This window comes from Ranitomeya variabilis, chromosome 2 (assembly GCF_051348905.1).
Source record: "Ranitomeya variabilis isolate aRanVar5 chromosome 2, aRanVar5.hap1, whole genome shotgun sequence".
Taxonomy (NCBI): Eukaryota; Metazoa; Chordata; class Amphibia; order Anura; family Dendrobatidae; genus Ranitomeya; species Ranitomeya variabilis.
Window position 1 is genome coordinate 10033443 of NC_135233.1, and position 70572 is coordinate 10104014.

The 70572-nt window shown below is 50.2% G+C and overlaps 2 protein-coding genes across 2 annotated transcripts; one reads left to right on the plus strand and one right to left on the minus strand.

Annotated features, from left to right (window-relative positions):
* The first annotated feature begins 40285 nt into the window (after positions 1 to 40285).
* On the plus strand, positions 40286 to 47783 carry MRPS18A (mitochondrial ribosomal protein S18A). Its single transcript, XM_077281967.1, has 6 exons — positions 40286 to 40484; positions 42367 to 42398; positions 44055 to 44159; positions 45618 to 45741; positions 46837 to 46906; positions 47355 to 47783. The coding sequence occupies exons 1-6, from the start codon at positions 40301 to 40303 to the stop codon at positions 47497 to 47499; spliced, it is 660 nt and encodes a 219-aa protein (XP_077138082.1). The 5' UTR covers positions 40286 to 40300; the 3' UTR covers positions 47500 to 47783.
* On the minus strand, positions 47771 to 57810 carry RSPH9 (radial spoke head component 9). The gene is made up of 5 exons (XM_077281966.1): positions 57467 to 57810; positions 54518 to 54683; positions 54304 to 54433; positions 49847 to 49993; positions 47771 to 48052 (listed from the first exon to the last, which is right to left on the minus strand). The coding sequence occupies exons 1-5, from the start codon at positions 57688 to 57690 to the stop codon at positions 47892 to 47894; spliced, it is 828 nt and encodes a 275-aa protein (XP_077138081.1). The 5' UTR covers positions 57691 to 57810; the 3' UTR covers positions 47771 to 47891.
* Positions 57811 to 70572: the final 12762 nt, after the last annotated feature.

A 70572-nucleotide genomic window follows, 5' to 3' on the forward strand; every position in this document is an offset into this window, starting at 1 on the left:
TCTCCGGCTGGCGCTGGGCGTCTAGGGATAAAACGTAGGCACGCTACCCGGCCACTTTCAGTTGTTGTGATAGGTTTAGCTCACGGTCAGCTCGAGTTCCCATCTTCCAAGAGCTAGTCCTTTTTGTATGCTCAACTATGTTCTCTGTGTGTTGAGAACCATGACAGTTTGGCCGGCCAAGGGTTAAAATAATTGGCTGATGAAAGGAGAGAATTAGAAGTCTGCAGATAATTTTTTTTTTTTTTTCCCCTGAGTTTGCTTCTCTGCTTATACTGCAGCCTTCGTCTCTCTCTCCTTCTAATCCTTGAATGGCTCTGATCTCACCTGATTAAAATGGATCCTCAGAGTTTAGCTACTGGTTTGAGTAATCTCGCTAATAAGGTTCAAAGTTTACAGGATTTTGTTATTCATGCTCCAATATCTGAACCTAGAATCCCTTTACCTGAATTTTTCTCCGGGGATAGATCTCGCTTTCAGAATTTCAAACATAATTGTAAATTGTTTTTGTCTCTGAGATCTCGCTCCGCTGGAGATCCTGCACAGCAGGTCAGGATTGTAATTTCCTTACTCCGGGGCGACCCTCAGGATTGGGCATTTGCTTTGGCACCAGGGGATCCTGCGTTGCTCAATGTGGATGCGTTTTTTCTAGCTTTGGGGTTGCTTTATGAGGAACCCCATTTAGAGATTCAGGCTGAAAAAGCCTTGATGGCCCTGTCCCAGGGTACAGATGAGGCAGAAATATACTGCCAAAAATTTCGTAAGTGGTCTGTGCTTACTCAGTGGAATGAGTGCGCCCTGGCGGCGATTTTCAGAGAGGGTCTCTCTGATGCCATTAAGGATGTTATGGTGGGGTTCCCTGTGCCTGCAGGTCTGAATGAGTCCATGACAATGGCTATTCAGATTGATCGGCGTTTGCGGGAGCGCAAACCTGTGCACCATTTGGCGGTGTCTACTGAGAAGGCGCCAGAGAATATGCAATGTGATAGAATTCTGTCTAGAAGCGAACGGCAGAACTTTAGGCGAAAAAATGGGTTATGCTTCTATTGTGGTGATTCAACTCATGTTATATCAGCATGCTCTAAACGTACAAAGAAGGTTGATAAGTCTGTTTCAATCAGCACTTTACAGTCTAAGTTTATTCTATCTGTGACCCTGATTTGCTCTTTATCGTCAATTACCGCGGACGCTTATGTCGACTCTGGCGCCGCTTTGAGTCTTATGGATTGGTCCTTTGCCAAATGCTGTGGTTATGATTTAGAGCCTCTGGAAGTTCCTATACCTCTGAAGGGTATTGACTCCACGCCATTGGCTAGTAATAAACCACAATACTGGACACAAGTAACTATGCGTATTAATCCGGATCACCAGGAGATTATTCGCTTTCTTGTATTGTATAATCTACATGATGTTTTGGTGCTTGGATTGCCATGGCTGCAATCTCATAACCCAGTCCTCGACTGGAAAGCAATGTCTGTGTTAAGCTGGGGATGTCAGGGGACTCATGGGGACGTACCTTTGGTTGCCATTTCGTCATCTGTTCCCTCTGAGATTCCGGAATTCTTATCTGATTATCGTGACGTTTTTGAGGAACCTAAACTTGGTTCACTACCTCCGCACAGAGAGTGCGATTGTACAATAGATCTGATTCCGGGCAGTAAGTTTCCAAAAGGTCGTTTATTTAATCTGTCTGTGCCTGAACATGCTGCTATGCGTGAATATATTAAGGAGTCCTTGGAAAAGGGACATATTCATCCTTCGTCATCTCCTTTAGGAGCCGGCTTTTTCTTTGTATCTAAAAAGGATGGCTCTTTGAGGCCGTGTATTGATTATCGGCTTTTGAATAAAATCACGATTAAATATCAGTACCCTTTGCCATTGCTTACTGATTTGTTTGCTCGCATAAAGGGGGCCAAGTGGTTCTCTAAGATTGATCTTCGTGGGGCGTATAATTTAGTGCGAATTAAGCAGGGGGACGAGTGGAAAACCGCATTTAATACGCCTGAGGGTCATTTTGAGTATTTAGTAATGCCTTTTGGTCTTTCAAATGCCCCTTCAGTCTTTCAGTCCTTTATGCATGACATTTTCCGTGAATATTTGGATAAATTTATGATTGTGTATTTGGATGATATTTTGATTTTTTCGGATGACTGGGACTCTCATGTCCAACAGGTCAGGAGGGTTTTTCAGGTTTTGCGGGCTAATTCCTTGTGTGTGAAGGGTTCTAAGTGCATTTTTGGGGTTCAAAAGATTTCTTTTTTGGGGTATATTTTTTCCCCCTCTTCCATTGAGATGGATCCTGTCAAGGTTCAGGCTATTTGCGATTGGACGCAACCCTCTTCTCTTAAGAGCCTTCAGAAATTCTTGGGCTTTGCTAATTTCTACCGTCGATTTATAACTGGGTTTTCTGATGTTGCTAAACCACTGACTGATTTGACTAAGAAGGGTGCTGATGTTGCTGATTGGTCCCCTGCTGCTGTGGAGGCCTTTCGGGAGCTTAAGCGCCGCTTTTCTTCCGCCCCTGTATTGCGTCAGCCTGATGTTACTCTTCCTTTTCAGGTTGAGGTCGACGCTTCAGAAATTGGAGCTGGGGCGGTTTTGTCGCAGAAAAGTTCCGACTGCTCCGTGATGAGACCTTGCGCGTTCTTTTCTCGTAAATTTTCGCCCGCGGAGCGAAATTATGATATTGGTAATCGTGAACTCTTAGCTATGAAGTGGGCTTTTGAGGAATGGCGTCATTGGCTTGAGGGGGCTAGACATCAGGTGGTGGTATTGACCGACCACAAGAATTTGATTTATCTTGAGTCTGCCAGGCGCCTGAATCCTAGACAGGCGCGCTGGTCGTTATTTTTCTCTCGGTTTAATTTTGTGGTTTCATACCTACCAGGTTCTAAAAATGTGAAGGCGGATGCCCTTTCTAGGAGTTTTGAGCCTGATTCTCCTGGTAATTCTGAACCTACGGGTATCCTTAAGGAGGGAGTGATTTTATCTGCTGTTTCCCCAGACCTGCGACGGGCCTTGCAGGAGTTTCAGGCGGATAGACCTGATCGTTGCCCGCCTGGTAGAATGTTTGTTCCTGATGATTGGACCAGTAGAGTCATCTCGGAGGTCCATTCTTCTGCGTTGGCAGGGCATCCTGGAATCTTTGGTACCAGGGAGTTGGTGGCTAGGTCCTTCTGGTGGCCTTCCCTGTCACGAGATGTGCGAGGTTTTGTGCAGTCTTGTGATGTTTGTGCTCGGGCCAAGCCTTGTTGTTCTCGGGCTAGTGGATTGTTGTTGCCCTTGCCTATTCCGAAGAGGCCTTGGACTCACATCTCGATGGATTTTATTTCTGATCTCCCTGTTTCTCAGAAGATGTCTGTCATCTGGGTGGTGTGTGACCGTTTCTCTAAGATGGTCCATTTGGTTCCCTTGCCTAAGTTGCCTTCCTCATCCGAGTTGGTTCCTCTGTTTTTTCAAAATGTGGTTCGCTTGCATGGTATTCCGGAGAATATCGTTTCTGACAGGGGGACCCAATTCGTGTCTAGATTTTGGCGAGCGTTCTGTGCTAGGATGGGCATTGATTTGTCTTTTTCGTCTGCTTTCCATCCTCAGACTAATGGCCAGACCGAGCGAACTAATCAGACCTTGGAGACTTATTTGAGGTGTTTTGTCTCTGCGGATCAGGATGATTGGGTTGCCTTCTTGCCCTTGGCGGAGTTTGCCCTCAATAATCGGGCTAGTTCTGCCACTTTGGTTTCTCCTTTCTTCTGTAATTCGGGGTTTCATCCTCGTTTCTCTTCCGGTCAGGTGGAGCCTTCGGATTGTCCTGGAGTGGATGCTGTGGTGGAGAGATTGCATCAGATTTGGGGGCAGGTGGTGGACAATTTGAAGTTGTCCCAGGAGAAGACTCAGCATTTTGCCAACCGCCGTCGTCGTGTTGGTCCTCGTCTTTGTGTTGGGGATTTGGTGTGGTTATCTTCTCGGTTTGTCCCTATGAAGGTTTCTTCTCCTAAGTTTAAGCCTCGGTTCATCGGCCCGTACAAGATATTGGAGATTCTTAACCCTGTGTCCTTTCGTTTGGACCTCCCTGCATCTTTTTCTATTCATAATGTCTTCCATCGGTCATTGTTGCGCAGGTATGAGGTGCCTGTTGTGCCTTCCGTTGAGCCTCCTGCTCCGGTGTTGGTTGAGGGTGAGTTGGAGTACGTTGTGGAGAAGATCTTGGACTCCCGTGTTTCCAGACGGAGACTTCTGTATTTGGTCAAGTGGAAGGGCTACGGTCAGGAGGATAATTCTTGGGTGACAGCCTCTGATGTTCATGCCTCCGATTTGGTCCGTGCCTTTCATAGGGCTCATCCTGATCGCCCTGGTGGTTCTGGTGAGGGTTCGGTGCCCCCTCCTTGAGGGGGGGTACTGTTGTGAATTTGGTTTCTGGGCTCCCCCGGTGGTCACTGGTGGTACTGAACGTGGGTTTGTCATCTCCTCTGTTCACCTGTTTCCATCAGGATGTGGGAGTTTCTATTTAGCCTTGCTCCTCAGTCATTTCTATGCCGGCCAACAATGTTACCAGAAGCATTTCTGTTGCATGTTCCTGCTCCTAGACTACTTTCAGCTAAGTTGGATTTTTGTCCTAAGTTTGTTTGCATTTTTGTTCCAGTTCTCTGTGTTTGAATATTTCTGAGACTGGAAGCTCTTGTGAACTGAAATTGCCACTCTGGTGTCATGAGTTGATATTAGAGTTCTAAAGTAATTTCAGGATGGAATTTTGAATAGGGTTTTCAGCTGGCCGTGAAGTCCCCTTTTCTGTCTTCCTTCTATCTAGTAAGCGGACCTCAATTTTGCTAAACCTATTTTCATACTTCGTATGTCAATTTCCTCTGATATCACCGTCAATATTTGTGGGGGCTACTGTCCGCCTTTTGGGGAAAATTTCTCTAGAGGTGAGCCAGGTCTGTATTTTCCTCTGCTAGGGTCAGTCAGTTCTCCGGCTGGCGCTGGGCGTCTAGGGATAAAACGTAGGCACGCTACCCGGCCACTTTCAGTTGTTGTGATAGGTTTAGCTCACGGTCAGCTCGAGTTCCCATCTTCCAAGAGCTAGTCCTTTTTGTATGCTCAACTATGTTCTCTGTGTGTTGAGAACCATGACAGGGGAAGCAGAGGAGTAGCGAGGAAAGAGATGGATTAGTCGGGCAGCAGAGATAAGGATGGACTGGAGGGGTGCAAGGGTGTTAGCAGGGAGGCCACAGAAAAGGATGTTGCAGTAGTTGAGGCGGGAGATGATGAGGGCATGCACAAGAATTTTAGTAGATCGACAGTTGAGGAAAGGACGGATTCTGGAGATATTTTTGAGCTGGAGGCGACAGGAGGTGCAAAGAACTTGGATGTGTGGTTTGAAGGACAGGGCAGAGTTAAACCCCACATGTCCATGAGATACATTGTGTATAACAATGTATTTCTATGTTCCCTGTATACTGAAGTCAAGAAAAAGATTTTTTGTTCCTTTAAAAGTAGTAAAAGTAATAAGTATCTACAAAAATGTAATTTTTTTTCTGTGATTCTACTAGGGCTTCAAACCAACAACCTTACAGGGAACCTGTCACCCCCCCCCCCCCAGGCGTTTGTAACTAAAAGAGCCACCTTGTGCAGCACTAATGCTGCATTTGGACAAGGTGGCTCTTTTAGTTATGCTCCTTGCACACGCTGAAATAAACACTTATAAAATGTGCCCCCTCATACCATGAAATTGCCAGGGAGGCGGGACTTTCCTTCCTAATCAGACACAGCACAGCCATCATTCATACACCCTTGGTGCCGTGCGCCGCCTCCTCAGCGTTGTTTGAATCTGTCCCAGAGCCTGCGCTGTTATGTTATCTCTTGGGCATGCGCAGTTAGTGCTGCCCGTCTTCTGACATCATTTGATGTCAGGCTGACTCAGCCTGTGCGGCCGCGCTGCCCGAGATCCCGCCCCACAGTGTCTTCTGATTTATTGATACTGCGGGCCTGGGATTCATGGACATGCGCAGTGCATATCTTCACCTCAGGCTCTCACTCATCTCCCTCCACCTTCTTCAGACTGTGCGGCGTCAGCTGATCCCTAATCGCATGCCACGAGAAAACACAATATTTCTGCACCGTGTGAACACGGCCTTACAGGCACCAGACACCGGATGTCGTATAGTGACTATTGCTGTTAAGTAAATGTTCTGTCTCCACATAAAGCGATGGAGGTGTACCTGACTGATAAGGGGCTGTGACATGTTCCTACATCCGTATCCAAGATGAGGAGCAAACAGGAGGAGCGCAGACTCGGATGTACACTATGTTCCAAATTATTATGCAAATTACATTTTTCTCGGATTTTCCTAAATGGTCGGTGCAAATGACAGTCTAATAAAAGTCATCACCCATTAGAGTATACATCGAATTTTATTGAAGAAACCTCCCAATGATAACAGTATAATCTCCAAAATGAATAAAACCCCACAATGCACTGTTCAAAATTATTAGGCACAGTAGAATTTCTAAACATTCGATATAAAGAACTGAAAATGCTCATTTGTGGAATTTGCAGCATTAGGAGGTCACATTCACTAAATAAAAAGCTATTTAACTCCAAAACATCCTAACAGGCCAAGTTACATGTAACATAGGAGCCTTCTTTGATGTCACCTTCACAATTCTTGCATCCATTGAACTTGTGAGTTTATGGAGAGTTTCTGCTTGTATTTCTCCCTCCCAGAGCTGCTGTTTTGATGTGAACTGTCTCCCACCCTCATAGATCTTTTACTTGATGATACTACAAAGGTTCTCTATAGGGTTGAGGTCAGGGGAAGATGGTGGCCACACCATGAGTTTATCTCCTCTTATGCCCATAGCAGCCAATTACTCAGAGGTATTCATTGTCATGCATGAAGATGATTTTGCTCCTGAAGGCACGGTTCTGCTTTTTAGACCATGGAAGAAAGTTGTCAGTCAGAAACTCTATTTACTTTGCTGAGGTCATTTTCACACCTTCAGGAACCTTAAAGTGCCCTACCAGCTGGTTCCTCATGATTCCAGCTCAAAACATGACTCCTCCACCTCCTTGCTGACGTCGCAGCCTTGTTGGGACATGGTGGCCATCCACCAACCATCCACTACTCCATCCATCTGGACCGTCCACGGTTGCTCGACACTCATCAGTAAACAAGACTGTTTGAAAATTAGTCTTCATGTATGTCTGGGCCCACTGCAACCGTTTCTGCTTGTGAACACTGTTTAGGAGTGGCCGAATAGTAGGTATATACACCACAGCAAGCCTTTGAATGATCCTACACCTTGAGGTTCGAGGGACTCCAGACGCACCAGCAGCTTCAAATAACTGTTTGCTGCTTTGTAATGGTATTTTGGCAGCTGCTCTCTTAATCCAATGAATTTGTCTGGCAGAAACCTTCCTCATTATGCCTTTATTTGCATGAACTCTGTGCTCTGTTTCAGTCACAAATCTCATCAGAGTATGATGATCACTCTTAAGTTTTCGTGAAATATCTAATTTTTTCATACCTTGTCCAAGGCATTGCACTATTTAATGCTTTTCAGCAGCAGAGAGATCCTTTTTATTTCTCATATTGCTTGAAACCTGTGACCTGCTTAATAATGTGGAACATAATTTTTAAGTAGTTTTCCTTTAATTAGAATCACCTTGAAAACTAATTATCACATGTGTTTAAGATTGATTTCAGTGATTCATTGAGCCCTGAGACACAATACCATCCACGAATTTATTTGAAAAACAAAACAATTAAATCTTTATGACACTTAAATCCAATTTGCATAATAATTTGCAACACAGTGTAGAACCACAGCGTCCACAGACTCGGATGTAGAACCACAGCGTCCGCAGACTCGGATGTAGAACTACAGCGTCAGCAGGCTCGGATGTAGAACTACAGCGTCCGCAGACTCGGATGTAGAACCACAGCGTCCGCAGACTCGGATGTATAACCACAGCGTCCGCAGACTCAGATGTAGAACCACAGCGTCCGCAGACTCAGATGTAGAACCACAGCGTCCGCAGACTCGGATGTAGAACCACAGCATTTGCAGATTCGGATGTAGAACCACAGTGTTTGCAGACTCGGATGTAGAACCACAGCGTCCGCAGACTCGGATGTAGAACCACAGCAGACTCAGATGTAGAACCACAGCGTCTGCAGACTCGGATGTAGAACCACAGCGTCTGCAGACTCGGATGTAGAACCACAGCATCCGCAGACTCGGATGTAGAACCACAGCGTTTGCAGATTCGGATGTAGAACCACAGCGTTTGCAGACTTGGATGTAGAACCACAGCGTCCGCAGACTCGGATGTAGAACCACAGCGTCCGCAGACTCGGATGTAGAACCACTGTGTCCGCAGACTCGGATGTAGAACCACAGCGTCCGCAGACTCGGATGTAGGACCACAGCATCTGCAGACTCGGATGTAGAACCACAGCGTCTGCAGACTCGGATGTAGAACCAAAGCGTCCGCAGACTCGGATGTAGAACCACAGTGTCCGCAGACTCAGATGTAGAACCACAGCGTCCACAGACTTGGATGTAGAACCACAGCATTTGCAGATTCGGATGTAGAACCACAGTGTTTGCAGACTCGGATGTAGAACCACAGCGTCCGCAGACTCGGATGTAGAACCACAGCGTCCGCAGACTCAGATGTAGAACCACAGCGTCCGCAGACTCGGATGTAGAACCACAGCGTTTGCAGATTCGGATGTAGAACCACAGCGTTTGCAGACTCGGATGTAGAACCACAGCGTCCGCAGACTCGGATGCAGAACCACAGCGTCCGCAGACTCAGATGTAGAACCACTGTGTCCACAGACTCGGATGTAGAACCACAGCGTCCGCAGACTCGGATGTAGAACCACAGCGTCTGCAGACTCGGATGTAGAACCAAAGCGTCCGCAGACTCGGATGTAGAACCACAGCGTCCACAGACTCGGATGTAGAACCACAGTGATCGCAGACTCGGATGTAGAACCACAGCGTTTGCAGATTCGGATGTAGAACCACAGCGTTCGCAGACTCGGATGTAGAACCAAAGCGTCACCGACTCGGATATAGAACCACAGTGTTCGCAGATTCGGATGTAGAACCACAGTGTTTGCAGACTCAGATGTAGAACCAAAGCGTCCGCATACTCGGGTGTAGAACTACAGCGTCCGCAGACTCAGCGTCCGCAGACTCGGATGTAGAACCACAGCGTCCACAGACTCGGATGTAGAACCACAGCGATGGTACAAGTCAAGCCTTGGTTTATTAACCCCGGATCCAGAAGTGATACTTGTCAGTATGACTCTGTACCTCCTCTGAAGCCGCTGCTGTCGGCTGCTGCTGGTCAGAAGCTGATATCTTCACAAGCCCAGCACAAGTGGTCCCTGTCTCACATCAAGTCGAATTATAAAATGGCCGTCTAGAGCAGGTGACCCATAAACTGCAGGGTGAAGCCACGCCCAGTAAGAACCAACTTAATTGGAAAGAACTAGAGCGAGCGGTAAACAAATACTGGCCAGCAGATGGCAGCGCTGCAAGAGAATACATTCAGCAGGTAGCAAACAAAAGCAGAATGTATTTTCTAAGATAATGAATCAGTCCTGAGCACAGGTGTATGGATCACACAATCCTCCGCTTGGAGAGGTTCAATAGCTTTTATTTTTGGTAAATTAAGTAGCGATAGGTGATATACTAGGGATCCTTTGGTTTATTTTCATCAGCAGCTGCGACAGTTGGTTGACATGGCTGGCATGTCACGACTCCGCACCTCTGCCACCAATATGTCACGGATTGGGGTGACTTTAGGCCAACAGACGGCTATCACATGTGCAGGGGGGCTTATCTTAGGTATCCCTCCACTGCTACAATGTGATAAAAAAAACACACACAAGGCTATTGACCTCTTAGTTACAGCAGGGGCTTATTTTAGTTATCCCACTGCTCTTCAATATACCACGAACTGCAGGGATTTATGTATATCCCGCTTACAGTTCCACTTGAAACCTGCAGCTCTCTGGCGCCCCCTTTACCCTCAGGTCAGATTAGGTACTGCACCTAGGATAATTAGTCGCCAGAAAGGCTGCCTGCTATGTACTGGCTATTGGGCACGCTGCAGCGAGGCGATTTAACTACTCCTGCTCAGGCAGGAACAATAATTATCAATGTCGCCGTTGCTACGACTCCCAAAGGCACAGTGCACTGTATTGCTGCCACCAGCTTCGATTAAACGGGTCCGAAGCTAACCCAAAACAGTAGCGTAATTCCCTTCAGAAGACTTAGGGTACGTTTTAGAACAGGAAGAACGAACTAGTATTAAATATTATACTCCATAAAGTTTAGGCAGTGTTTATAGAAAAATATTACAAGGATGTTACAAAATGAGACAATTGCAAATATGTACAAGGTAATTATAAAAATAACAGGGGTTAAATGAGAAAAGGTAACACTCACATGTTCTCAGTTCATTTCAGGCAACCAGGCTAGTGGGCGGAGTTCCCAAATGTCCCAATTCATCAGGGTTCTGGAGTAAGATCAGGCTCACACAGACTCCAGCAGACAGACTGACTCCAGGCTGGGGTGAGGGTAGAAACTTATAAAGTGTAGCTCGGTGACATCACAAAAAGGGTTGGTTTTCACAGACCCTCCTATCTCTTCAGTTTAAATAAATTCAACCTAAATTTGTCTAATGCCTATAACTCCGCTACAGAACATGTCATAGTCATAACAAACCCAGCATTCATCTCGTATTAACGTTGGCATTCTAATGAGATCAAATATGTCCTATTTGTGATGCGTAATTACAGAGAAATCCCTACTTTTTACCTGATGGAGTTAGAAGCACTTGTTTAGAGTGGCTGATAGGTCCGCCGAAGGACATTAACAATACGTATTTATTATTTTCTTAGCCTAAATGGTTGGCCCAATATCTTACTAAAACAGAACAAAGACCCTCATGGATTAAAAGGGAGATCAGACCAGTTTCTGCTAGCACAATTTTTCCACTGTAGCTATGCCAGTCGTAAATACCTTTCTTCAATAAAACTCCCCCACATACATTGACAAGGCGAGCTCTTGCCTGAGTGAAAAAGAAGGGTTTTTTTTAGCCCACAGCCTGGGCTAACAAGAGAAACTAAACTTATATGATATACTTATATGATATTCAGCCCTGGCTGACCAGCCTGACTAAAGAACTGAGACGGGCTTCCAGGATCGCTGAGCGAAGATGGAAGCGATCCCGCTCTGCTGACCACTTCACCGCATACAAGCAGTCCCTCGCCAGCTTCAAGTCCGCGCTCACTGCCGCAAAACAAACTTCTCATCTCTCATATCCTCCCTGTCTCACAACCCTAAACAGCTTTTCAACACTTTCAATTCTCTACTCCGTCTGTCATGGTTCCCAATGGCAAGGGAACGTAAGAAACATATAAGTAATGAACGAGCTCTCGGGTGATGGAAACTCGAGTTGACCGTGAGCTAAATCTACCACACAACTAACAGTAGCCAGGGAGCATACCTACGGCTTCCTATATGCCACGCGCCAGCCGGAGGACTAACTACGCCTGGTAGAGGAAGAAACAGACCTGGCTTACCTCTAGGGAAATACCCCAAAAGATGATAGCAGCCCCCCACATGTAATAACGGTGAATTAAGAGGAAAAGACATACACAGTATGAAAGTAGATTTAGCAAAGAGAGGTCCACTTACTAGATAGCAGAAGGATACAAAAGAGGACTTCACGGTCAACTGAAAACCCTTTCAAAAACCATCCTGAAATTACTTTAAGACTCCTGTGTCAACTCATGACACAGGAGTGGCAATTTCAGCCCGCAAGAGCTTCCAGCTACAGAGAATTACAAAAACTGCAAACTGGACAAAAGGTACAAAACAAAAGGACGAAGTCCACTTAGCTGATCAGCAGAGTAGTAGCAGGAACATGCAACCGAAGGCTCTGGTTACAATGATGACCGGCAAGGAAATGACTGGAGAGCAAGGCTAAATAGGAAACTCCCAAACACTGATGGAAGCAGGTGAACAAAAGAAGCAAAGTGCAAACAAGTCACCAGTACCACCAGCAACCACCAGGGGAGCCCAAAAAGCGGATACACAACAGTACCCTCCCCTTAAGGAGGGGGCACCGAACCCTCACAAGAACCGCCAGGGCGATCTGGATGAGCTCTATGAAAGGCACGAACCAAATCCGAGGCATGAACATCAGAGGCAGTTACCCAAGAATTATCTTCCTGACCATAGCCTTTCCATTTAACCAGATATTGAAGTCTCCGTCTGGAAATACGGGAGTCCAAGATCTTCTCTACGACGTACTCCAATTCACCCTCCACCAGCACAGGAGCAGGAGGTTCAGTAGAAGGAACCACCGGTACCTCATATCTCCGCAACAACGACCGCTGGAACACATTATGGATAGCGAAAGATGCCGGGAGGTCCAAACGAAAGGAAACAGGGTTAAGAATCTCCAAAATCCTATAAGGACCGATGAACCGAGGCTTAAATTTGGGAGAAGAAACCCTCATAGGGACAAAACGGGAAGACAACCACACCAAGTCCCCAACGCAAAGGTGGGGACCAACACGACGACGACGGTTAGCAAACTGCTGAGTCCTCTCCTGGGACAATTCCAAATTATCCACCACTTGTCCCCAAATCCGATGTAACCGATCCACCACCGCATCCACTCCAGGACAATCCGAAGATTCAACCTGACCAGATGAAAAACGAGGATGAAACCCTGAATTGCAAAAGAAAGGAGAAACCAAAGTGGCAGAACTAGCCCGATTATTAAGAGCAAACTCCGCCAACGGCAGAAAGGCAACCCAATCATCCTGATCCGCAGACACAAAACACCTCAAATAAGTCTCCAAAGTCTGATTAGTTCGCTCCGTCTGGCCATTGGTCTGAGGATGGAATGCAGACGAAAAGGACAAATCAATGCCCAACCTGGCACAGACTGCCCGCCAAAATCTAGACACGAACTGGGTACCCCTGTCAGAAACGATGTTTTCCGGAATACCATGCAAGCGAACCACATTTTGAAAAAACAGAGGGACCAACTCAGATGAGGAAGGCAACTTAGGCAATGGCACCAAATGAACCATTTTAGAAAAACGGTCACACACCACCCAGATGACAGACATCTTCTGAGAAACAGGGAGATCCGAGATAAAGTCCATAGAGATGTGCGTCCAAGGCCTCTTCGGAATAGGCAAGGGCAACAACAACCCACTAGCCCTAGAACAACAAGGCTTGGCCCGAGCACACACATCGCAAGACTGCACAAAAACACGCACATCTCGAGACAGGGAAGGCCACCAGAAGGATCTAGCCACCAAATCTCTGGTGCCAAAAATTCCCGGATGACCTGCCAGAGTAGAAGAATGAACTTCCGAGATGACTCTAGTGGTCCACTCGTCAGGAACAAACAGTCTACCAGACGGACAACGATCAGGTCTATCCGCCTGAAATTCTTGCAAAGCACGTCGCAAATCTGGAGAGACAGCAGACAAAACCACTCCATCCTTAAGGACACCAGCAGGTTCAGAATTCCCAGGAGAGTCAGGCTCAAAACTCCTAGAAAGAGCATCTGCTTTCACATTCCTAGAACCCGGTAAGTACGAGACCACAAAATTAAACCGGGAAAAGAACAACGACCAACGTGCCTGTCTAGGATTCAGGCGCCTGGCAGACTCCAAATAAATTAAATTCTTGTGATCAGTCAAAACTACCACCTGATGTCTGGCACCCTCAAGCCAATGACGCCACTCCTCAAATGCCCACTTCATGGCCAAAAGCTCCCGATTACCAACATCATAGTTTCGCTCGGCGGCCGAAAATTTTCGCGAAAAGAACGCACAAGGTCTCATCACTGAGCAGTCGGAACTTTTCTGCGACAAAACCGCCCCCGCTCCGATCTCGGAAGCATCGACCTCAACCTGAAAGGGAAGAGAAACATCAGGCTGGCGCAACACAGGGGCAGACAAAAAGCGGCGCTTAAGCTCCCGAAAGGCCTCCACGGCAGCAGGGGACCAATTGGCAACATCAGCACCCTTTTTAGTCAAATCCGTCAGAGGTTTAGCAACGCCAGAAAAACCAGCTATAAATCGACGATAAAAATTAGCAAAGCCCAAGAATTTCTGGAGACTCTTCAGAGAAGTAGGCTGCGTCCAGTCGTAAATAGCCCGAACCTTGAAAGGGTCCATCTCAATAGAAGAAGGGGAAAAAATATACCCCAAAAATGAAATTTTTTGAACCCCAAAAACACACTTTGGACCCTTTACACACAAAGAATTCTCCCGCAAAACCTGAAAAACCCTCCTGACCTGCTGAACATGAGACTCCCAGTCATCAGAAAAAATCAAAATATCATCCAAGTACACAATCATAAATTTATCCAAATATTCACGGAAAATATCATGCATTAAGGACTGAAAGACAGAAGGTGCATTAGAAAGGCCGAAAGGCATTACCAAATACTCAAAATGGCCCTCAGGCGTATTAAATGCGGTCTTCCACTCATCCCCCTGCTTAATTCGCACCAAATTATACGCCCCACGAAGATCAATCTTAGAGAACCACTTAGCCCCCCTTATGCGAGCAAACAAATCAGTCAGCAAAGGCAACGGATACTGATATTTGACTGTAATTTTATTCAGGAGACGATAATCAATACAAGGCCTCAGAGAGCCATCCTTTTTAGAGACAAAGAAAAAAACGGCTCCTAAAGGTGATGAAGAAGGACGAATATGTCCCTTTTCCAGGGACTCCTTAATATACTCGCGCATAGCAGCATGTTCAGGTACAGAACGACCCTTTGGAAATTTACTGCCAGGAATCAGATCTATGGCGCAATCACAATCCCTGTGAGGAGGGAGTGAACCAATCTTAGGCTCTTCAAAAATATCACGATAATCAGACAAAAATGCCGGAATCTCAGATGGAATAGATGACGAAATGGACACCATAGGAGTGTCCCCATGAGCCCCCCGACATCCCCAGCTTAACACAGACATAGCCTTCCAGTCAAGGACTGGGTTATGAGACTGTAACCATGGTAATCCAAGCACCAAAACATCATGTAAATTGTACAACACAAGGAAGCGAATCACCTCCTGATGGTCTGGAGTCATACGCATAGTCGCGTCCAGAACTGTGGTTTATTACAAGCCAAAGGTGTAGAATCAATACCCTTCAGAGGTATAGGGACTTCCAGAGGCTCTAAATCAAACCCACAGTGCCTGGCAAAGGACCAGTCCATAAGACTCAGAGCGGCGCCAGAGTCCACATAGGCATCCACGGTAATAACTGATAATGAGCAAATCAAGGTTACAGACAAAATAAATTTGGACTGTAAAGTGCCAATTGAAATGGACTTGTCAACCTTCCTAGTACGCTTAGAGCATGCCGATATAACATGAGCAGAATCACCACAATAGAAGCATAACCCATTTTTACGCCTATAATTCTGCCGCTCGCTTCTGGACATAACTCTGTCACATTGCATTTTCTCTGGCGTCTCTTCAGAAGATACCGCCAAATGGTGCACGGGTTTGCGCTCCCGCAAACGCCGATCAATCTGAATTGCCATTGTCATGGACTCATTCAGACCTGTAGGCGCAGGGAACCCGACCATAACATCTTTAACGGCATCAGAAAGGCCCTCTCTGAAATTTGCCGCTAAGGCGCACTCATTCCACTGAGTAAGCACAGACCACCTACGAAATTTTTGGCAGTATATCTCCGCTTCATCTTGCCCTTGAGATAGGGCTATCAAAGCTTTTTCAGCTTGAATCTCCAAATTAGGTTCCTCATAAAGCAACCCTAAAGCCAGGAAAAACGCATCCACATTGAGCAACGCATAATCCCCTGGTGCCAATGAAAATGCCCAATTTTGAGGGTCACCTCGCAGCAAAGAGATTACAATCTTAACCTGCTGGACAGGATCTCCTGAGGAGTGAGGTCTGAGAGAAAGGAATAATTTACAATTATATTTGAAATTCAAAAACCGAGATCTATCTCCGGAAAACACCTCTGGTGTAGGGATTTTAGGTTCAGAAATAGGAGCATGTATAACAAAATCTTGTAAATTTTGAACCTTCGTAGCAAGATATTTAAACCTGCAGCCAAACTCTGAGGATCCATCTTTAAACAGGTGAGCTCAGAGCCATTCAAGGATTATAAGGAGAGAAAGGCAAAGGCTGTAATTAAAGCTGAAATACAACAGATCCAACTATGGAGCAAGCATAGAGGAAAAAGGGGAAAAAAAAATAAAAAAAATTTACAGACTTCTTTTTTCTCTCCTTTCTTCTGCCAATAAGTTTAACACAGGCCGGTCATACTGTCATGGTTCCCAATGGCAAGGGAACGTAAGAAACATATAAGTAACGAACGAGCTCTCGGGTGATGGAAACTCGAGTTGACCGTGAGCTAAATCTACCACACAACTAACAGTAGCCAGGGAGCATACCTACGGCTTCCTATATGCCATGCGCCAGCCGGGGGACTAACTACGCCTGGTAGAGGAAGAAACAGACCTGGCTTACCTCTAGGGAAATACCCCAAAAGATGATAGCAGCCCCCCACATGTAATAACGGTGAATTAAGAGGAAAAGACATACACAGTATGAAAGTAGATTTAGCAAAGAGAGGTCCACTTACTAGATAGCAGAAGGATACAAAAGAGGACTTCACGGTCAACTGAAAACCCTTTCAAAAACCATCCTGAAATTACTTTAAGACTCCTGTGTCAACTCATGACACAGGAGTGGCAATTTCAGCCCGCAAGAGCTTCCAGCTACAGAGAATTACAAAAACTGCAAACTGGACAAAAGGTACAAAACAAAAGGACGAAGTCCACTTAGCTGATCAGCAGACTAGTAGCAGGAACATGCAACCGAAGGCTCTGGTTACAATGATGACCGGCAAGGAAATGACTGCAGAGCAAGGCTAAATAGGAAACTCCCAAACACTGATGGAAGCAGGTGAACAAAAGAAGCAAAGTGCAAACAAGTCACCAGTACCACCAGCAACCACCAGGGGAGCCCAAAAAGCGGATACACAACATCCGTCCCCCTGCACCCCCTCCCTCCCCTCTCATTTCTGCTGAAGACTTTGCCTCTTTCTTTAAACAGAAGATCGATACGATCAGAGAAAGCTTTGGCCCACAGCGCCCACTGCCCCTCTTAGCTGCTCACCCCTGCTCCTCCAAAACCAGCTTCTCCACCATGACAGAAGATCAGCTCTCCACCCTCCTGTCGAGATCACACCTCACCACCTGCACGCTCGACCCGCTCCCATCTCACCTCATCCCTAACCTTTCCACGGTCTTCATCCCAACCCTAACGCACCTCTTCAACCTCTCACTCACAACAGGTGTCTTCCCCTCATCCTTCAAACATGCCAAGATCACACCCATCCTCAAAAAGCCCTCCCTCGACCCATCCTCTGTGTCTAGCTATCGCCCGATATCTCTTCTTCCTTATGCCTCCAAATTGCTGGAGCAACACATCCATCTTGAACTGTCCTCTCACCTCTCCTCCTGCTCCCTCTTTGATCGATTACAATCTGGCTTCCGTTCCCATCACTCAACTGAAACTGCCCTAACTAAAGTCACCAATGACCTACTAACTGCCAGGAACAAGCGACACTATTCTGTCCTCCTTCTCCTGGACCTGTCTTCTGCCTTTGACACTGTGGACCACTCCCTTCTGCTACAAATCCTCTCATCTCTTGGCATCACAGACTTGGCCCTTTCCTGGATCTCATCATATCTGACAGATCGGACATTCAGTGTCTCCCTCCGCCACACCACCTCCTCACCTCACCCCTTGTCAGTCGGTGTTCCTCAAGGCTCTGTTCTAGGACCCCTACTCTTCTCCATCTACACCTTCGGTCTGGGACAGCTCATAGAATCCCACGGTATGCAGTACGATCTCTATGCTGATGACACGCAGATCTACCTATCCGGACCTGACCTCACCTCCTTACTTACCAAAATCCCGCACTGTCTGTCTGCTATTTCAGCCTTCTTTTCTGCTCGCTTTCTACAACTGAACATGGACAAAACAGAATTCATCATCTTTCCCCCATCTCACTCTACCCCTCCACCAGACCTATCCATCATTGTCAATGGCTGCTCACTTTCCCCAGTCCCACACGCCCGGTGCCTCGGGGTGATCCTCGACTCTGCCCTCTCTTTCAAGCCACATATCCAAGCCCTTGCCTCCTCCTGCCGCCTCAAACTCAAAAACATTTCCCGGATCCGCGCATTCCTTGACCGTGACACCACAAAAACACTAGTGCATGCCCTTATCATCTCCCGCCTCGACTACTGCAACCTCCTACTCTCTGGACTCCCCTCTAGCACTCTGGCACCACTCCAATCCATCCTACACTCTGCTGCTCGACTAATATACCTGTCTCCCCGCTATTCCCCAGCCTCTCCTATGCCAAGCCCTTCACTGGCTTCCTATTGCCCAGAGACTCCAGTTCAAAACCCTCACAATGACCTACAAAGCCATCCACAACCTATCTCCTCCATACATCTGTGACATGATCAACCGGTACCTACCAACACGCAACCTCCGATCCTCTCAAGACCTCCTTCTCTACTCCCCTCTCATCTCTTCTTCCCAAAACCGCATCCAAGACTTCTCCCGTGTTTCCCCCATACTCTGGAACTCTCTACCCCAGCACATCAGACTCTCGCCTACCATAGAAACTTTCAAAAAGAACCTGAAGACTCACCTCTTCCGACAAGCCTACAGCCTGCAGTGATCCTGAACCTACTGAACCGCCGCACAACCAGCTCTGCCCTCTCCTAGTGTATCATCACCCATCCCCTGCAGATTGTGAGCCCTCGCGGGCAGGGTCCTCCCTCCTTATGTACCAGTGTGCCTTGTTTTTTTTTTTTGCTCATGTCTAATGTATTTGTCTATATTTGCCCCGTATTTCACATGTAAAGCGCCATGGAATAAATGGCGCTATAAAAATGAATAATAATAATAATAATATTTCATACAATATCGTGACATGGCATCATCATTTTCACCTTGTCATCCTCATCCCCTAACCCTTTACTCTTCACATCCATCTTCTGCTGCTCCTACTCCTCAGATCTTGCAGCAGGTAACATACACATTGAGGTTCCCTAAAAATACACAGCGATGCTCAGCAAGTGAAAACTGATGGTTTGATTTTTCTGATTTCACATGTTTCCCAACCATTAAATGTTGATGCCTCTTTTAAGGGCTTCAGGAGGAGAGCTGCATCCCTCCTTAGCTGCATATGTTGGATCTCAAAGTAACCCACACTCCAGTTTTCTTGCTGCATGATGTATTCTGTCACTGCTTTACAGTGCTTGTACAGATGCTCCAACATAAACGGTGTTGTATTTCAGCAGGTTGTGAGCCAGGTGGTGATCTGGCAGACTGTTTTGTTTTTGCAAAGCTAGGAGGACGTGCTTTGTCACATAAGAAATAATGATGGCTTGGTATCTTCCAGTGAGGCCGAATGCATGTGTCGGAAGGAGGTAGAGTCCACACTACGGTAAGGCCGCGACTGCACCACCATCAACTTGGCAAAGTGCGAGTTTAGATGGCAAACCAGCAGATGACTGGGAGCGTACGTATGTTTCCTCAACTCACAATCGTCAATGAAAACAGGTGCTATCTGAGGGTGCGGCTAGGCTGACAGGAAGATGAATGTAGTGAGAATGGCCAGGAGGACAATTTGAGGCTTGCTTCGATTGCTGGCCGGCTGGACTTTGCCAAATTAGTAGCTGATGTCATTTCATGTGCTGAGCTGCAGTTCCTCAACATTCATGGTTTATTTTCCTGCAGAGTGCCAAAGAACCATTCTAAAGGAGCCCCAGACACGAGAAGCCCATACACATGACTCGCCAGTTTTGCGACCAGACGTTTCAGGCACTGTAGAGCCTCCTCCACCAGCAGAACCTGATAGATGACCACAGAGCCAGCACCTTGTATGCTCTAGGCCAATACTCCTCACCTCTGATCCCCTCACCCCCTCATCTTCATGTCAGACTGTTGATGATCATACACCATCAACTATCTCCAAAACACAACGCGTTTCAGGGCTCAGGAGCCCCTTTATCAGTAATATATCTGTCCCTTTTTAAATCTGTCCTGATCTTTCACTTGATAAAGGGACCCAAGTTGTAAAATGCATTGTTTTTTAGAGATATGCTTAATAAAAAAGACTGTGATCGATCACGAACTGTCGGCCACATATACCTTGTGCCAGGAACAGTCTGCTACCTTGGTTCGGGCATCTGTCCACACACTATATTCCTGGATAGTCTCATCTCAGAACAAAGGCTGACTGTTCATCTCATCCAATAAGTCAACTGGAGATAAAGGTTTTCAGGTGTAATATGTTCTTTATCCCGCGGGGTGTTATGGTTAGGACACTATGTGGCAGAACAGAAACAGGTGTCAGTGACACATTGGAGGTTCTGATGCACATCAGTGTTATGGCGGCAGAGGAGGAGGACCGAGCAGAACACTGACTCCAGCTGATAAAAAGGATAATTCAGCACTAGCCTGCGGGTGTTGAAAAACAGACCTGCGCAGTTAAAGGTCTCAACTTACTGTAATAATTGCACATTTTGGGTTAAAACACATGAATTCTCCCTGGCCCAAAAGGAGCATATAAAAACTAATGTCAGGAGGTAGGAACACAGGCTAAAAATGCTGCACCAGACGGCAGAATAGAGTGTGGTGCACCGATGCCAAAATGGAGTAGTCAAATAGGTAGAAAGTAAAACATGAAGCATTTTTTTTCCAATTTATTTTAAGGCACAGAGATTTGTTTTGTTTTAAATTCTCCACCCTTAAAAAAAAGGCTTAACCCTAAGAAAGTAGGGACACGCACCGAAAGTAATTTACGGTAACAGCCAACATTATTATTGTGGCGCCTACAGGTCTTAAATTTGACTAATCAAACTGTTGAAAAATCTTAACCTTTTTTAATATATATATAATGTTGCCTATTTACATCGTCAATGCAATGTAAGTTATGGAACCCTGCAATGCTATGTTGTGAAGTAGCTGAAAGTAGGTTAACAACTTAAAACAAAAATGTGTCAACAGTCTGCAGCATGTTCTTGGGCTGTACACTGTATGAGTGATAGCCTGGACTATTAAACCGGTATTCACAATTTAAAATGTGGCTTTTCTGTAAAAGATTTAAAAAAATCACTACCACATGCCTTATCAAAATAGGACAGGTCAAGAAAATATAGGAAAATTTGCTTAAAAAAAGGGAAACACCTGTGTCATGATCTCTGCAGACAGAGATCATAGCAAGCCTATAGAGGGACAAGCTCTCGGAAGATGGAACTATACTGACCATGAACTAAGCCTGCCGCGCAACTAGAAATAGCCAGGTAGCATTTCCTATTTATCGCTAGATGCCCAGCTCTGGCCTAAGACCTAAATAGCTAGCAGAGGGAAATATAAGACCTGGCTCACCTCTAGAGAAATATTCCAAAGAAGACAGTAGCCCCCCACATATAATGACGGTGAGTTCAGATGAAACAACAAACGCAGCAGGAAAATAGTCTTAGCAAATTTGAGGTCCGCTTACTAGATAGCAGAAGACAGATAGTATACTTTCATGGTCAGCAGAAAAATACTAACAAAACACCATCCAGAGATTACCTTAAACTCTGGCATTAACTCATAACGCCAGAGTAGCAATCCCTGATCGACGAGAGCTTTCCAGACACAGTAACAAAACTTCAGCTGCGAACTGGAACAAATGGGCAAAACAAAACATGGACAAAAGTCCAACTTATCAGTAGTTGTCTAGAAGCAGGAACAAGCACTGAGAGGCATCAGATAACATTGTTGACCGGCAAGAAACCACCAGAGAAATGAGCTTAAATAGCGACACCCACTACTGATGGAATCAGGTGAAACAGGAAAGAGGATGACAAGTCCAATTCCACAAGCGGCCACCGGGGGAGCCCAGAATCCAAATTCACAACAGTACCCCCCCCTCAAGGAGGGGGCACCGAACCCTCACCAGATCCACCAGGGCGACCAGGATGAGCCCTATGGAAGGCACGAACAAGATCAGAAGCATGAACATCAGATGCATTGACCCAAGAATTATCCTCCTGGCCGTAACCCTTCCAGTTGACCAGATACTGGAGTTTCCGTCTGGAAACACGAGAGTCCAAAATTTTCTCCACAACGTACTCCAACTCACCCTCAACCAACACCGGAGCAGGAGGCTCAACAGAAGGTACAACAGGTACCTCATACCTGCGCAATAACGACCGATGAAAAACGTTATGAATGGAAAAGGACGCAGGGAGGTCCAAACGGAAAGAAACAGGATTAAGAATCTCCAATATTCTATAAGGGCCGATGAACCGAGGTTTAAACTTAAGAGAAGAGACCCTCATAGGGACAAAACGAGAAGACAACCACACTAAATCTCCAACACAAAGCCGAGAACCAACACGACGATGACGGTTGGCAAAACGCTGAGTCTTCTCCTGGGACAACTTCAAATTGTCCATAACCTGCCCCCAGATGTGATGCAATCTCTCCACCACCGCATCCACTCCAGGACAATCCGAGGATTCCACCTGACCGGAGGAAAATCGAGGGTGAAACCCCGAATTACAGAAAAACGGGGACACCAAGGTGGAAGAACTGGCCCGATTATTGAGGGCGAACTCTGCCAATGGCAAAAAAGCAACCCAATCATCCTGGTCAGCAGAGACAAAACACCTCAGATATGTCTCAAGGGTCTGATTAGTCCGCTCGGTCTGGCCATTAGTCTGAGGGTGAAAAGCAGATGAAAAAGACAAATCTATGCCCATCCTAGCACAGAATGCCCGCCAAAATCTAGACACAAATTGGGTACCTCTGTCAGAAACAATATTCTCAGGAATACCGTGCAATCGGACAACATTCTGAAAAAACAGAGGAACCAACTCAGAAGAAGAAGGCAACTTGGGCAGAGGAACCAAATGGACCATTTTAGAGAAACGGTCACAGACCACCCAGATGACAGACATCTTCTGGGAAACAGGCAGATCTGAAAAAAAATCCATCGAGATGTGTGTCCAAGGCCTCTTAGGAATAGGCAAGGGCAACAGCAGTCCGCTAGCCCGAGAACTACAAGACTTGGCCCGAGCACAAACGTCACATGACTGCACAAAGACTCGCACATCTCGTGACAGAGAAGGCCACCAGAAGGATCTTGCCACCAAATCCCTGGTACCAAAAATTCCGGGATGACCTGCCAATGCAGAAGAATGTACCTCAGAGATGACTCTGCTGGTCCAATCATCCGGAACAAACAGTCTATCAGGCGGACAACGATCCGGTCTATCCGCCTGAAACTCTTGCAAGGACCGCCGCAGATCAGGAGAAACGGCCGACAAAATTACTCCCTCCCTAAGGATACCTGTGGGTTCAGAATTACCAGGAGAGTCCGGGTCAAAACTCCTAGAAAGGGCATCTGCCTTAACATTCTTAGAACCCGGTAGGTATGACACCACAAAATTAAAGCGAGAAAAAAATAAAGACCAGCGCGCCTGTCTAGGATTCAGGCGTCTGGCAGTCTCAAGATAAATCAAATTTTTGTGGTCAGTCAATACCACCACCTGATGCCTAGCCCCCTCGAGCCAATGGCGCCACTCCTCAAACGCCCACTTCATGGCCAAAAGCTCCCGATTCCCAACATCATAATTCCGCTCTGCGGGCGAAAATTTGCGAGAAAAGAAGGCACAAGGCCTAATGACGGAGCAGTCGGAACCTTTCTGCGACAACACTGCCCCAGCTCCGATCTCCGAAGCGTCAACCTCAACCTGAAAAGGCAGATTCACATCAGGCTGACGCAACACAGGGGCAGAGGCAAAACGGCGCTTAAGCTCCTGAAAGGCCTCTACAGCATAGCTCTCCAGTCCAAGACTGGGTTGTGAGACTGCAACCATGGCAATCCCAGTACCAAATCGTCATGTAAATTATACAGCACCAGGAAACGAATAATCTCCTGGTGATCCGGATTGATACGCATGGTTACTTGTGTCCAGTATTGTGGTTTATTATTAGCCAATGGGGTGGAGTCAATCCCCTTCAGAGGAATAAGAGTCTCCAAAGGCTCTAAATCAAAACCACAACGATTGGCAAAGGACCAATCCATAAGACTCAGAGCGGCGCCAGAGTCAACATAGGCGTCCGTGGCAATGGATGACAAAGAGCAAATCAGGGTTACAGACAAAATAAACTTAGACTGAATGGTGCCAATGGAAACAGACTTATCAAGCTTCTTTGTACGCCTAGAGCATGCCGAAATAACATGAGTAGAATCCCCACAATAGAAACACAATCCATTCTTCCGTCTAAAATTCTGTCGCTCGCTCCTGGACAGAATTCTATCACACTGCATACTTTCTGGCGTCTTTTCCATAGACACCGCCAGATGGTGCATCGGTTTGCGCTCCCGCAGACGCCTATCAATCTGAATAGCCATTGTCATGGACTCATTCAGACCTGCAGGCAAAGGGAACCCCACCATAACATCCTTAACGGCATCAGAGAGACCTTCTCTGAAAGTTGCCGCCAAGGCGCACTCATTCCACTGAGTAAGCACAGACCATTTACGGAATTTTTGGCAGAAAACTTCAGCTTCGTCTTGCCCCTGAGATAGTGCCATCAAAGTTTTTTCTGCCTGAAGTTCCAAATGAGGTTCCTCATAAAGCAAGCCCAAGGCCAGAAAAAACGCATCCACATCGCGTAACGCAGGATCCCCTGCTGGCAATGAGAAGGCCCAATCTTGAGGGTCACCCCTGAGCAAGGAAATCACAATCCTAACCTGCTGAGCAGGGTCTCCAGCTGAACGAGACTTCAGGGACAAATAAAGCTTACAATTATTTCGGAAATTCTGGAAGCTAGCTCTATTCCCTGTGAAGAACTCCGGCAAAGGAATTCTCGGCTCAGATACCGGAGCATGTACCACAAAATCTTGTAAATTTTGTACTTTCGTGATGAGATTATTCAAACCCGCAGTTACACTCTGGAGATCCATTATTGTCAGGTGCACACAGAGCATACAGAGATTAGGAGGAGAGAGAGAAAAAAGACTGCAGCAAGGCAGACTGGAGGAAAAAAAAAAAAATTCCAGCAGACTTCTTATAACTCTCCTTTCTCAACCTGGGTCTTTAACACTTTATTGGCCGGTCAAACTGTCATGATCTCTGCAGACAGAGATCATAGCAAGCCTATAGAGGGACAAGCTCTCGGAAGATGGAACTATACTGACCATGAACTAAGCCTGCCGCGCAACTAGAAATAGCCAGGTAGCATTTCCTATTTATCGCTAGATGCCCAGCTCTGGCCTAAGACCTAAATAGCTAGCAGAGGGAAATATAAGACCTGGCTCACCTCTAGAGAAATATTCCAAAGAAGACAGTAGCCCCCCACATATAATGACGGTGAGTTCAGATGAAACAACAAACGCAGCAGGAAAATAGTCTTAGCAAATTTGAGGTCCGCTTACTAGATAGCAGAAGACAGATAGTATACTTTCATGGTCAGCAGAAAAATACTAACAAAACACCATCCAGAGATTACCTTAAACTCTGGCATTAACTCATAACGCCAGAGTAGCAATCCCTGATCGACGAGAGCTTTCCAGACACAGTAACAAAACTTCAGCTGCGAACTGGAACAAATGGGCAAAACAAAACATGGACAAAAGTCCAACTTATCAGTAGTTGTCTAGAAGCAGGAACAAGCACTGAGAGGCATCAGATAACATTGTTGACCGGCAAGAAACCACCAGAGAAATGAGCTTAAATAGCGACACCCACTACTGATGGAATCAGGTGAAACAGGAAAGAGGATGACAAGTCCAATTCCACAAGCGGCCACCGGGGGAGCCCAGAATCCAAATTCACAACACACCTGCAACAGGCACTATATTCCGGTGGTGTGTTTGGGTCTAATATTGGACTACTGCAACAACAAAGTGTGCAAAAAACAAACATTTGTTTACAATGCTCAAATCTTTCGAGGTAGACAGTTGTGTATACATTTCTGGATTAAGAGACAGAGACAGAAACTTATGAAGAACTTGCAGTCCTCATTGGCCCCAATCTCCTCCATCTCATGTCCTGCTTCTGCACTGAAGCATTACAATGAAACCCTGCAAAGTGCCCTGGAGGAAGCTGCACCTCCTATACACAGAACAACTCGGCACAGACGGCGACAACCGTGGCACACGCTGCAAACACGTTTCTTGCAGCAGTGCTCCAGGTGCGCCGAATGACTGTGAAGAAAATCTAATCTACCCCAAGATTTCATCCATTATAAGTTTATGCTTAAAACATACAACTCTGCCCTTCACCTCTCCAAACAAACCTATTTCAACACCCTCATCACCTCGCTGTCCAATAACCCTAAACGTCTCTTTGGCACTTTCCAGTCCCTACTCAACCCAAGAGTGCAGGCCCCAACCACGGATCTCCGCGCTGACGATCTGGCCAATTACTTCAAAGAAAAAATTGACCACATTCGACAGGAAATTATCTCCCAATCTCTTCATACCAGGCACTGTCCTCCCTCCCCCACTGCATCTCGCTCACTCTCTGACTTTGAACCAGTTACAGAAGTAGTAATCAGGTTCCTTGCATCTTCTCGCCCGACCACTTGCACCAGTGACCCCATTCCATCACATCTCCTCCAGTCCCTTTCCCCGGCTGTCACCTCTTACCTAACAAAAATATTCAACCTTTCTCTGTCTTCCGGTATCTTTCCCTCCTCATTTAAGCATGCCATCATACATCCATTACTTAGAAAAAACATCCCTCGACCAAAACTGTGCCGCTAATTATAGACCTGTCTCTAATCTTCCCTTCATCTTTAAACTCCTCAAACGCCTGGTTCACTCCCGTCTTACCCGCTATCTCAGATCACTCTCTTCTCGACCCTCTTCAATCTGGTTTCCGCTCTTTACACTCTACTGAAACTGCCCTCACTAAAGTCTCTAATGACCTACTAACAGCTAAATCTAATGGTCACTACTCCATGCTAATTCTCCTGGATCTCTCTGCAGCATTCGACACTGTGGATCATCAGCTCCTCCTCACTATGCTCCGCTCCATCGGCCTCGAGGACACCGTTCTCTCCTGATTCTCCTCCTATCTCTCTGACCGCTCCTTCACTGTATGTTTTGCTGGTTCCTCCTCCTCTCACCTTCCCCTTACTGTTTGGGTTCCTCAAGGATCAGTCCTAGGCCCCCTCCTCTTCTCTTTGTATACTGCCCCTATTGGACAAACAATCAGTAGATTTGGGTTCCAGTACCATCTCTATGCTGATGACACCCAATTATACACTTCTGCTCCTGATATCACGCCTGCATTATTACAATACACCAGTGATTGTCTTACCGCTGTCTCCAACATCATGTCCTCCCTGTCAGAAACTGAACCTGTCAAAAACTGAACTCCTCGTGTTCTCTCCCTCTACTAACCTACCTTTGCCTGACATTGCCATCTCCGTGTGTGGTTCCACCATTACTCCCAAGCAACATGCCCGCTGCCTTGGGGTCATCCTTGATTCCGAGCTTTCATTCACCCCCCACATCCGATCACTGGCTCGCTCTTCTTATCTGCATCTCAAAAACATTTCTAGAATTCGCCCTTTTCTTACTTTCGACTCTGCAAAAACTCTTACTGTTTCACTCATTCATTCTCGTCTGGACTATTGTAACTCTCTACTAATCGGCCTCCCTCTTACCAAACTCTCCCCGCTCCAATCTGTCCTGAATGCTGCAGCCAGGATCATATTCCTCACCAACCGTTACACCGATGCCTCTACCTTGTGCCAGTCATTACACTGGCTACCCATCCACTCCAGAATCCAGTACAAAACTACTACCCTCATCCACAAAGCCCTCCATGGCTCAGCACCATCCTACATCTCCTCTCTGGTCTCAGTCTACCACCCTACCCGTGCTCTCCGTTCTGCTAATGACCTCAGGTTAGCATCCTCAATAATCAGAACCTCCCACTCCCGTCTCCAATACTTTTCATGTGCTTCGCCAATTCTTTGGAATGCACTACCCAGGTTAATAGGATTAATCCCCAATCCCCACAGTTTTAAGCGTGGCCTAAAACCGCATTTGTTCAGACTGGCCTACTGCCTCAATGCATTAACCTAACTATCCCTGTGTGGCTCGTTCAAAAAGAAAAAAAACATAATTAGGTTCCTCACAGCATGTTCTCATACACTTCATGCAGTTAATAGCCCTCTGTGTCTGTACTGTTACATACTTAGGCTGATAACTGGTACATGCAGCTTTACATGAACACCCGATCCTTACAGTATGGCTGGTCCAACCAATGAAAGCAATTGTTACCATCCACCTCTCGTGTCTCCCTTTTTCCTATAGATTGTAGCTTGCGATCAGCAGGGCCCTCACTCCTCTTGTATCTGTTTTGAACTGTGATTTTGTTATGCTGTACTGTCTATTGTCTGTACAAGTCCCCTCTATAATTTATAAAGCGCTGCGGAATATGTTGGCGCTATATAAATAAAATTATTATTATTTCTTTAGGAAGTAAAAAATGTCTTGTTTGTCTTGCAATGCAGGAAGCAAGCTTTCATTGAAAAACAAGCCTTGGATTCAAGACTTTGTTTTACTTGCACTAAGACCACTAAGGGGTTCAATACTGCCATCCTTGTTTACCGACTGTGAAGAATAAGAAAATGCTGTTATTAAGGTGCCGTATATGTTATTACGCACAGTCCTATATATCAGAGTGACTATACAGGTCCAGCACCTCCATATCTGTCACACTGAGTGACTATATAGCTATAAAACTTACCTATATATCACAGAGTGACTTTACAGCTACAACACCTCCCTATACATCACACTGGGTGACTATACAGCTACAGCACTTCAATATTGTGACTATACAGGTACAGCACCTCCATATATATCACATTGAGTGTCTATATAGCTGCAGAATGTCCCTGTAAATCATAGAGTTACTATACAGGTTCACAGGGTCGGACTGGGACAAAAGAGCAGCCCTGACACACAAACTCCACCAGCCCATATACTATAACACTCACCCCACACCTGGTCAGTGGATTTCACTATACTTTACTGTACCCCTCAACACTCCTCTTAAAGGCGTTATTTAAAGAGCCACATGTGAATGGCGCCGCAGTGCGCATGATCGATCACAGTACCACTTCTCCTGTCCTGTATATTTCTCACTGCAAAATGCAAATACATTTATATAATTTATACAATGTGATTTACTGGATTTTATTTTTGATATTCTCTCAAAGTTAAAATTAACCTACACTTAAAATTATAGACTGTTTGTGTCTTTTTCAGTGGGCAAACTTACACAATCAGCAAAGGATCAAATACTTATTTCCTTCACTGTGTATATATATATATATATATATATATATATATATATATATATATATATATATATATATATATCTGAGTGACTATATAGCTACAGAACTTCCCTATATATAACAGAATGACTATTCAGGTCTAGCATCAACCCAATATATCACACTGAGTAACTATAGAGCTGCAGAACTTCCCTATATATGACACTGAATGACTATATACTGTAGCTACAGTACTTATTCATATATAGCTACAGCACCTCCCTACATAAGACACTGACTATACAGCTACAGTACTTTCCTCTATATCACTGACTACAGCTGTACAGCACTTCCGTATATATCACAAAACAAGTATACAGATCCAGCACTTCCTATAAATCACACCAATTGACTATACAGATCCAGCACTTTCCTATATATCAGAGTGACTATGCAGATCCCGCACTTCCCTACATGTAAAACTGAATGACTATGCAGCTACATCACTTCCCTATATATATATCACACTGAGTTACTATACAGGTCCACCACTTCCCTATATCACTCTGAGTGACTATAGAGGTACAGCACTTCCTGGTATGTCAAAGAGTGACTACACAGTAAGTGCATTTCCCTATATATCACAGAGTAACCATACAGATCCAGCACTTCCCTATAAATGACTATACAGTTATAGCACTTCCCTATATATCACACTGACTTTACAGGTCCAGCACTTCCCTATATACAGTCATGGATGAACATGTTGGCGCCCTTGAAATTATTCCAGAAAATTAAGTATTTCTCCTAGAAAATAATGAAATTACATGTTTCGTTATACACATTTATTTCCTTAGTGTGTATTGGAACAACACCAATAAAATGAAAAAAAAAAAAAAGGCAAAACGCACATAATTTTACAAAAAAACAAAACAAAACAAAAATGGGCTGGACAAAATTGTTGGTACCTTTCCAAAATTGTGGATACACAGCTATGTTTCAACCATGTGATGCTTGTTCAAACTCAACTGGGACAAGCAACAGGTGTGGGCAATATGAAAATCACACCTGAAACCAGATAAAAAGGGGAGAAGTTGATTCAGTCTTTATATTGTGGGTCTGTATGTCCCAAACTAAGCCTGGAGAATAGAAAGAGAAGACAAAAACTGCCTGAGGATTCGAGAACCAAAATTGTTAAAAAAAAACATCAACAATCTCAAGATTACAAGTCAATCTCGAGAGATCTTGATGTTCCTTTGTCCACGGTGGGGAGCATAATCAAGAAGTATACAACCCATAGTTCTGTAGCTAATCTCCCTGAACGTAGACGGCAGAGAAAAATTGATGCAAGGTTGCGACACAGGACAGTCCGGATGGTGGATAAGAAGCCCCAATCAAGTTCCAAAGAAATTCAAGCTGTCCTGCAGGCTCAGGGTTCATTAGTGTCAGTGTGAGCTATCCATCGACATTTGAATGAAACGCTATGGCAGGAAACCCAGGAGGACTCCACTGCTGACAGAGACATAAAACAGTCAGATCATCACCGATCCTCCACCGAATTTCACAGTGGGTGCCAGACTCTGTGGCTTGTACGCCTCTCCAGGTCTCCGTCTAACCATTAGACGACCAGGTGTTGATCTGGGGAAGCTTCAGTAAGGCTGGAATTGGGCAGGTTGTTCTTTGCGAAGGACGTATGAATCAAGCCGCATACAAAGTTGTCCTGGAAAAACAGATGATTCCTTCTGCTCAGGCCATGTTCCCCAACTCTGAGGACTGGTTTTTCCAGCAGGACAATGCACCATGCCACACAGCTAGGTCAATCAGGGTGTGGATGAAGGACCACATCAAATCCCTGTCATGGCCGCCCAATCTCCAGACCTGAACCCCACTGAAAACCTCTGGAATGTAATCAAGATGGAAGATGGATAGTCACAAGCCATCAAACACAGAAGAACGGCTGACATTATTGTACCAGGAGCGGCAGAAGGTCACCCAGGAGCAGTGTGAGAGACTGGTGGAAAGCTGCCAAGACGCAGGAAAGCTGGGATTAAACATCATGGTTATTCCACAAAATATTGATTTCTGAACTCTTCCTGAGGTAAAACATTAGTATTGATGTTTCTAAATGATTATGAACTTGTTTGTTTTTTTTTGCATTATTTGGGGTCTGCAAGCAATGCATTGTTTTTTGTTATTTTGACCATTTCTCATTTTCAGAAAATAAATACAAAATGTATTGCTTGGAGACATGTTGTCAGTAGTTTATAGAATAAAAGAACAATTTATATTTTACTCAAAAATATACCTATAGAGAGAACAATCAGACAAACTGAACAATCTGCAGTGGTGTCTTAATTTTTGCCAGAGCTGTAGATTACATAATCAAACAATGCAAGTTACATAGTAACATAGTTAGCAAGGCGGAAAAAGACATTTGTCCATCCAGTTCAGCCTATATTCCTATATTCCATCATAATAAATCCCCAGATCTACGTCCTTCTACAGAACCTAATAATTGTATGATACAATATTGTTCTGCTCCAGGAAGACATCCAGGCCTCTCTTGAACCCCTCGACTGAGTTCGCCATCACCACCTCCTCAGGCAAGCAATTTCAGATTCTCACTGCCCTAACAGTAAAGAATCCTCTTCTATGTTGGTGGAGAAACCTTCTCTCCTCCAGACGCAGAGAATGCCCCCTTGTGCCCGTCACCTTCCTTGGTATAAACAGATCCTCAGCGAGATATTTGTATTGTCCCCTTATATACTTATACATGGTTATTAGATCGCCCCTCGGTCTTTTTTCTAGACTAAATAATCCTAATTTCGCTAATCTATTTGGGTATTGTAGTTCTCCCATCCCCTTTACTAATTTTGTTGCCCTCCTTTGTACTCACTCTAGTTCTATTATGTCCTTCTTGAGCACCGGTGCCCAAAACTGTACACAGTACTCCATGTGCGGTCTAACTAGGGATTTGTACAGAGGCAGTATAATGCTCTCATCATGTGTATCCAGACCTCTTTTAATGCACCCCATGATCCTGTTTGCCTTGGCAGCTGCTGCCTGGCACTGGCTGCTCCAGGTAAGTTTATCATTAACTAGGATCCACAATTGCAACCTTTCGGCCCAAGTTTCCAACTTATCCAGATCCATCTGTAGCAGAATACTAACTTCTCTAGTATTGACTGCTTTACATAGTTTTCTATCATCTGAAAATATCAATATTTTACTGTGTAAACCTTCTGCCAGATCGTTAGTAAATATGTTGAAGAGACCAGGTCCCAACACCGACCCCTGCGGTACCCCACTGGTCACAGCGACCCAGTTAGAGACTATACCATTTATAACCACCCTCTGCTTTCTATCACTAAGCCAGTTACTAACCCATTTACACACATTTTCCCCCAGACCCGGCATTCTCATTTGTGCACCAACCTCCTGTGTGGCAAGTTGATCTTATTCACATTACCTTTAAATACTAAAGGACATTTGTTAATTATAAAAAGAGGCGATATGTCTGTGTATAGAGATATGCAAATTGCCTCTTCTGAGAAAAAGAGGACTTGACCTTTATAGCGCCACCTGTTGGAAGTAGCGATCCTACAGGTCACAATCAACCCTTTAACGAGTCGTGCAATATGACTTCGGATAAAAGCCAAATCAGTATCTCAATTTGCAGACACGGTGTTTCGGGCTGTTGGCCCTCGTCAGTGCGAAGCATGAGAACTGATTTGGCTAGGTGAGAGACTCTGGACTGGGGTCTAAGGGGTAACGTTTCTCCTTATGGAGAGTAACATACCAGCTGGCTTGTCAAGGTAAGGAGGCTTATTCGCCGTGCAATGCTCCTCTGGGAAATTAAATATGCAAATTGCCTCTTCTGAGAAAAAGAGGACTTAAACTCTATAGCGCCACCTGTTGGAAGTAGTGTATGTGTAAACTGTGTATAGAGAGACAGAGATTCAGCCAAGGCATCCAGACAGTCATTCAACAGGATGCCAGCTTAGGAGACCTCGGTCCGGCTGGAAGAATACAGTTCTGCTCCATTGACCATGGTGAATCTATGAATACGTTTGGAGAAAGCCAGGATTGGGACCCGCCAGTCACCTGGCTCCATGGAGATGCTCTGAGAAGCCAGGATGCGACCCTCCGGTCAACTGGCCTTGTACCTGAATTCACTGTCATCTTCCTAAGCTTGTCGTTATCTTCACTTTCTGCATGCCACAGGGGTGGGTATTTGGCCCTGGAAGCAGCTCTAATCCCGGCGACCCAGCAAAAGGGTGAGACTCTGCAATTTGCACATTTTTGGGTATTTGTGGGGAACATCCAATACGATATTGTGTGTTGGTGGTTCAATAAAGCATTGCCACACTGTTTTACCCTCACCCTGTGTTGTCTGAGTAGCAATCCCTGGTCCATGCAGTTTCAGCTAGCGGACCGGGGCACCCACCGACCTGCCATGTCTCCACACTTCCTATACATCACACTGACTATACAGCTCCAGCACTTACCTATAATTCAGAGTGAGTGACTATATATCACACTGAATGATTATACAGAGCCAGCACCTTCCGATACATCACACTGGACCTGTGTAGTCAGCACTTCCGCGTATGTCTCTTGAATTTTTGGATTATTCTTCACAAACTGAGACTTTTTCTATATGCTTGAGCACTGACGTAGAACATCACAACTAGATTGTGGGATGAGCTGTGTGCTCTGACCTCTTACCAGCCTCCATCTTTAATTCTGCCTGTGATAGTCCCCCCTGAGTGGATGTGCTTGAACATGTGATGCTTCAGGGCATTTATGGAGAAGCCTGCGCTATTTTGGGGGCTGATTCTCTCTGGTCCAGTCACAAAGTTTTCAAATTTGTGGGAAAATGTGCAGGAAATTTAACCTCCGAGGATCGATCCTCAAATCTCTAGGCTGCAGTGTAGGCTCCTTAGCTCACAGAGCATTATAGAAGATACGGGCACTATGACGGTCGGCATTATCAGAGCGACTCTGCCATTCTTGTCATGATGCAGCATCACTTTACTGCAGTTCATATGGTTAGAAAACATGCTAGCTTTCATCAGATGTAATTTATAGCAGCGGCTGGGTGGGTTTGGCGCCACTATCTTCGCTTTCCTGGCATCCACGCTTTTTCTTGGTTTATTTTTAAGCGATATGAAGATATTTTTCATAAATAGGATGAGGCGAGACCACCCGGCGAGCGCTGAATTCCTCCACAGCCGCCGTTTTCTAAGAGAAGAAAGAATAAGACGATGATGGATTTTCTCTTTACAGTTCAAAGATCTGATCGATGTCCAAAAAATAGAAGCATTTATTATATTCTCTGAAAATAGGATGTAACGTAATAAACCGAGCGGCCAAAAGACATGCAAAAATAAGGTAATAAACCGAGCGGCCAAAAGACATGCAAAAATAAGGTAATAAACCGAGCGGCCAAAAGACATGCAAAAATAAGGTAATAAACCGAGCGGCCAAAAGACATGCAAAAATAAGGTAATAAACCGAGCGGCCAAAAGACATGCAAACAGAAAACTCGAGATGATTAAATCTTTTCTAATACGAGTTCGCCAGTTTCACAGAATTTTTCTAATAAATTTGGTGCACAGTGAATCTCAAATATTGGAGTCTCTGATAACACAGAATGCTGAGGTCTTTGCGGAATTATCCAACACCTTTAGAGGCTTCTTAATACAATCTCAGCCTTAGTGATGTCCAATCGGCCTCAACAAATAAACGGATGGTGATCGGTGGCATCCAAAAATTATCCTTTGTTTTGCTTCCTGTAAGACCAGGAGAATAATTGGAATTTTATGGCCTCTGGTCCCCGCCACTTCTGATTGATCCCGCATTTTATTTACATTCAGGGGCCACAAGTTCTCTCAGGGACCGGTCACTTTTGATGTTCCTGATCCTGTGCAGGGTTCTAGCAGGTGATTTTCACACCAGCTGAAACACAAAAATCACTGAAAACTGTAATAACGGACGGTTATGAATTTGTGTTTAGAAATGTTTTCACCTTCTGTGCACGATGAAATTAAGGACACGTGCCGTGCAGCGAGAACGTTACTTTGCCCAAACACACGGCCGCCATTATGTTTGGGGCATTGTCACTAAGTTGCCCAGCTGTAGCTGACGAGGAACAGTCCGATGAGGCACACCACACAATGTTCGGCCCAGTAGCTCTTGGAGACCAGGAGACGTCCGGTGAAGAGGTGCATAAGTGCAGCAATGGTGGATCGCTGGAGTTCCATCCATTGACCCAATGGTCCATGACAGAGATGGGATGTCACCGGCTGTGGCGGCTACTGTCGTATGTGGAGTGCGACTTGCAGCACTTTCTACAAGATATTATGACTGAAAGCAAGTCATTTTACAAAACGCAGTACAATCCAGGTGGTGCCGCAGCGACTGTGATGAACGTGGACATGTGGGGTTGAGTTTCCACCAGACAGACGACTGAATGCATGTTCTTCGTCATATGGATCACTGACACCGCTACGGAGGGAGCGGAGAAAGAGTCCAGAAAGCAGTGTATGAGGATGATGATGACTATGACGGGGCAGATATGGACGGTCCACCATAACTACAAGGAGAACTTGTGGCTAGCTCTGATTGTGGCCGGCCTGCGTCTCCCACACGGGGAGGTGATGTATCTTCATCTGCTGAAGGACGCCGCAGTCCTAGTCTACTCCAGCCTGCACCGCTGCTTAGTTTATTGCTGGAGAAAAGTTTCATCTGTTGCCAACATGGAAATAACTCCCAGCTCCAAGATGCCTGATGTCCAGCATGTAGAGCTCGCCACCAGCAGAGCATTCAGGCACCATTCTGCCCCCTCCACAATATGGTAAAACATGCTGCTGAGGTCAGAGGCGTATCTGGAGGGGACAGCCGGGGCATGTACCTGGGCACAGGGGGCAGGAGGGCATATTCAGGCTGCCTAATGCGGTGGTCTGATGTGTCTCTCCCGGCGGTTGCAATATGCCCACCCCCCGAACTGGCAGTTCTCTGAGCCGGCTGTCAAGCTGATACCCAGAACACAGAAGCTGCAGCACCGGCTCCCAAGAGATCAATTGTACTCGCATCTTACGGACATAAGTACAATTAAAGCTCTGACCGCCAGGTCACAGCGACGCCAGCAGAGTGATCAGGTCATGTGATCAGGTCATGTGCTGCTGATGCCACTCGTCGGCGCTGCAGAGGCGCACACTGGTGCTAAGTGTCAGTGGAGCTGAAGACACCGAAGATTAAGTGCATGAAGCGGGATTTAGTGTGGGGATGGGGATAGTTAATGTGGGGGAGATTTAGTGTAATGGGATGGGGAAGATTTGAGGACACAGTTTGGGGAGCAAGGAAGGTACAGGTGCAGGCACAATATGGACAGCTGGAGAAATCTGAAGATACAAAATGAGGAGCAAGGGGTTGATGGAGGGCATGTATGAGGAAACAGTATGGGGGGATGGGTGCAGACACAGTATGGTGAGTGGGCGGATGGGTGCAGACACAGTATGGTGAGTGGGCAGATACGTACAGACACAGTATGGTGAGTGGGCGGATGGGTGCAGATACAGTATGGTGAGTGGGCAGATACGTGCAGATACAGTATGGTGAGTGGGCAGATACGTGCAGACAAAGTATGGTGAGGGGGCGGATGGGTGCAGACACAGTATGGTGAGTGGGCAGATAGGTGCAGATACAGTATGGTGAGTGGGCAGATACGTGCAGACAAAGTATGGTGAGGGGGCGGATGGGTGCAGACACAGTATGGTGAGTGGGCGGATGGGTGCAGATACAGTATGGTGAGTGGGCAGATACGTGCAGATACAGTATGGTGAGTGGGCAGATACGTGCAGACAAAGTATGGTGAGGGGGCGGATGGGTGCAGACACAGTATGGTGAGTGGGCAGATAGGTGCAGATACAGTATGGTGAGTGGGCAGATACGTACAGACACAGTATGGTGAGTGGGCGGATGGGTGCAGATACAGTATGGTGAGTGGGCAGATACGTGCAGATACAGTATGGTGAGTGGGCAGATACGTGCAGCCACAGTATGGTGAGTGGGCGGATGGGTGCAGACACAGTATGGTGAGTGGGCGGATGGGTGCAGATACAGTATGGTGAGTGGGCAGATACGTGCAGATACAGTATGGTGAGTGGGCAGATACGTGCAGACAAAGTATGGTGAGGGGGCGGATGGGTGCAGACACAGTATGGTGAGTGGGCGGATGGGTGCAGATACAGTATGGTGAGTGGGCAGATACGTACAGACACAGTATGGTGAGTGGGCGGATGGGTGCAGATACAGTATGGTGAGTGGGCAGATACGTGCAGATACAGTATGGTGAGTGGGCAGATACGTGCAGACAAAGTATGGTGAGGGGGCGGATGGGTGCAGACACAGTATGGTGAGTGGGCAGATAGGTGCAGATACAGTATGGTGAGTGGGCAGATACGTGCAGACAAAGTATGGTGAGGGGGCGGATGGGTGCAGACACAGTATGGTGAGTGGGCAGATAGGTGCAGATACAGTATGGTGAGTGGGCAAATACGTGCAGCCACAGTATGGTGAGTGGGCGGATGGGTGCAGACACAGTATGGTGAGTGGGCGGATGAGTGCAGACACAGTATGGTGAGTGGGCGGATGGGTGTACAGTATGGTGAGTGGGCGGATGGGTGCAGACAGTATGGTGAGTGGGCAGATGGGTGCAGACACAGTATGAAGAGCAAAGGGAAAAAATGTATGTGGACACAGGACACAGTATGGGGAGTGAGGGTGATGGAATGTGTACACAGTATGGGGAGTTGGGGGGATGTGTGAGCAGGCAGTATAGTGAGGGGCTAAATATAGGTGGAGACTATATGGTGAACAGGGGTTTGAGAGGAGAAAAGTGAGTGGGCACAGAACAGAGATTGAGTAGTGGGGGCATAGCATGGGGGGGACAGTATGCCAAGGAGGGGGAGTGTGATGAGGGGGCATAATATAGAGACTGGGGCCTATAGGGGGGACACAGTGTGAGAGGACAGAGTGAAGAGGGGGCCCAGTATGAAGAGGAGAGGGCAGTGTAGTGAGCATGTACCATAAGAGGGACAGTGTGGGGGTCATATTTTATGCAGGGAATATAGTGAGGGGCAGTTATTTATTCAGGGGATCAGAGCAGGGCGGATATTTAGTCAGGAGCATTCTAATCACGCTGCTATCTCTAAGGGCGTTGTGTGGGGATGTGCTGCAGAAGACCGGAGAAGACGGAAGTCAGCAGAGACGAGCTGTAGATGAGAAAAGTCATCATCAGTGTCCTATGACCCCGCAGCACTTCTTTTCCCTGCAAAACATCTCTCCCTGCAGCACTTCTTTCCCCTGAAGCACTTCTTGCCTCTGCAGCACAACTCTCTCCACAGTTCTTTCCCCTGCAGTTCTTTCCTCTGCAGCACATCCTTCCCCTGCAGCTCAACTCTCCCTGCAGCACATCTTTCTCAGCGCTTTTCCTCATCTCTCCCAGCACTTCTATCCCCTGCAGCACATCTCTCCCAGCACTTCATTCCTCTGCAGCACATCTCCCCCAGCAATTCTATCCTCTGCAGCACATCTCCCCCAGCAATTCTATCCTCTGCAGCACATCTCCCCCAGCACTTCTATCCTCTGCAGCACATCTCTCCCAGCACTTCATTCCTCTGCAGCACATCTCCCCCAGCAATTCTATCCTCTGCAGCACATCTCCCCCAGCACTTCTATCCTCTGCAGCACATCTCTCCCAGCACTTCTATCCCCTGCAGCACATCTCTCCCAGCACTTCTACCCTCTGCAGCACATCTCTCCCAGCACTTCATTCCTCTGCAGCACATCTCTCCCAGCACTTCATTCCCCTGCAGCACATCTCCCCCAGCACTTAATACCTCTGCAGCACATCTCTCCCAGCACTTCATTCCTCTGCAGCACATCTCCCCTAGCACTTCATTCCTCTGCAGCACATCTCTCCCAGCACTTCATTCCCCTGCAGCACATCTCCCCCAGCACTTAATACCTCTGCAGCACATCTCTCCCAGCACTTCATTCCTCTGCAGCACATCTCCCCTAGCACTTCATTCCTCTGCAGCACATCTCTCCCAGCACTTCATTCCCCTGCAGCACATCTCCCCCAGCACTTAATACCTCTGCAGCACATCTCTCCCAGCACTTCATTCCTCTGCAGCACATCTCCCCTAGCACTTCATTCCTCTGCAGCACATCTCTCCCAGCACTTCATTCCCCTACAGCACATCTCCCCCAGCACTTAATACCTCTGCAGCACATCTCTCCCAGCACTTCATTCCTCTGCAGCACATCTCTCCCAGCACTTCATTCCTCTGCAGCACATCTCCCCCAGCACTTCATTCCTCTGCAGCACATCTCTCCCAGCACTTCATTCCTCTGCAGCACATCTCCCCCAGCACTTCATTCCTCTGCAGCACATCTCTCCCAGCACTTCATTCCCCTGCAGCACATCTCCCCCAGCACTTCATTCCTCTGCAGCACATCTCCCCCAGCACTTCAGTCCCCTGCAGCACATCTCCCCCAGCACTTCAGTCCCCTGCAGCACATCTCCCCCAGCACTTCATTCCTCTGCAGCACATCTCTCCCAGCACTTCATTCCTCTGCAGCACATCTCCCCCAGCACTTCAGTCCTCTGCAGCACATCTCTCCCAGCACTTCATTCCCCTGCAGGACATTAGTACACATTGTTTACTTCTTCCTTTCCTGTATGCCCCTTCATGTTGGGTCAGGACAGCAGACATTCTCCGCACAATCCGCCCGGCAATCTGTTCTCTTCTGGGAGCATCGTCCTGCGGTGTTCCATGATCTCTCTGCCCACAACCAACATGGCGGCCGCTGCTCTGACAAGGGACCGGAAGCGGAAGTCACTGCGAGGGCGGAGAAACATGGCGGCTCCGTGTGCGCTCCTGTCCTCTATCTCCCGGCGGCTGCTCCGAGCACCGGGAATCCTGAGACCCCCGCAATGGGGGACAGCGGCGCCGGGGGCGCAGAGGAGAGGACTGCGGGAGTGTGAGTGCGGGGAGAGATAGAGGGAGCGGGAGTGCGGGACAGAGAGATAGAGGGAGCGGGAGTGCGGGACAGAGAGATAGAGGGAGCGGGAGTGCGGGACAGAGAGATAGCGGGAGCGTGAGTGCGGGACAGAGAGATAGAGGGAGCGTGAGTGCGGGACAGAGAGATAGAGGGAGCGGGAGTGCGGGACAGAGAGATAGAGGGAGCGGGGGTGCGGGACAGAGAGATAGAGGGAGCGGGAGTGCGGGACAGAGATATAGAGGGAGCGGGAGTGCGGGACAGAGATAGAGGGAGCGGGAGTGCGGGACAGAGAGATAGAGGGAGCGTGAGTGCGGGACAGAGAGATGGAGCGTGAGTGCGGGACAGAGAGATAGGGGGATCGTGAGTGTGGGATAGAGGGAGCGTGAGTGCGGGACAGAGAGATAGAGGGAGCGTGAGTGCGGGATAGAGGGAGCGGGAGTGCGGGACAGAGAGATAGAGGGAGCGTGAGTGCGGGACAGAGAGATAGAGGGAGCGGGGGTGCGGGACAGAGAGATAGAGGGAGCGGGGGTGCGGGACAGAGAGATAGAGGGAGCGGGGGTGCGGGACAGAGAGATAGAGGGAGCGGGGGTGCGGGACAGAGAGATAGAGGGAGCGGGGGTGCGGGACAGAGAGATAGAGGGAGCGTGAGTGCGGGATAGAGAGATAGCGGGAGCGTGAGTGCGGGACAGAGAGATAGAGGGAGCGGGAGTGCGGGACAGAGATAGAGGGAGTGTGAGTGCGGGGAGAGATAGAGGGAGCGTGAGTGCGGGACAGAGAGATAGAGGGAGCGGGGGTGCGGGACAGAGAGATAGCGGGAGTGCGGGACAGAGAGATAGAGGGAGCGGGGGTGCGGGACAGAGAGATAGAGGGAGCGTGAGTGCGGGATAGAGGGAGCGGGAGTGCGGGACAGAGAGATAGAGGGAGCGTGAGTGCGGGACAGAGAGATAGAGGGAGCGGGGGTGCGGGACAGAGAGATAGAGGGAGCGTGAGTGCGGGACAGAGAGATAGAGGGAGCGGGGGTGCGGGACAGAGAGATAGAGGGAGCGGGGGTGCGGGACAGAGAGATAGAGGGAGCGTGAGTGCGGGATAGAGAGATAGCGGGAGCGTGAGTGCGGGACAGAGAGATAGAGGGAGCGGGAGTGCGGGACAGAGAGATAGAGGGAGTGTGAGTGCGGGGAGAGATAGAGGGAGCGTGAGTGCGGGACAGAGAGATAGAGGGAGCGTGAGTGCGGGACAGAGAGATAGAGGGAGCGGGGGTGCGGGACAGAGAGATAGAGGGAGCGGGGGTGCGGGACAGAGAGATAGAGGGAGCGGGGGTGCGGGACAGAGAGATAGAGGGAGCGGGGGTGCGGGACAGAGAGATAGAGGGAGCGGGGGTGCGGGACAGAGAGATAGAGGGAGCGGGGGTGCGGGACAGAGAGATAGAGGGAGCGGGGGTGCGGGACAGAGAGATAGAGGGAGCGGGGGTGCGGGACAGAGAGATAGAGGGAGCGGGGGTGCGGGACAGAGAGATAGAGGGAGCGGGGGTGCGGGACAGAGAGATAGAGGGAGCGGGGGTGCGGGACAGAGAGATAGAGGGAGCGGGGGTGCGGGACAGAGAGATAGAGGGAGCGGGGGTGCGGGACAGAGAGATAGAGGGAGCGGGGGTGCGGGACAGAGAGATAGAGGGAGCGGGGGTGCGGGACAGAGAGATAGAGGGAGCGTGGTGTGAGTGCGGGACAGAGAGAGATCGCGGGGGACGCAGGGCGGAGAGGTCTGCGGGACACAGTGGAGGCGGCCTCTCCTCGTCACATGGTACCGTGGCCGGATGGGGCTGTGATGATTACTGCTCCCCGGTGACTCTTGTATCTTTTCTCCGCAGTGACAGAGGTGAAGGTCGGGAAGGTGACGACGGTGAGTCCTGGTGACGTGAGCGGTGCCAGCAGAGCAGCGATCACACCCTGCGGTCACAGCCGGGGCTGCCGCTCTGTCCTTGCAGGGAAGTGACTGCAGCTTCGGCTGTGACCACAGAGGTGACTGCAGCTTCGGCTGTGACCGGAGAGGTGACTGCAGCTTCGGCTGTGACCAGAGAGGTGACTGCAGTTTCGGCTGTGACCAGAGCGGTGACTGCAGGTTCGGCTGTGACCAGAGAGGTGACTGCAGCTTCGGCTGTGACCAGAGAGGTGACTGCAGCTTCGGCTGTGACCAGAGAGGTGACTGCAGCTTCAGCTGTGACCAGAGCGGTGACTGCAGCTTCAGCTGTGACCAGAGCGGTGACTGCAGCTTCAGCTGTGACCAGAGCGGTGACTGCAGCTTCGGCTGTGACCGGAGCGGTGACTGCAGCTTCGGCTGTGACCAGAACGGTGACTGCAGCTTCGGCTGTGACCGGAGAGGTGATTGCAGCTTCGGCTGTGACCGGAGCGGTGATTGCAGCTTCGGCTGTGACCAGAGAGGTGACTGCAGCTTCGGCTGTGACCAGAGCGATGACTGAAGCTGATGCTAGGGAGGAGTGAACGTGCTCAGATGAGGTGTTATCTCAGCATGCTCATGTGCGCACAGAGCGTCTTCAGCATTGGTTGAAAAATCTGTTTGAGTCCCCGCGGCTCCATGTCTCCCGCATGTGATGCAACTGTGTAACAGCCACAAGACATGGAGCTGCGGGGACTCAAACAGATTTTTCGGCCAATGCTGAAGACGCTCTGTGCGCACATGAGCATGCTCAGATAACACCTCATCCGAGCACGTTCGCTCATCACTAGTCAGCAGGAGAACTCGGCACATTATTATTATTATTATTATATCGCCATTTACTCCATGGCACGTTACATGTGAGGAGGGTGTACATAATAATAACAAGTACAGTAATACTGAGCGGTACCGGAGGCGAGGGCACAGATATATGGAGGAGACGGGCTGTGGGTGGCTTTGTATGTCCTGGTCAGGGATGTGACCTGGAGTCTCTGGGTAATAGGGAGAGGCCGGGGAATAGCGGGGGGGCAGGTGGACCAGTCCGAGAGTGCATTAGTGCCAGAGTGTTAGAGGGGAGGCCACAGAGCAGGAGGTTGCAGTAGTCCAGGCGGGAGATGATGAGGGCATGGACTAGGGGGTTCTGCAGATTCTTGGTTCAGGAATGTACGGATCCCGCAAACATTTTTGAGTTGAAGGCGGCAGGAAGTGGAAAGGGCCTGGACATGTGGAGAGATCAGAGTCCAGGATTACCCCGAGGCAGCGAGCTGGGGAGAGTGGGCAGCCGTTTACTGTAATGGATCAGTCCAAGGGGGAAAGAAGACGAATTCTGTTTTGTCCATGTGAAGTTTTAGAAATCTAGCGGAGAAGGCTGATGACATTACAGCGTCGGTACAGAAGTATGCACAGCTTGGGGTTTGTTACAATGTTTCTCCGCAGCTTCACAGATACATTGTAGCCGCAGTCAGGGAGCTCCGTATACTCTAGTGCAAAGTAACAAAACTGCAGCTGTGGACCCGACCATGTCACGCATGTAAGAGAATATTCACATCTAATGTCTGCACAAATCCTAGCAGAGCTGAAATCAAACTGCATCTCCTGCAGGTGGAAGGACGAATCCTGGAAGAGAAGCCGAGCGCCGTCCCCCCGAACCCCGAGGGGAAGTGTCCGATCTGCAGGTGGAACCTGAAACACAAGTACGACTACATGGTGAGACTGAGCGTGTCTGCAGAATAGTGAGCGCAGCTGTGGAGTATAATACAGGAGGTAACTCAGGATCAGTAATGTATGTACACAGTGACTGCACCAGCAGAATAGTGAGCGCAGCTCTGGGGTATAATACAGGATGTAACTCAGGATCAGTAATGTAATGTATGTACACAGTGACTGCACCAGCAGAATAGTGAGTGCAGCTCTGGAGTATAATACAGGATGTAACTCAGGATCAGTAATGTATGTACACAGTGACTGCACCAGCAGAATAGTGAGCGCAGCTCTGGGGTATAATACAGGATGTAACTCAGGATCAGTAATGTAATGTATGTACACAGTGACTGCACCAGCAGAATAGTGAGTGCAGCTCTGGAGTATAATACAGGATGTAACTCAGGATCAGTAATGTAATGTATGTACACAGTGACTGCACCAGCAGAATAGTGAGTGCAGCTCTGGAGTATAATACAGGATGTAACTCAGGATCAGTAATGTAATGTATGTACACAGTGACTGCACCAGCAGAATAGTGAGTGCAGCTCTGGGTATAATACAGGAGGTAACTCAGGATCAGTAATGTATGTACACAGTGACTGCACCAGCAGAATAGTGAGCGCAGCTCTGGGGTATAATACAGGATGTAACTAAGGATCAGTAATGTAATGTATGTACATAGTGACTGCACCAGCAGAATAGTGAGTGCAGCTCTGGAGTATAATACAGGAGGTAACTCAGGATCAGTAATGTATGTGCACAGTGACTGCACCAGCAGAATAGTGAGTGCAGCTCTGGAGTATAGTACAGCAGGTAACTCAGGATCAGTAATGTGTGTACACAGTGACTGCACCAGCAGAATAGTGAGTGCAGCTCTGGAGTATAATACAGGATGTAACTCAGGATCAGTGATGTATTGTATGCACACAGTGACTGCACCAGCAGAATAGTGACTGCAGCTCTGGAGTATAATACAGGATGTAACTCAGGATCAGTAATGTATGTACACAGTGACTGCACCAGCAGAATAGAGAGTGCAGCTCTGGAGTATAATACAGGATGTAACTCAGGATCAGTAATGTAATGTATGTACACAGTGACTGCACCAGCAGAATAGTGAGTGCAGCTCTGGAGTATAATACAGGATGTAACTCGGGATCAGTAATATAATGTATGTACACAGTGACTGCACCAGCAGAATAGTGAGCGCAGCTCTGGAGTATAATACAGGAGGTAACTCGGGATCAGTAATGTAATGTATGTATACAGTGACTGCACCAGCAGAATAGTGAGTGCAGCTCTGGAGTATAATACAGGATGTAACTCAGGATCAGTAATGTAATGTATGTATACAGTGACTGCACCAGCAGAATAGTGAGTGCAGCTCTGGAGTATAATACATGATGTGACTTTTTCTCTGGTCTGTGCTGTCAGGTGATGGTTATATGTCTGTCTCTGCAGGATGTCCTCGTTCTCAGTCAGTTCATTCGCTCAGACGGGGGTATGTTGTCTCGCAAGGTGACAGGACTTTGCACTGAGGAGCACAAGAAGGTGGAGGCCTGTGTGAAGATGGCGCACAGAGCAGGTGAGGGAGGATCTGCACTTTGGTTCTTCTTTTTTCTCTCGGATCCCGTCCTTTGTGATATTTACAGCTAAATAAGATAAAATATGCAGATATAAATCCAGAATGGGGAATTTGGGGTCCCGGACCACCAATAATTGGCAGCATATGTCACCGTATTCCATGCTGTACAAATATCAAAAGCCTTAGTAAGAGCAGCCATCTCCGTATACAACCAACAAAGCCGCACTGTGTAGCGCTATAGCATGCAAACGTCAAGTCTGAACTCCATTACTGCTCTAGTAAACTGGAAATCTGGAGAATGGCTGGCGGATAAACTGGCCAATTGATGTGTGGCCGGCAGCCATGATAAGGCGATTGTCGCTGCTGGGAACCTGCCTGTGTGAATCCTCTCCTGGGCTGAAGGTAGGATCCTGCTGTAACTGACGGTGGATGATGGGTGCAGTGCTCCGTGAGCGAGCCAATGTATCCAGAGAGCTAAAGACTGACCGGCACACTCAAACATAAATCAGGCGAGAAAATCTGGAAAATGGAGAACACTGGGCACATCAGTTGTCCATGAGTCCCATTAGGCAGGTTCCCAGCAGAGAGAATCGCTCTATCGCGGCTGCCGGGCACATGGATTGGCTGATTTATGTGCTAAGTATTCTCCATTTTTCTGATTTTCTAGAGCAGTAGTGCAGGTCGTGCTTCATATATTACACGTTTGCATGTTATAGCGCTGCAGAGCTACGTTGTCATTTCTGTCCATGCTGTCACCGTTTCTGCTTGCTGTCAGTGAATGCCATCGTTGTTTTCGTCCAGAGGCGGAGGACATTATTCCTGCTCGCTCCACTGATGGGTTTGTGCCTATATATATATGTATATGTGATTTCTACACCGATACACTGTAACAAGCCTTCAGCTGTGAGGATTATCCTAATGGACTAAACATAATGGCTCTCTGCAGAGTTTGGTGTCATTGTCTGGTGATTATCTCTTTTCAATCTGCCATGTTGGGCTGAAGACCCTGGGAGGGGAGGTCTTGATGAAATCGCCATTTTAAGATAATCGACCTTTTAAATGAGTGTAAAACGTCTCCTCCTCGTCTGTCGGCAGGACTTCTCCCGGACCACCGGCCCAAACTGCCCGAAGGAAAGACGCCCAGAGCCCGGTTCCAGCTGAACAGGTGACGATTAGAGCTCGCCTGGGGGGGAGGGCAGAGCTCGCAGCCATGTCCATGGGGGGGGGACAGGTCTATGGGGTCATGGAAAGGGTTTAGGGGACCCGAGTCGCACCCACTCGGAGGGGCAGGGGCTTGGATGGGGACAAAGGTCACGCCCAGGGGAAGGGGACAGAGCTAACGGTTGGAGTGATGAATGGCCGAACAGGGCGATGTCCCCTAGTCTGACCCTCAGAAAGGCACAGTGATGTTGGGGAACTATCGGGGGTCTTATACACGACCCTATTGAATCGCTCGCCTTTCCTCTGTGCCCTCAGCAGTGTTGTGATGGGTGATATTATTTCTGCTCCTCTGTTAAATACACCCAGATGTGGATACGTTCAGTCTGTTGTCCCCTGTTATCAGCACTTCTGTACTCTGGATGATGGTCTTGTTTCCCATCTCTCCACCGCAGGTACCTCACGTACCACTCTGTGTCCACCGCTAAACCCATCCTGAGGAAAGGCCTGAAGTGGTGTAAGGTGAAAATGCCGGTCGGGGACCCCATAATGAAGGACAACATCCGCTACAGCCGTAAGCCGCTGGTCTTCAGGCAATGAGCACTGCTGGTCTTCGGGCAGTGGGCGCCGCTGGTCTTCGGGCAGTGAGCGCCGCTGATCTTCTGGCAGTGAGCGCCGCTGGTCTTCAGGCAGTGGGCGCCGCTGATCTTCGGGCAGTGGGCGCCGCTGGTCTTCTGGCAGTGGGCGCCGCTGGTCTTCTGGCAGTGGGCGCCGCTGGTCTTCTGGCAGTGGGTGCCGCTGGTCTTCGGGCAGTGGGCGCCGCTGATCACCTGACTGTAATAGAGGAATAAATGTGTTCTCCGCACTGTCGGAGGGTTATAGAAGAGCTTTTATTGAGCGTGATCACTCAGTAATGTGGGGGCAGGTGTCAGTCCCTTTCATCTCCGGGGAAGGTGTGGATGTCCTGACATTTGGTGCCGGTTGTCGCCGTCTCAGATCATGAAGGGCAGGTCGATATTTCGCTCTCCATTCCCGATATATACATAGCCATGCTGCGGGGTGAGGGGGACGTGGTAGAAGGTCATTCCCAGCCACAGCAGACTGCGCAGGACCACCACGCTGCTCCCCTGCTCGCACTGAAGGCTCCAGCAACCTGCGGGGACAGAACAGACACTTGTGATCTACCGCCAATATGGCTGCCGCTATGTCACTTTCTGACGTCTGGGGCTCCCTCCCATCTTCCCCACTGCTCTCGCTCACCACCCTCTACATCCTGGCACAGATGTGACCGCTGTGGACAGTGATTGGCTGCAGTGTCACTCTATCTGCACTATGAGGAAGTTTTCATTTTCTCCACAGGGCCTCATGAGATGTGAGTTTGCCTAGGGAGCGCGGAGTATTGCGGGTGTTTGGGTGACATGCGGGGTTGTATGATTTGCAGCTGTTAGAAAGCCACGAAGCGTGGGGATTGCTGGATAAACCCGGGTAATCCCGCCATGCTTTGTGGCTGCCGCCTGCGATGCTCTGCACACCCGAGCTCCCTCCGCATACCCCAGGATCTACCGCTTGTGTTCACCAATAGTGATGCGTGCTCAGTATCTTCAGCGTCCCCACCGGTGCCCGTCTCACACTGTTACACAGCTGCAACGCATGCAGGAATCAGCTGCGAGACGTGCACCCGCGGTGACGCTGAAGACACTGTTCGCACCCGCACACATGACACCTCATCCGAGCACGTTCCCTCATCACTAGGGATCACCTATCGTTCACCCGGCTTTCCTGGCACCATGAATGCAGTGGGCGCGGAGGTGTCAGACTCGGTGTCGGGGTGAGGAGGGGGATGGCAGGGTTTGCCAATGGGGGACTCTCAGGATCTGCAGTGAGATCTCGTCTCCTCTGTGTAGAAATTTTCTTTGCAACTTTTCTCTTAACAATGAAAACCATATTTCATGTTCTTTGTGGTGGCCGCCAAAGAGCTATCTCCGGCCCCAGGGCCCAGGACTGGCAGCCGACACTTGGGAAAGCTTAGAGGCTGCGTCCTGGTAGACGGGTGCGGTCATCTGTGCTGGGCCTGAGGGGCCGATGGACCACCTCCACTGCCTGCGTCACTGCTGCGGCCCCGGAGAAGGAGCGGCCATCGCTCTACTGACCCGTTCCTGACCTCCCGATGTGACATGGCTCCATACCTGACTCCTGGGCAGACGAGCGGTCACATCGGAGGAAGACGTGCATCCACCCTGGTGTTACCCGAATATCTGGGGTGTGCGCCAGTCATGTATTCCAGTCCCCACCTGTGTTGTGGTTATTACTCGAGGACGCCTGAGATCCTCTGATGACATCTGCCCACGCTTGCTCATCACTAATCCTTACCATTACAGTGGTGTTACTGGGAGCCCTGGCGTATGGAAGTACGGGGGAGACACCACCAAGATTAGCAGCGCAGGATAGTACACGGTCACCACTGCCTGGCTTTAGATGTGGGGTCCCAGCGGCCGTCCACAGAAGCCCCAGCGGCCCTGCATCATCTCCTGCCACAGGAGCCATCTCTGCACTCACTAGACCCAGGGGTCCCTCCCGTATCACGGTGGGGCTCTCGCTGTGACACATTGCGTACTGCAGTGAGCCGTCCTCAGCCATCAGGCGTCACCCACTGATGAGGCAATGGCTTCAGAGCAGCGCTCCTGACAACTGAGCCACCTGCCTCCAGTACATGACCTGCAGCGTCCATCACATGTGACCACCGTCACCTGATTTCCCCGGTGGTCTCATCCTTCCAGGAATCTGCAGCTGTGCTCCAATGCAGGCACCGGCTCCTCGGCCTCATCACAGCCGGGACCAGGAGATGAGGTCCGCACCTTCCACCCTGGTCACCGCTGCGGGGGGCACACAATGCACTATGGCTACACTGGGAGCCCCTGCTGTGCCCGGACCACCGTCCGTCGCTCACCTGTAGGGATATCCTGTTGTAAGGAGTCCAGGAAGTCGATGGCAGGGTCCTGGTCGGCCTTCTCCAGCAGAGACTTCTTCTTGGGAATCAGCGTTGGGGTGAAGTGGAAGAAGGAGCTCAGCTTTTTGGCTTCGCTAACTGTAAGACCTGGAGGGGCAAGAACACCGGTCAGAGGTCATGACCCCACAGCAGGTACAGGTCGTGTCTACGAAGGACGGTGAAGAAATATTCAGACCCTCACGGCAGTCACAGGGGAACGAGACGACAAGGATCGCGCCAAGACGAGCACGAGGCGGGAAATATGTCTTCAAAGATATTAAAACAATGAAACGTTGTATTCCGCTCACCAGAACAATCACTGAGGGGAGAAAACTCCTCCACCGAACACGGGAGAAGAGAGGGAACGGCCGGGGCTACATCCAGCAGCACAACACGGGAAACGTTCGGGGACGTGCCCCTTCCTCAGCATGTGGGCTCATCTCACCCATCACCCCCTGTGGCACTGACCCCGTGTACTCCGACTGATGAGGGACAGGAAACCGATAACGAGCGTCGCTGCACAGAGCGGGACCCCCGACCAGGACTGACATCTACTGTACAACGGACAATGCAGAATGCCATGTGACCACCGCTCCTGGACACGAGGGACCACCGCACTGCTGCATGGAGCGGACCCCCGACCAGGACTGACATCTACTGTACAACGGACAATGCAGAATGTCATGTGACCACCGCTCCTGGACACGAGGGACCACCGCACTGCTGCATGGAGCGGGACCCCCGACCAGGACTGACATCTACTGTACAAGGGGCAATGCAGAATGTCATGTGACTGCCGCTCCTGGACACGAGGGACCACCGCACTGCTGCACAGAGCGGGACCCCCGACCAGGGCTGACATCTACTGTACAAGGGGCAATGCAGAATGTCATGTGACGGCTCCTGGACACGAGGGACCACCGCACTGCTGCATGGAGCGGACCCCCGACCAGGACTGACATCTACTGTACAACGGACAATGCAGAATGTCATGTGACCACTGCTCCTGGACACGAGGGACCACCGCACTGCTGCATGGAGCGGGACCCCCGACCAGGACTGACATCTACTGTACAAGGGGCAATGCAGAATGTCATGTGACCGCCGCTCCTGGACACGAGGGACCACCGCACTGCTGCACAGAGCGGGACCCCCGACCAGGGCTGACATCTGCTGTACAAGGGACAATGCAGAATGTCATGTGACCACTGCTCCTGGACACGAGGGACCACCGCACTGCTGCATGGAGCGGGACCCCCGACCAGGACTGACATCTACTGTACAAGGGGCAATGCAGAATGTCATGTGACTGCCGCTCCTGGACACGAGGGACCACCGCACTGCTGCACAGAGCGGGACCACCGACCAGGGCTGACATCTACTGTACAAGGGGCAATGCAGAATGTCATGTGACGGCTCCTGGACACGAGGGACCACCGCACTGCTGCATGGAGCGGACCCCCAACCAGGACTGACATCTACTGTACAACGGACAATGCAGAATGTCATGTGACCACCGCTCCTGGACACGAGGGACCACCGCACTGCTGCACAGAGCGGGACCCCCGACCAGGGCTGACATCTACTGTACAAGGGGCAATGCAGAATGTCATGTGACGGCTCCTGGACACGAGGGACCACCGCACTGCTGCATGGAGCGGGACCCCCGACCAGGACTGACATCTGCTGTACAAGGGGCAATGCAGAATGTCATGTGACCGCCGCTCCTGGACACGAGGGACCACCGCACTGCTGCATGGAGCGGGACCCCCGACCAGGACTGACATCTACTGTACAAGGGGCAATGCAGAATGTCATGTGACGGCTCCTGGACACGAGGGACCACCGCACTGCTGCATGGAGCGGGACCCCCGACCAGGACTGACATCTACTGTACAAGGGGCAATGCAGAATGTCATGTGACCGCCGCTCCTGGACACGAGGGACCACCGCACTGCTGCACAGAGCGGGACCCCCGACCAGGGCTGACATCTGCTGTACAACGGACAATGCAGAATGTCATGTGACCGCTCCTGGACACGAGGGACCACCGCACTGCTGCATGGAGCGGACCCCCGACCAGGACTGACATCTATACAAGGGGCAATGCAGAATGTCATGTGACCGCCGCTCCTGGACACGAGGGACCACCGCACTGCTGCATGGAGCGGACCCCCGACCAGGGCTGACATCTGCTGTACAACGGACAATGCAGAATGTCATGTGACGGCTCCTGGACACGAGGGACCACCGCACTGCTGCATGGAGCGGGACCCCCGACCAGGACTGACATCTACTGTACAAGGGGCAATGCAGAATGCCATGTGACGGCTCCTGGACACGAGGGACCACCGCACTGCTGCATGGAGCGGGACCCCCGACCAGGACTGACATCTGCTGTACAAGGGGCAATGCAGAATGCCATGTGACCGCTCCTGGACACGAGGGACCACCGCACTGCTGCATGGAGCGGACCCCCGACCAGGACTGACATCTACTGTACAAGGGGCAATGCAGAATGTCATGTGACCGCTCCTGGACACGAGGGACCACCGCACTGCTGCATGGAGCGGACCCCCAACCAGGACTGACATCTACTGTACAAGGGGCAATGCAGAATGTCATGTGACGGCTCCTGGACACGAGGGACCACCGCACTGCTGCATGGAGCGGACCCCCGACCAGGACTGACATCTACTGTACAAGGGGCAATGCAGAATGCCATGTGACCGCTCCTGGACACGAGGGACCACCGCACTGCTGCATGGAGCGGACCCCCGACCAGGACTGACATCTACTGTACAAGGGGCAATGCAGAATGCCATGTTACCGCTCCTGGACACGAGGGACCACCGCACTGCTGCATGGAGCGGACCCCCAACCAGGACTGACATCTACTGTACAAGGGGCAATGCAGAATGTCATGTGACGGCTCCTGGACACGAGGGACCACCGCACTGCTGCATGGAGCGGGACCCCCGACCAGGACTGACATCTACTGTACAAGGGACAATGCAGAATGTCATGTGACGGCTCCTGGACACGAGGGACCACCGCACTGCTGCACAGAGCGGGACCCCCGACCAGGACTGACATCTACTGTACAAGGGGCAATGCAGAATGCCATGTGACCGCTCCTGGACACGAGGGACCACCGCACTGCTGCATGGAGCGGACCCCCGACCAGGACTGACATCTACTGTACAAGGGGCAATGCAGAATGTCATGTGACGGCTCCTGGACACGAGGGACCACCGCACTGCTGCATGGAGCGGGACCCCCGACCAGGGCTGACATCTACTGTACAAGGGACAATGCAGAATGTCATGTGACGGCTCCTGGACACGAGGGACCACCGCACTGCTGCATGGAGCGGACCCCCGACCAGGACTGACATCTACTGTACAAGGGACAATGCAGAATGTCATGTGACGGCTCCTGGACACGAGGGACCACCGCACTGCTGCATGGAGCGGACCCCCGACCAGGACTGACATCTACTGTACAAGGGACAATGCAGAATGTCATGTGACGGCTCCTGGACACGAGGGACCACCGCACTGCTGCACAGAGCGGGACCCCCGACCAGGACTGACATCTACTGTACAAGGGGCAATGCAGAATGTCATGTGACGGCTCCTGGACACGAGGGACCACCGCACTGCTGCATGGAGCGGGACCCCCGACCAGGGCTGACATCTGCTGTACAAGGGGCAATGCAGAATGTCATGTGACGGCTCCTGGACACGAGGGACCACCGCACTGCTGCATGGAGCGGGACCCCCGACCAGGACTGACATCTACTGTACAAGGGACAATGCAGAATGTCATGTGACGGCTCCTGGACACGAGGGACCACCGCACTGCTGCATGGAGCGGGACCCCCGACCAGGGCTGACATCTGCTGTACAAGGGGCAATGCAGAATGTCATGTGACGGCTCCTGGACACGAGGGACCACCGCACTGCTGCATGGAGCGGGACCCCCGACCAGGACTGACATCTGCTGTACAAGGGGCAATGCAGAATGTCATGTGACGGCTCCTGGACACGAGGGACCACCGCACTGCTGCATGGAGCGGGACCCCCGACCAGGACTGACATCTACTGTACAAGGGGCAATGCAGAATGTCATGTGACGGCTCCTGGACACGAGGGACCACCGCACTGCTGCATGGAGCGGACCCCCGACCAGGGCTGACATCTACTGTACAAGGGGCAATGCAGAATGTCATGTGACGGCTCCTGGACACGAGGGACCACCGCACTGCTGCATGGAGCGGGACCCCCGACCAGGGCTGACATCTACTGTACAAGGGGCAATGCAGAATGTCATGTGACCGCCGCTCCTGGACACGAGGGACCACCGGCCCCATGAGGCGCTGCACCCCCTCGTCAGGCAGCTGGACTCCCCTTTACCTCGGAAGCTGTGGTTTATGTGGACCTGTCCCAGTGGGCTCTTGGTGAACGCCCCCCGGGGGGCCACAGCCGCCTCTCGATCGATCAGTGCGATTGTGCCGATCAGACGAGACTCCTCCTTAATGTGATTCTGCCAAAAAGAAAACCGTATAACATCACAGCCGCCTCCGCCAGACGCCCCGAAATAGAGGACGCCCCGAAAATGCACAATTACCGTCACCTCCTCCTCGTACACCTCCGTCCCCTCCCCCGACTTCCTGTGGACTGTGAGCTCATACTCATGGGCGGGATCTCCAATGAAACGCCCCTTAATGAGCCGCGCCTCCCTGATGATGTCATCTGTGGGCGGGGAAAGAAGGCACCAATCCAGACAATTCAGGCTGCAAGGAAAGGGGCGACACATCAGCACCCAAATAACCGCGCACCCCCGATCTGTGCCCCCCAGACGGGTCAGTGAGTACAGGGCGATGCGGGGGGGATTATATACAGCGCACCCCCGATCTGTGCCCCCCAGACGGGTCAGTGAGTACAGGGCGATGCGGGGGATTATATACAGTATACTGGAGGACCCCCGTGTGTCCTATATGCCCTTGGTCTGCATAATATGGCCCCCATGTCTCCTCAGTATCGGGGCCTCAGTATCGGGGTCTCTCCTCAGTATCGGGGGTCTCCTCGGTATCGGGGTCTCTCCTCGGTATCGGGGTCTCTCCTCAGTATCGGGGGCCTCTCCTCAGTATCGGGGGCCTCTCCTCAGTATCGGGGGCCTCTCCTCAGTATCGGGGGCCTCTCCTCGGTATCGGGGTCTCTCCTCGGTATCGGGGCCTCTCCTCAGTATCGGGGGCCTCTCCTCAGTATCGGGGGCCTCTCCTCAGTATCGGGGGCCTCTCCTCGGTATCGGGGTCTCTCCTCGGTATCGGGGCCTCTCCTCAGTATCGGGGGCCTCTCCTCAGTATCGGGGGCCTCTCCTCAGTATCGGGGGCCTCTCCTCAGTATCGGGGTCTCTCCTCAGTATCGGGGGCCTCTCCTCAGTATCGGGGCCTCTCCTCAGTATCGGGGTCTCTCCTCAGTATCGGGGGCCTCTCCTCAGTATCGGGGTCTCTCCTCAGTATCGGGGTCTCTCCTCAGTATCGGGGTCTCTCCTCAGTATCGGGGTCTCTCCTCAGTATCGGGGGCCTCTCCTCAGTATCGGGGCCTCTCCTCAGTATCGGGGTCTCTCCTCAGTATCGGGGGCCTCTCCTCAGTATCGGGGTCTCTCCTCAGTATCGGGGGCCTCTCCTCAGTATCGGGGTCTCTCCTCAGTATCGGGGGCCTCTCCTCAGTATCGGGGGCCTCTCCTCAGTATCGGGGGCCTCTCCTCAGTATCGGGGGCCTCTCCTCAGTATCGGGGGCCTCTCCTCAGTATCGGGGTCTCTCCTCAGTATCGGGGGCCTCTCCTCAGTATCGGGGTCTCTCCTCGGTATCGGGGGTCTCTCTCCTCAGTATCGGGGGTGCCTCCTCAGTATCGGGGGCCTCTCCTCAGTATCGGGGGCCTCTCCTCAGTATCGGGGGCCTCTCCTCAGTATCGGGGCCTCTCCTCAGTATCGGGGGTCTCTCCTCAGTATCGGGGGCCTCTCCTCAGTATCGGGGTCTCTCCTCAGTATCGGGGGCCTCTCCTCAGTATCGGGGGCCTCTCCTCAGTATCGGGGGCCTCTCCTCAGTATCGGGGCCTCTCCTCAGTATCGGGGTCTCTCCTCAGTATCGGGGTCTCTCCTCAGTAACGGGGGCCTCTCCTCAGTATCGGGGGCCTCTCCTCAGTATCGGGGGTCTCTCCTCAGTATCGGGGCCTCTCCTCAGTGTCGGGGGCCTCTCCTCAGTGTCGGGGGCCTCTCCTCAGTGTCGGGGGTCTCTCCTCAGTATCGGGGGTCTCAGTATCGGGGGTCTCTCCTCAGTATCGGGGGCCTCTCCTCAGTATCGGGGGCCTCTCCTCAGTATCGGGGGCCTCTCCTCAGTATCGGGGGCCTCTCCTCAGTATCGGGGGCCTCTCCTCAGTGTCGGGGGCCTCTCCTCAGTATCGGGGTCTCAGTATCGGGGGCCTCTCCTCAGTATCGGGGGCCTCTCCTCAGTATCGGGGGCCTCTCCTCAGTATCGGGGGTCTCTCCTCAGTATCGGGGCCTCTCCTCAGTGTCGGGGGCCTCTCCTCAGTGTCGGGGGTCTCTCCTCAGTATCGGGGTCTCAGTATCGGGGGTCTCTCCTCAGTATCGGGGGCCTCTCCTCAGTATCGGGGGCCTCTCCTCAGTATCGGGGGCCTCTCCTCAGTATCGGGGGCCTCTCCTCAGTGTCGGGGGTCTCTCCTCAGTATCGGGGTCTCAGTATCGGGGGTCTCTCCTCAGTATCGGGGGCCTCTCCTCAGTATCGGGGGCCTCTCCTCAGTGTCGGGGGCCTCTCCTCAGTATCGGGGTCTCAGTATCGGGGGTCTCTCCTCAGTATCGGGGGCCTCTCCTCAGTATCGGGGGCCTCTCCTCAGTATCGGGGGCCTCTCCTCAGTATCGGGGGCCTCTCCTCAGTGTCGGGGGCCTCTCCTCAGTGTCGGGGGTCTCTCCTCAGTATCGGGGTCTCAGTATCGGGGGCCTCTCCTCAGTATCGGGGGCCTCTCCTCAGTATCGGGGTATCTCCTCAGTATCGGGGGCCTCTCCTCAGTATCGGGGGTCTCTCCTCAGTATCGGGGTCTCTCCTCAGTATCGGGGGCCTCTCTCCTCAGTATCGGGGTCTCTACTCAGTATCGGGGGTCTCTCCTCAGTATCGGGGGCCTCTCTCCTCAGTATCGGGGGCCTCTCTCCTCAGTATCGGGGTCTCTACTCAGTATCGGGGGTCTCTCCTCGGTATCGGGGGTCTCTCTCAGTATCGGGGGTCTCTCTCCTCAGTATCGGGGGTCTCTCCTCAGTATCGGGGGTCTCCTCAGTATCGGGGGTCTCTCTCCTCAGTATCGGGGTCTCTCCTCAGTATCGGGGTCTCTACTCAGTACCGGGGGTCTCTCCTCAGTATCGGGGTCTCCTCAGTATCGGGGGCCTCTCTCCTCGGTATCGGGGGCCTCTCTCCTCAGTATCGGGGGTCTCTCTCCTCGGTATCGGGGGCCTCTCCTCAGTAGTGGGGTCTCCTCAGTATCCGGCCCGTGTGCCCCGCTCACCTGTAGAACGTCCTCCGGCCCCGCAGCTGCTCGCCGCCCTCCGTGCCCTGTGCGATGTAGTAATCCCCCCGGACCCCCAGGATCTTGCCCCAGAAGAAGGCCCGGCACAGCCGCATGTCCCTCCGCAGCAGCAGCAGGGAGGTGCTCAGGGCCGCGCTCTGCTCGGGGCTCAGGCCGCAGCCGGTCACCAGCTCCAGGGACGTCTGCAGCCTCTCGGCGTCCATCCCGCCCTGCACTGTGCGGCTCCGGTCTCCTGGAAACAGAACAGGAAATGCTCCGGTCTCCACGGCAACGCGTTCTGTAGCCAGGAAGTGACGCCCTTGACAACAGGTCGTATGAACCGCCCACAAATGACGTCACTGATTTTACAGGGAAAAAAATAGAAAGCCGGAGACTGATCGCTAATTGGACCGGGCGAGGCGATGGCCCCTCCCCCAGCTGTCAGTCTGCGCTCTGCCCTGATGGCCCCTCCCCCAGCTGTCAGTCTGCGGTCCGCCCTGATGGCCCCGCCCCCAGCTGTCAGTCTGCGCTCAGCCCTGATGGCCCCGCCCCCAGCTGTCAGTCTGCGCTCTGCCCTGATGGCCCCGCCCCCAGCTGTCAGTCTGCGCATGGCCCTGATGGCCCCGCCCCCAGCTGTCAGTCTGCGCTCAGCCTTGAAGGCCCCGCCCCCAGCTGTCAGTCTGCCCTCAACCCTGATGGCCCCGCCCCCAGCTGCCAGTCTGCGCTCGGCCCTGATGGCCCCGCCCCCAGCTGTCAGTTGCCCTCAGCCCTGAAGGCCCTGCCCCCAGCTGTCAGTCTGCGCATGGCCCTGATGGCCCCGCCCCCAGCTGTCAGTTGCCCTCAGCCCTGAAGGCCCCGCCCCCAGCTGTCAGTCTGCGCATGGCCCTGATGGCCCCGCCCCCAGCTGTCAGTCTGCACTCAGCCCCGATGGCCCCGCCCCCAGCTGTCAGTTGCCCTCAGCCCTGAAGGCCCCGCCCCCAGCTGTCAGTCTGCGCATGGCCCTGATGGCCCCGCCCCCAGCTGTCAGTCTGCACTCAGCCCTGATGGCCCCACCCCCAGCTGTCAGTCTGCGCATGGCCCTGATGGCCCCGCCCCCAGCTGTCAGTCTGCGCTCAGCCTTGAAGGCCCCGCCCCCAGCTGTCAGTCTGCCCTCAACCCTGATGGCCCCGCCCCCAGCTGTCAGTCTGCGCTCGGCCCTGATGGCCCCGCCCCCAGCTGTCAGTCTGCGCATGGCCCTGATGGCCCCGCCCCCAGCTGTCAGTTGCCCTCAGCCCCGATGGCCCCGCCCCCAGCTGTCAGTTGCCCTCAGCCCTGATGGCCCCGCCCCAGCTGTCAGTCTGCGCATGGCCCTGATGGCCCCGCCCCCAGCTGTCAATCTGCGCTCAGCCTTGAAGGCCCCGCCCCCAGCTGTCAGTCTGCCCTCAACCCTGATGGCCCCGCCCCCAGCTGTCAGTCTGCGCATGGCTCTGATGGCCCCGCCCCCAGCTGTCAGTCTGCGCTCTGCCCTGATGGCCCCGCCCCCAGCTGTCAGTCTGCGCTCTGCCCTGATTGCCCCGCCCCCAGCTGTCAGTTTGCCCTCAGCCCTGATGGCCCCACCCCCAGCTGTCAGTCGGCGCTCAGCCCTGATGGCCCCGCCCCCAGCTGTCAGTCTGCACTCGGCCCTGATGGCCCCGCCCCCAGCTGTCAGTCTGCGCTCGGCCCTGATGGCCCCGCCCCCATTTGTCAGTCTGCGCTTGGCCCTGATGGCCCCGCCCCCAGCTGTCAGTCTGCGCTCCGCCTTGATGGCCCCGCCCCCAGCTGTCAGTCTGCGCTCCGCCTTGATGGCCCCGTCCCCAGCTGTCAGTCTGCGCTCAGCCCTGATGGCCCCACCCCCAGCTGTCCGTCTGCGTTCAGCCCTGATGGCCCCGCCCCCAGCTGTCAGTCTGCGCTCTGCCTTGATGGCCCCGCCCCCCGCTGGCAGTCTGCGCTCAGCCCTGATGGCCCTGCCCCCAGCGGTCCGTCTGCCCTCGGCCCTGATGGCCCCGCCCCCAGCTGTCAGTCTGCGCTCTGCCCTGATGGCCCCGCCCCCCGCTGGCAGTCTGTGCTCAGCCCTGATGGCCCCACCCCCAGCTGTCCGTCTGCGCTCAGCCCTGATGGCCCCGCCCCCCGCTGGCAGTCTACGCTCAGCCCTGATGGCCCCACCCCCAGCTGTCCGTCTGCGCTCAGTCCTGATGGCCCCGCCCCCAGCTGTCCGTCTGCGCTCAGCCCTGATGGCCCCGCCCCCAGCTGTCAGTCTGCGCTCGGCCCTGATGGCCCCGCCTCCAGCTGTCAGTCTGCGCTCCGCCCTGATGGCCCCGCCCCCAGCTGTCAGTCTGCGCTCCGCCTTGATGGCCCCGCCCCCCGCTGGCAGTCTGCGCTCAGCCCTGATGGCCCTGCCCCCAGCTGTCCGTCTGCCCTCGGCCCTGATGGCCCCGCCCCCAGCTGTCAGTCTGCGCTCTGCCCTGATGGCCCCGCCCCCCGCTGGCAGTCTGCGCTCAGCCCTGATGGCCCCGCCCCCAGCTGTCCGTCTGCGCTCAGCCCTGATGGCCCCGCCCCCAGCTGTCAGTCTGCGCTCTGCCCTGATGGCCCCGCCCCCCGCTGGCAGTCTACGCTCAGCCCTGATGGCCCCACCCCCAGCTGTCCGTCTGCGCTCAGCCCTGATGGCCCCGCCCCCAGCTGTCCGTCTGCGCTCAGCCCTGATGGCCCCGCCCCCAGCTGTCAGTCTGCGCTCGGCCCTGATGGCCCCGCCTCCAGCTGTCAGTCTGCGCTCCGCCCTGATGGCCCCACCTTCAGCTGTCAGTCTGTGCTCCGCCCTGATGGCCCCGCCCCCAGCTGTCAGTCTGCGCTTGGCCCTGATGGCCCCGCCCCCAGCTGTCAGTCTGCGCTCCGCCCTGATGGCCCCGCCCCCAGCTGTCAGTCTGCGCTCGGCCCTGATGGCCCCGCCCCCAGCTGTCAGTCTGCGCTCGGCCCTGATGGCCCCGCCCCCAGCTGTCAGTCTGCGCTCCGCCCTGATGGCCCCGCCCCCAGCTGTCAGTCTGCGCTCCGCCCTGATGGCCCCGCCTCCAGCTGTCAGTCTGCGCTCGGCCCTGATGGCCCCGCCCCCAGCTGTCAGTCTGCGCTCCGCCCTGATGGCCCCGCCCCCAGCTGTCAGTCTGCGCTCTGCCCTGATGGCCCCGCCCCCAGCTGTCAGTCTGCACTCCGCCCTGATGGCCCCGCCCCCAGCTGTCAGTCTGCGCTCTGCCCTGATGGCCCCGCCCCCAGCTGTCAGTCTGCGCTCCGCCCTGATGGCCCCACCCCCAGCTGTCAGTCTGCGCTCGGCCCTGATGGCCCCGCCTCCAGCTGTCAGTCTGCGCTCTGCCCTGATGGCCCCGCCCCAGCTGTCAGTCTGCGCTCCGCCCTGATGGCCCCGCCCCCAGCTGTCAGTCTGCGCTCCGCCCTGATGGCCCTGGCTGTAGTGAGAGCTAGCTGAGGATCCGTCTGACAGGAGATTCTTTTCTCAGCCGAATCTTGCGACATTTGTCATGAAACTGGAGCATAAAAATGAAGTTTAGCCCCAAATACATGAATGTAATGAGAAAAAGTGTCCGCAAAGCTGGAGAATCCCCAAACCAGCCGCACCCTGACCCGACCTGCTCCAAGCGGATCTAACAGATCAGGAGCCACTGAACACGGAGACTTCGGGATATTCCCCTCTATTAGTGCTGCGGGGGTCTCCTGCTGATGATGTAATGAGGCCGCACAAGATGGACCCTCCGCCAACACTTGCACCTCTCCGTCCTTCACTGCTGCCGCCTCCTCCACCTCTGTCCACACTACTGCTCTGCTTCCTCTTTCACAGATGAAAGCCGTCCATAGCCGGCTCCTCCGCACAGCTTCAAAGTAATCTCCTGAGATCTCCCACCATGTAATCTCCTGAGATCTCCCACCATGTAATCTCCAGTCCTCCCAGGACCTCCTCCTCCCAACCGTTCCTCACCCAACCACCTCCTCGCCACCACCTGTACCGCCACCACCTGAGCCGCCACCACATGGACCGCCACCTCCTCGCCACCACCTGAACCGCCACCTCCTCGCCACCACCTGAACCGCCACCTGCTCGCCACCACCTGAGCCGCCACCTCCTCGCCACCACCTGAGCCGCCGCCTCGCCACCACCTGAGCCGCCGCCTCACCACCATCACTTTGTATTCGTCTTTTCCTGATGAGGCCGGAGGAGTCTGGAAAGCTGCAACTTGTTCCCATCTTCTCAGTCAGCCATTAGAAGGCACCAACCACTGAGGACTCTCAATCCTAAAGATTTGACTTTTCCTCTGGGACTGAACGTCGGATTTGACCCTGAGCAAAACCAAAAACCTTACAAGGAAAACAGAGGAGTCTTCCCCCCCTTCCCCATGTAACCGAGGGGTAGATGTTCCGCAGCAGCTGGGCCACACCGGGGGCCTGGGACAATGGGGACATCTATCCCCCGGCCACTGCTTCTTGCCCTCCTGGTGAGCGCCGCTGTTCTGTACCCTCTTCACTATACAGTTGTACTGAAAAGTTTACACACCCCGGCAGAATCTTTTCTTTCTTGGACTTTTTTCCGAGAATATGAATGATAACACCAAAACGTTTCCTCCACTCATGGTCAGTGGTTGGGTGAAGACATTTATTGTCAGACTACTGTGTTTTCTCTTTATAAATCATAATGACCCAAAACATCCACATGACCCTGATCTAAAGTTCACATACCCCGGCGATTTTGTCCTGATAACATGCACAGAAGTGGACACAGATGGGTGTGAATGGCTACTAAAGGTAACATCCTCACCTGTGACCTGTTTGCTTGTAATCAGTGTGTGTGCATAAAAGCTGAGTGAGTTTCTGGGATCCAGACAGACTCTTGCATCTTTCATCCAGCCACTGACGTCTCTGGATTGTGAGTCATGGGGAAAGCAAAATAATTGTCAACGGATCTACAGGAAAAGTTAGTTGAACTGTATAAAACAGGAAAGGGATACAAAAAGATATCCAAGGAATTGATAATGTCCGTCAGCAGCGTTCACACTGTGATTACCAAATGGAAAATCAGGAGCTCTGTAAAAACAATACCACGGTCAGGTAGACCAACAAAAATGTCATCCACAACTGCCAGTAAAATTGTTCAGGATGCAAAGAAAAACCCACAAATATCATCAGCTGAAATACAGGACTCTGAAAACTAGCGGTGTGGCTATTACAAGATGCACAATAAGGAGGCACTTGACGAAAAATGGGCTGCATGGTCGAGTCGCCAGAAGAAGCCATTACTGTGCAAATGCCACAAAGTATCTCACCTACAATACACAAAACAGCACAGAGACAAGCCTCAAAACTTCTGGAACAAGGTAATTTGCAGTGATGAGACCTTGGCCACAACCATAAACATTACATTTGGAGATCTATGATGAAAGGAACACCATTCCTACTGTAAAGCATGGAGGTGGATTGCTGATGTTTTGGGTGAGCTACAAAGGCAAAGGAAACTTGGTTAAAGTTGAAGTAAAGATGAATGCAGCACGTTATCAGCAAATACTGGAGGCAAATCTGCACTCACCTGCCCGGAAGCTGTGCATGGGACGTACCTGGACGTTCCAATATGAGAATGATCCAAAACACAAGGCCAAGTCGACCGGTCATTGGCTACAGCAGAACAAAGTGAAGGTTCTGGAGTGGCCATCTCAGTCTCCTGACCTCAATATAATTGAGACACTCTGGGGAGATCTCAAGCGCGCAGTTCATGCTAGACAGACCAGGAATTTACAGGAACTGGAGGCTTTTTGCCAAGAAGAGTGGGCAGCTTTACCATCTGAGAAAATAAAGAACCTCGTCCACAACTACCACAAAAGACTTCACGCTGTCATTGATGTTAGAGAGGGCAACACATGGTATTAAGGAATGGGGTATGTGAACTTTTGATCAGGGTCATTTGGATGTTTTGGGTTGTCATTATGATTTCTAGAGAGAAAACACAGTAGTCTGACAATAAATGGCTTCACCCAACCACTAACCATGAGAGGAGAAAAAGGTTTGGTGTTATCATTCATATTCTCGGAAAAAAGGCCAAGAAAGCAAAAATTGTGCAAATTTCTGTAAACTTTTGAGAACAACTGTACGTCATGGAGACTCTGCTAGAAGGTGTACAGAATGCCCAGCCATGTACCGTCCATCAATCCTGTCCTCTGCATCCCCACAACAAGGTCAGTGAAGCCCCTCGCTCCTTTTTCTTCATACGGGGGTCTCAGCTTCACATTGACAAGGGGGGAGCGCAGGGCCGGCTCCAGGTTTTCATGGGCCCTTGGGCGACAGAACCTCAGTGGGCCCCCTTGTGGAGCAAATCATGTGGCGACAGTAAAACAGCAGGGACCACAGAGACCCAAATATTTTATTTAGAAAAAAACTATGTAAACTTTATAAAAACACTAGTGCAAAATAGAGAAAGTGCAATATATCAGGGAAACTTTTGATAAATTAGCTTCTCTGTAAGTTGTAAACTTCTAAACAAATTTAAACAATTTATGCCTTTTGCTAGATCTTTAACAGTAGTTACTTTTCTTAGGTGCTCCTTTAAACCTTTCTTCTTGATTTCTCTGAAGCAAAACGGTGTATAACGTCATTAAAATCTACACACTCAGCTTCTTCTGCCTCAATGGAAAGAACGGCCAAAGCATTTAACCTGTCCTGAGACATCTGGGACCTGAGGTAGTTCTTAATCAGCTTCAGTTTGCTGAAGCTCCTTTCAGCTGATGCCACTGAGACAGGAACAGTTAACAGCAATTGCAATGCTAAAACAAGATTAGGAAATGTCAAGTACAGTGAGTGAGACACTATATACTGCAAAGTCTCTTGTGGGCTTAGATGATCATCTGGCAACATCCTAGCCAGTGTTTTACATTCTTCCAGCATATCCTCCCCATCAACTGCTGGATCAGAAAAGTTTAAACAGTGTTGCTCCAGCACCGATCCATCAGAGGCTGATTTCTTGAGGTCCGTTAGAAATCCAAATTTGGTAGTGAATTGTTTCAAAAAATTAAATCTTGTATCTATTTCCTCAAGGACGGTGTTAAGCAGAGGCTTGAAGTAAGTTTCTTCAAATTCAGTCCTTGTGTCTAAAAATGACGATCCACTACTTGCTTGCTGGCATGCTGGCTCTTGACAATCTTTATCACTGCATTGTCGAGTTTTTTTTCTCATTCTGTGAGTTGGGTACACAATCGGGATATCGAGCTTTTCACAAATACCAGCAGCTTTACTTTCTGCTGTTTTGAATCCTGATGACAAATATTCTTTAAAAGAAGCAGTCACAGATTCGACAAGTGGAAGGACATCAGCGAGATTAATGGTCTTTGTCTGGACAGCCAGGCTAATTTGATTAACCTGCAGAAGGACATCATACCAAACACATAATGAGACAACAAAAGGGTATGAGCATATGCAGTCTAATAAAAACTTTGCCTCGCTGTATGTGTCACTTGAATATGTAGTAGTAGTACCATGTACAAATACTTCTAGGGCTTCGACAAGCTGGGGAAACTGTAATAAAACAGCTTTCAATGATTGAAGACGAGCACACCACCGTGTCTGAGACAAAGCCTTAAGTGTCAACTGTGACAAATGCTCTTTGGCCACTTCCCACCTTTTTGTCGCTCCAGAGAAAAATGTATAAAGGCGATTTAGGACGTCATAAAAACGTTTGGCTTGGCTCGAACTTTCAGCAGCGTGTACAATGACAAGGTTCCAATTATGTGGCGAGCAGGGTACAAAAAAGGCATAGGGATTTTTTTCTAAAATTATGGCCTGCACTCCTTTGTATTGCCCCCTCATATTGGCACCATTGTCGTAGCATTGACCTCAAATGTCAGATACACATAATCCATGTTCGCTCAGTCTTTCCAAAACAACTCCTGCAAGACTTCTTCCAGTTGTTTCTGTGACATGAACGAATTGCAGAAAACTTTCCTTTACCTCCACTGTTTTTGTTATTTTATCAATCTCCACATATCGCAGCACAAGTGACAACTGCTCTTTTTTGGAGATGTCTGGTGTACAGTCCACTATTATACTGAAAAATTTAGCTTGTTTTACCTTTTGAATTATTATTTCAATCACTGCTTCTGCGATCAGTTGCAAGAACTTGTTTTGCATATCCTTACTTAGGTAGTGGACATTGGTTCCTTCTTTAGCACGCTGCAAGTGTTCCTTCAGAACCAGATCAAAATCGGAGATTAACTCCAGTAACTGCAGAAAAATTCCATTTTGTTCTGTAAACACTGTATCTGACGATCCTCTAAATGGCAGATTATTTTTTGCCATCCATCGAATAACTTTTAACAATCTCAACAATACTTCACGCCACCGCTGTTCTTCTAAACGGAGTTGTTGGCGCAAATCTTTATCAATAGTTCTCTCTGAACTGATGCTTGCCTCTAGCTCTTTCCACTTGACATAATTAGACATGTGGCTGCTAGATACTTCATGGAGGTGCAAAGATCCCTTACCACCGACATGCTTCCAGTCTTTAAATCCACCTGGGCTGGAGAATATTGATCTACTTTGATTGTCAAATAACCGACAACAAAAACAATATATGGAGTCACCAAGCATTGAGTATATTAGCCAATCACGTGGAACCTTTTCTCCAGTACCTATCACCCTGTAATAATGAACAGAAGAAAATCGTCTCTTACTACCATCCGGAAAATCTGTGAGTGGAAAATCGTGAAGATTTACTTGTTTAGGTCCCCTTTTGATAGTTTGGCATCTCTGAAGGTTGGTGATTACATCAGGCCATTTTGCTGGATCATCACTGAGTTCTGGCACAGGTCCAGGATGACAGGGCAGGACTGGCTGGTCTGGAGAATCCAAAGGCATGTCACCTATTTCCTCAATGTTGGAACACGCTTCTAATGAGCCACTAACATTTGGCTGCACATCAGACATGGTAGAAATCACAGATTCTTCATTCTCTTTAGATGCACTCTTCCTGAAGAAACGATCAATAGAAGGTAGCTTCTTGATTTTGTCCTCCAATAACTGTTTATCTTTTCTTTTCTGACTTCCAGACTTGTACTTCTTTGTAGGAGGTCCATGTTGACTTGCCAGTTCTTGGCCTTGATCCGTGCTATCCATTTTAGCCTAAAAAAAATAAAAAGGGATCGCCGCCATCATCTCCGCATCACCGTCATTATTTTTCCTATCACCGCCATCATGTCTCGATCATCTCTGCATCACCGCCATTATTCTCTGCATCAGCACCATCATGTCCCCATCATCATCATCTCTACATCACTTTCATTATTCTCTGCATCACCGCCATTATAAGACCACACCGGGTACCACTCCTTTCAGCTAAGAACAGGAAACTGAGGCTACAATTTGTACAAGCTCATCGAAATTGGACAGTAGAAGATTGGAAAAACGTTGCTTGGTCTGATGAGTCTCAATTTCTGCTGCGATATTCGGATGGTAGGGTCAGAATTTGGCGTAAACAACATGAAAGCATGGATCCATCATGGTGTCATGGTGTGGGGAATATTTTCTTGGCACTCTTTGGGCCCCTTAGTACCAATTGAGCATCGTTGCAACGCCACAGCCTACCTGAGTATTGTTGATGACCATGTCCATCCCTTTATGACCACAATGTACCCAACATCTGATGGCTACTTTCAGCAGGATAATGCGCCATGTGCATGTCATAAAGCTAGAATCATCTCAGATTGGTTTCTTGAACATGACAATGAGTTCACTGTACTCAAATGGCCTCCTCAGTCACCAGATCTCAATCCAATAGAGCATCTTTGGGATGTGGTGGAACGGGAGATTCGCATCAGGGATGTGCAGCCGACAAATCTGCGGCAACTGTGTGATGCCATCATGTCAATATGGACCAAAATCTCTGAGGAATGCTTCCAGCACCTTGTTGAATCTCTGCCACAAAGAATTGAGGCAGTTCTGAAGGCAAAAGGGGGTCCAACCGTTACTAGCATGGTCATATATATATATATATATACCATGCAGTGTACTTACAAAAATGCTGTCAGGCGGTGAGCGGCAGTGGCTTCAGCGGACAGGATGCTCGCATCCCCGGCGTTGAGTGTGCGCTGATGTTCCACAGCGGCTTCAGCGGCTCAGTTTGCGCTGCCATGCGCCGTGGCTCCAGCGGACTGGACGGCTCCCTGTGTCTGCGCTCCTATGTCACATAGGACCAGTGGCGGACACAGAGGCCAAAGGGCCCATGTTCAAAGAATGGTCCTGGCCTGGGCCCCCCCCTTCCCCCATATATAGTGTATAACGCAGCACTTCCACATGTAGTTCAGTCAAGGAAAGTAATGTTTATTCATTATATTGGCTGTGTGCGCACACACTCATTCTCACTCACGCTGCCACACACACGCACTCACACACACACACACTCACGCACACACTCACTCACACACTCACACATATATACAAATACATATGATATATACACAGTAACACATATGTATATACATAGTGGACGTTAATTGAGTACTTACTGGCTGCTGTCTGCTGGTTCTGGCGGGCAGGTGTGGTGACAGTGGTGTGCAGCGTATATACAGCGGCGGTGAACCTGCCGATACGAGGGGAGATGGGGAGATCGAGATGGGCAAGTGGACGGCCGACGGCCGTGGTCTGGAGCCGGTGGCTCTCTGACTGTGACACAGACAGAGCCACCTGTGTCCTGCGAGCCGGCGGGTTCTGCGTCCGGAATTCCGCCGGGGTGCAGCAGTGGCTCGCTTCCGGGTCCAGCAAGCAACGGCTGAAGGACGTTCCACGTGGAGGGGCCGGGCAACATATGGCTGGGCGGGGCTTTCAGCGGGGACTCCGTCTCCTCCGTCCCCTCTGTCTCTGGATCGGCGAGTCGGCGGCCAGTCCCAAGTAAGAAAAAAAAAATAAAAAAAAATTGCCGTCGGATCCTGGGGGCCGGGGGGCCCCCAGAAGTCAGGGGGCCCCGGCATCTGCCCAACCCTGCCGTCCGCTGACGCCGGCCCTGGGGGAGCGGTACTTGTCACAGCAGAATAGTGAGTGCAGCTCTGGAGGTGACTGGAGGAGAAGACCTGATGTCACTGCACAGTAACTTATGAATAGCATTGGTTATCTTCTAGATACAAGTATCCAAATCAAACTACAGAACAATAGCCAACCAATGAATAATGTGGAGCAAATATGGATAAATCGTCAATTAGAGAAGCAAAAACACAAAAGAGCAAAGCTCACGATCAAACAGTCCAACAAGTTATAAATATAAAAGAATGATCCTTTATTAACAAATACATAGTCCGGGGAATATTACAGCGACGGTGACACACAGATAAAAAAGGCTTCAGGACGGGCGACATTCCAGGGAGATGAGATTCCATAATAAATGCTGATATCAGTGGAGAGAGGAATCGCATAGAGAGAACATGATGGCGCCAGGTACAGTGTGAGGGGCCTAGATCGCCAGTACAGGGGTATTTACCAGACAGTCCAACATCATCACACCGTGTGTATATACAGTGGGGCAAAAAAGTATTTAGTCAGTCAGCAATAGTGCAAGTTCCACCACTTAAAAAGATGAGAGGCGTCTGTAATTTACATCATAGGTAGACCTCAACTATGGGAGACAAACTGAGAAAAAAAAAATCCAGAAAATCACATTGTCTGTTTTTTATCATTTTATTTGCATATTATGGTGGAAAATAAGTATTTGGTCAGAAACAAACAATCCAGATTTCTGGCTCTCACAGACCTGTAACTTCTTCTTTAAGAGGCTCCTCTGTCCTCCACTCATTACCTGTAGTAATGGCACCTGTTTAAACTTGTTATCAGTATAAAAAGACACCTGTGCACACCCTCAAACAGTCTGACTCCAAACTCCACTATGGTGAAGACCAAAGAGCTGTCAAAGGACACCAGAAACAAAATTGTAGCCCTGCACCAGGCTGGGAAGACTGAATCTGCAATAGCCAACCAGCTTGGAGTGAAGAAATCAACAGTGGGAGCAATAATTAGAAAATGGAAGACATTCAAGACCACTGATAATCTCTCACGATCTGGGGCTCCACGCAAAATCCCACCCCGTGGGGTCAGAATGATCACAAGAACGGTGAGCAAAAATCCCAGAACCACGCGGGGGGACCTAGTGAATGAACTGCAGAGAGCTGGGACCAATGTAACAAGGCCTACCATAAGTAACACACTACGCCACCATGGACTCAGATCCTGCAGTGCCAGACGTGTCCCACTGCTTAAGCCAGTACATGTCCGGGCCCGTCTGAAGTTTGCTAGAGAGCATTTGGATGATCCAGAGGAGTTTTGGGAGAATGTCCTATGGTCTGATGAAACCAAACTGGAACTGTTTGGTAGAAACACAACTTGTCGTGTTTGGAGGAAAAAGAATACTGAGTTGCATCCATCAAACACCATACCTACTGTAAAGCATGGTGGTGGAAACATCATGCTTTGGGGCTGTTTCTCTGCAAAGGGGCCAGGACGACTGATCCGGGTACATGAAAGAATGAATGGGGCCATGTATCGTGAGATTTTGAGTGCAAACCTCCTTCCATCAGCAAGGGCATTGAAGATGAAACGTGGCTGGGTCTTTCAACATGACAATGATCCAAAGCACACCGCCAGGGCAACGAAGGAGTGGCTTCGTAAGAAGCATTTCAAGGTCCTGGAGTGGCCTAGCCAGTCTCCAGATCTCAACCCTATAGAAAACCTTTGGAGGGAGTTGAAAGTCCGTGTTGCCAAGTGAAAAGCCAAAAACATCACCGCTCTAGAGGAGATCTGCATGGAGGAATGGGCCAACATACCAACAACAGTGTGTGGCAACCTTGTGAAGACTTACAGAAAACGTTTGACCTCTGTCATTGCCAACAAAGGATGTATTACAAAGTATTGAGATGAAATTTTGTTTCTGACCAAATACTTATTTTCCACCATAATATGCAAATAAAATGATAAAAAAACAGACAATGTGATTTTCTGGATTTTTTGTTCTCAGTTTGTCTCCCATAGTTGAGGTCTACCTATGATGTAAATTACAGACGCCTCTCATCTTTTTA

Excerpts from the sequence above, each read along its gene's own strand:
- RSPH9 (XM_077281966.1), bottom strand. The coding sequence starts at position 57,690 with ATGGACGCCGAGAGGCTGCAGACGTCCCTGGAGCTGGTGACCGGCTGC. Across the intron at positions 54,434-54,517 it reads TGTACGAGGAGGAGGTGACG|AATCACATTAAGGAGGAGTC; the intron begins GTAATTGTGCAT and ends TCTTTTTGGCAG. Across the intron at positions 49,994-54,303 it reads CATAAACCACAGCTTCCGAG|GTCTTACAGTTAGCGAAGCC; the intron begins GTAAAGGGGAGT and ends TTGCCCCTCCAG.
- MRPS18A (XM_077281967.1), top strand. The coding sequence starts at position 40,301 with ATGGCGGCCGCTGCTCTGACAAGGGACCGGAAGCGGAAGTCACTGCGA. Across the intron at positions 42,399-44,054 it reads AGGTCGGGAAGGTGACGACG|GTGGAAGGACGAATCCTGGA; the intron begins GTGAGTCCTGGT and ends CATCTCCTGCAG. Across the intron at positions 44,160-45,617 it reads AACACAAGTACGACTACATG|GATGTCCTCGTTCTCAGTCA; the intron begins GTGAGACTGAGC and ends CTGTCTCTGCAG.